The sequence below is a fragment of the Molothrus ater genome, chromosome 4 (assembly GCF_012460135.2).
Source record: "Molothrus ater isolate BHLD 08-10-18 breed brown headed cowbird chromosome 4, BPBGC_Mater_1.1, whole genome shotgun sequence".
NCBI classification, from domain to species: domain Eukaryota; kingdom Metazoa; phylum Chordata; class Aves; order Passeriformes; family Icteridae; genus Molothrus; species Molothrus ater.
In genome coordinates, this window is record NC_050481.2 from 56,413,916 (window position 1) to 56,486,004 (window position 72,089).

A 72,089-nucleotide genomic window follows, 5' to 3' on the forward strand; every position below is an offset into this window, starting at 1 on the left:
CGCCGTCCCTCAGGAAGCATCCTCCTGCTCTGACATGGGGTCTTGGATTGCAGTGGGGAAACCTGCTCCATCATAGTCCTTTTGTGGGCTGCAGGAGAATCTCTTGCTCCTCTCCTCCTTCTTCTGACCTCTGCTCACAGGGCTGTTCCTCACATCGTGCTCCTCACTCCTCACTGCCGTGCAGTGTGTTCACTTTTCTTAAACATGTTACCCCAGAGGCACCACTGGGCTGGCTGATGAGGCCAGCCGTGTCCTCTGAGGGATCTGTTGTAGCTGGTTGGAGCCAGCTGGAACTGTCTGTGTCTCCTCACAGAGACCTCTGCAGCTCTCTGCTCTGGTTTCAGCACCTGGACATGACCCATAGCCAACACAAGCCAAGTATGATCCCTTACCACTGCAATCACACAGTTCGCACAGCTTTGGACGCTAGCCATGAGGAAGAAATAGAATCAAAGGACCATAGAATAGTGTAGTCTCGGGGTCTCTAGCTGATCAGAGTGACCCCGAGAAAAGTTAGAAAGTCTCTTTTCCCAGCCTGGCGGTTGAAGAAGGAGTCAGAGCTCTTCATTTCTCGCTCTCAAGGTTGTTTTTTGTATCTTATCTATAAAAATCTTTCTCCTGACTTGCCGAGGCCCGCTCAGCAAGACAGTCAGAGGCACTCTGCCTCCCCCGGGGCAGTGTTATCTTTTTATACAAAAACTACATGTACAATATTTACAATTACTTTCCAATACCTATCGCCTATGTTAGACAGTGAGCTTCTACTCTAAACCAATCTAAAAGTGCCAACATCACAGCAGAAGGTGGAGGCCAAGAAGAAGGAGAAAGGCTGGACATGCCCCGATTCCTCCACCTTGCCCCCTGACCCCCCATTCTAAAAACCCCAAAAAATCTATTTTTCACCCTGTAATAAATTCACTATCATTCTACTTAAACTTTTGTGTTTGTAATTCTTCATATAAGGTTAGCAATTTTTTTTTCCAAGGGCTAAATCAAAGGCACAGGGGTCTTGGGCTCTGTGCCAAGGTCTCTGAGCCCTCTGGGCAGGGGCTTGAGCCCTCCAGGGCAGCTAGAGGAATTTCCTGGGTTCCCACAGTGTAGGTTAGAAAAGACCTGTAAGAGCGAGTCCAGCCATTAACCTAGCACTGCCAAATCCACCACTAAGCTATGTCCTTCAGTGCCACAGCTACATATTGTTATATACCTCCAGGGATGGTGTGACAGCAACTGACGAAAGAGGCGTGGACTCCATGGTTTGCACACGTGAAGCCGATTATTGGTTCTCAAAGCTGAGTTTATAGAGCTTTTCAGCAGTTACTAAAAATAGCACAACTATAACATTTATGTAACATTGCTAAATTCAAAGCCTCATACAGACTAGTGCAGGAATGTGTTATTTTACATAAGTTCTACTCACCAAGCACATCGTACCAAGCACATCTCTAACTTCTGCATTACTTCTTCATGGTTCTGCTTTCTGGTGCCAAGGTTTCCAGCCTGCTAATGCTAACATATCCACTTCTGTCATGAGCTGGACAGAAGTGGACATGGCTTTCTAGCTGTATTCCTACATGAGTGGTTCAACAGTTTCCCTGGGCAGCCTGTTCCATGCTTCACAACCCTTTTTCTGAAGAATTGTTTTCTAACGTCCAATCTAAACCTCTCCTGGAGGAACTTGACACCGTTTCCTACAGTCCTGTTACAAGTTACCTGGGAGAAGAGGCTGACCCACACCTGGCTACAACCTCCTTTCGTGCAGCAGTTGAGTGAAAAGGCTCCTCTGAGCCTCCTTTACTCCAGGCTAACAACCCTAGGTCCCTCAGCTGTTCCTTATCAGATATGCTCCAGAGCCTTGGCCAGCTTCATTGGCCTTTTTTGGACATGCTTCAGCACCTCATAATAATAAGCATTATCTATCCAAGATGGAGCCAACTAATAAAGAGATGCTGAAGTTCCTTTTCTCATCTGCTCTATTTCTAATTTAACAAGCACACAATCTACATCTGATTCATGTGGCAAGAACAATGTCCAAATGCCTTATTCCTCATCAGAGCTGGCAAAACGTTTGGATGAAGAGCTGTGATCAGGTTATTCTTCAGATACATGTATTTTAATATAATACATTTTGAGGCTAAAACAAAATACCTAATCAGCAAAACCATGATTTACTAGTCTCTCTTTTGAGATTATTCTGAGCTTTATGAGGTAATATTTTTTAAAGAAGCCAAAAGAGAAAAAAAATCACTCAATTTAACTAAAACAGAATGCAATTAGAGATGTAGCAAATGAAAAAGTACCTAAGCAGTAGGAACCATGATCTAATTAAGGCTTATAATTAAAAATAAATTGAGATTGAAAAGGGAAAAATACATCAGTATGCTTAATGTCAGAAGGAAATAGTTGTCAGATTAGTTAATATATTCTCAGGGGTAAACAAGCTACCAAGCAACAAAGATAGAGTAAGATATGGATGATGTGGATTAATATTGTATTAAATGCAACTAAAGGCATAAAAGAGAGGAATACCTTGCAGCTGTATAATATCAAATATAGAAATTAATTAAAACCATGGAACATAATGAGTGGAAACAGGAAGTGAAAGAAAATAGCTCAGAAACTAGCAGTGCAGGACAAAATCAGAAATTTCACTCTAAGAACACATGACACATTAACAAGGAAATTTCAGTGATGAATGGCAGTAGAAAATTAAAAGCTTTTTAAAAGATCTCTGATGCACTGAATGATCAGCTTTTGTGCTAAATTAAAACAATTGTCCTACTTTACTAGTTTTTTAATTAATGCTTAGATTCTGGGAGTGCTGGTCTAGATTTTCACAATTTCAATTTAGCTTTAAATTTCACATGCTCTTATCTCTGTTTAACTCTGCCTTGAAATTTGAATTATACACCAAAAAATATTTAGAGAAAAATATGTCAGAAAGGCCATTTATCCACATACTGTATAGAGCTTGGTTATGATTTTTTAAAAATTTTTTCCTTGTTTCTTGGAATAAATATTCTCTTGATGATGCAAAAATGATGATGATGATGATGAATGCACAAATTTCACTGAAATTATTAGGCAGACTATCTTGGCTAGGTTGTTAGTGTTGGCCAGCTTTGCTCTTTTTAGATCCATGGAGTCCAACTCTCTTATGCCACCCCACAGAATCATATTTTTTGAATAGCTAGCTGTGTTTATACTTTTTTGTTTATCAATTAGACAACAAAGGCTGATCCATCTAGTAAACTAAGCATCAAAAAAACTGTGGACATATATAAAAATTTATTGTTATTATATATAAAATTTATTGTAATGAAAGGAAAGACAGATCTGATTCCTTCATGGAAACTGTCAGAAAAACAACAAAGATCTATGAAGACATAATATAGTGGGAACAAAATGTTGGCTAATAGTAAATAAGTGTGTCCAAGGCTTGGTCCTAAATGTGAATGTAGGTATTCTGCATAACTGTCCTGCAAGACAACAGATGAAACAATATTAAGTGGTCTTGCCTCTGAAGTAGGATATAAAAAGTAAAAAAATAATTTGAATGCTTACAATTTTTGTGAGTTTAATGGTGTTTAGTCTGTTATCCACTTGAGAAATATGTGCCCAAAAAAAATTGCACTCTTAGCAGTTCTCCTCTTCAGTACTAAAATACTTTTTTCCTGGTAATTTATACTGCACATACTCCAGATTATGGAGTCTGCAGTTCCAGCATGTCTTTTTTCTAGAACAAAAGAATATATATGTATATTCTTCAAGGAGTTTACTGAAAATGAAATTTTAATATAGCAAAAGATGGTGTAACAAATAAGGAATCATGCAGAGGAGAGATCTGAGGAATGCAGAGGATGACAAGTGTGATGAAACTTGAGGAAGTGAAAAAGCATTTATTAAATGTTCATGTGAGGCACATGAATTGATTTGAAAATACAGTCCCCAAAATGTGCTCAATATTAATGGTTTTAACTTAAGATCTAGTAATTTATATGACTCCATAGTATATGCATAAAATTATAACTTTATATATAGAACAAACTGACGTAATAACATAAATAGCTGGAGACTGTTCTTTCATATTTAGGAACAGTTAAGATTTGCAGCCAGATATTCCTAACAACTTCAGAAATACCACTCATCCAGGAGCATATTTTCTTCCCCCTTTTATTTAGTACTTTTTTTCTTAAAGGAGTGTCTACAAAGATCACAGTTTGTTGAAAATCACTAGAAATGGAATTCAGACCTTCAGACACTAGACAAGACTTGAAATTAGACTAATAAGCACCTTCATGAACCAAGAGAAAAAAAAAATCAAACTTATTTAAATATATCTTAACCTGCTAGTAGTGAAAATTAGTTTGGGTCTTAATAAAAATAATAATAGCACTTTGAATATCAAAATGTAACTCAATTTTGTTTCAATTAAAACCAAGAACAGCAATTTTATGGAACTTCTGGGTGAGAATTTCATTCCGTCCTTCATTCTCTTATTTCTAACATACTTATTAAGTCTTTTAATAATAGTATACCTGTTTAAAAATTATCAGATAGTTGTAACAAACATGAGAGGACTAATGGATATAAAGGATTCCATCCTAAGGCAATGGCATATGCATAACATGTCCATCCATCATGGTGATTGATCAGGATGGCCTTGTCATTAAGAAAACCTATGGATCTTTCTGGGTAACACTTAAATTTAGCTAATACAGAAAGACTTGCTCTTGTTCAAGTGTGTACTGCATGTTTATAGAGGCTGGGATGCAACTGGGCTGCAGCAGATTACGTGTACACCCAGGTCCAGTCCTGCCTCTCTGATGACGAAGTTTGGACAATTATTCTCACTAGGATGAAAAGTGTTTCTTTGCTTGATTAGCCTTCCTGGAATTTGTCTCTTCTAATGAGAAACTAAGTGCAGACAATTTTATTCAAAATAAATATTCTTCAGATGTACAGTGAAGGTAGAGTAAGAGTACACTCAGAACTAGTTTACTTTACCATTGGTTAGTGGACGATAATATCACATCAAAAGGAAAACCAAAGAACAAAACCAAATCACTAAGTAGAGACTTATCCTGGCAAAGAGCATCTATGCTGACACAAAATCCCAGACTTTCTCACCTAAAACTGCCCTTTTTATTTATTTTCTTTTTATTTTAAAAGGAATTGCAGATATTCAGGATGGGAAAAAACTACACTGGTGACAAATGTTATCCTATCATACTGATTACTGATATTTAAGTCATCATCCTGAATTATCTGTAACAAGACTAAACTTCTAGCTAATATAAACTGAGTAGAACTTCAGAACGTTGAAACAAACAGCAATAGTCAGGGTCATCTTCTCTGAGTGGTATTTGGAGGTTTTCCAAGAACCTGAGGTCATGCCTGGGACTTTTTCTTAAGAGTGGTGCTGCTGTCAGTGTTTAACCTCTTATCTCTCATGAGTCTTAAGGAAATCAAACTTAATCTAACAGTTTTCCTTTAAGTGGTATTAATTGCAGGTTTAAGTCATGACTTGGAAATTCTCTAGAGAGACATCTTCATAATTACAGAATTTAAGGCCAGGCAAGACCATGACAGTAATTTAACTTGACCACGTACATAGCCCAGGCCATTACTTTCACTTCATGAAGTCTCTGGTCAGCTTAGAGCATACGTATTTAATACATGTAACCTTGACTTAAAAATACAAGAAAATACAAGCATATCTTTTAAAAGTTACATTTACTGAAATGTGCACTCTATCTCCACCTTGGGCTTTTTTCATCTTCCAGTTTCTCTATCCTGACTCTCACTGTGCTTTTTCTTCACTAAAGGGTATCTATGACAGAAATTTTGTCCTCCTGTAAATACTGTCAACCATTCTTGTTATACAGAGTGCTGGAACTCTGGAACCTTTAAGGCAACATTAACTTTTTCACTCATAAGAGCCTGCTTATGGTTACTTCTGCATGTTTCACTTGGTAAAAAGTCTGGCTTCTACCCTGTAGGAGTTTCCTGGATTATGGTGTATCACTTGATGAGGAAAGGGTCTGGGAGTTGAAAGGAGAGACTAATAACAAAGATGAATTATAGGATCACAAAATATTGGGATTGGCAGGGATCTCTGGAGATCCTCTAGTCTAATCATCCTTCTCAACCAAGGTCATCTAGACCAAGTTACTCAACCCCAAGTCCAGCTGAGTTTTCAATATCTCCAAGGGAGGAATTGTTACAGAAATGCTTGTTAACTGTACTCTCCTCATTTTCTGAAACTCTGTGGCCCAAATGAAGAAATGCTCAAAATTTTCCAGCCCAGTCAAAGACAGTAAGAGTAGTAATTTGAACATATGATGTCATATGTGAATACCAACATCCTAAAAACATGCCACTGGACAACTTGAATCCTAATATATATTTGGAGCTTCATTCACGTATTGAAAAGGGGGTTGTACCATCCAACTCTGGTTTTGCAGGGCTGTAAAATTCAAGTAACTTTGTCAAGCACTCATGCATTGTTGTGATGAGTTAAACAGAAGTAGCTGTTAGCCATTAATGGCTATCAATTAAACTTAGAGTACAGAATTTGAATAGTATGTGTAATAACTACATTTCAAAGCCGCAATATGGATAAAGCAAAATTTTCCTGTGTGTGTGAAGTAAGCCCTACTTAGCCTGCACAATGAGTCAGACAGTTCTGAGGGGAAAAAAATAGAACCTGTACAATTTAAACCATACTATGACTTGTAGATGGGAACTGAACTAAATTAGCCCAGAATATGCTCTATATCAATATCTCTCATCAACCATTTTGGGGTAAAGTTTAGTTTTATGAATTTCTGGGATTTAATGTTAGACATCTTTAGAGAAGACAAAGATTTTCTTTAAGGATTTTCTGAAGCATTTCCAAATCTGCAAAAGCCTTTTGAAGTCTGAACACCAGAACTAGCTAAAACATTGGAGAAATATGACTATACTAAATCTATATTATTATCCTTTTATACAGGAGAAATTAAAGACTGCTTCAGTTTAGAAATTCTGTGGATTGCATGAACACACATGCTCTGACATTATATGCACTTTTATTTATTCTGTTTAGAAATCATCCTTAATGCAAGTCCAAAAAATGAAACAACTAACACTGCATTCAATATACAGGCTGACTAAAGACCATAATTAAAAGAACCTCTGAAATAACCTTTTTCTTTGTAATGCTTGGAATTGCTGTTTGGAATGCTGTAGACTGATTTTTTAAACTATGTCAAATAAATACAGAAAGAATTTTAAGTGTAAAAGAGAGCTTTAGGAAATTCTTTTAAAAATATATTATTATTTTGAGAGTAGATATTCCAGAAGATATAAAACAAAATATAAAGTTGGTGAAATCTGATGAAAGGACTTTTGTTGGAGTAACAATGTGTCATCTCTTCCTGGTATCCCTAATGAGTCCTAAAATTCTGTTTTACAAACAGACTTGCATAAATGACATCTTCCCTTTTGCTGCATTAACCCTCCAGAACACTATTTTACATAAAACATCTTTGTTTCTCAAGCTTCTCTTTCTGCCTTCTTCAGTGATATCCTTAGAAAAAGGTGATGGAGTGTGCCAACATAGACATGACTTTACCAACATGAAGAAGTAGTTACTCACCAAGGATGATGTTTAATAACAGCAAAGAGTCTCAGAATATTTTGAGAAGGTAAGAAGATAATAGAAAAGAATTTCCATTTTTATCTTTCTACCACTTCTTTTCCAACCTCTTGTATCCTTTAGCATATTTTTACTCTTCTCACAAAAATTCTTTTTCTCACTTGACTCCCTGAATTGGTCAGAAAGTGAAAGGGAACATTGATTGTTGAGAAACTAAGAAAACTGTATCTCATGTCACTTGACAACAAGTGTAGTATAAAAGGTTTTGCATGCAGACAGACCTAGATGGACCTATACCTATAGAGTGCATTGATCAGTCTAGAAAATAAAGCTTTCCCAAGAAGGAGCTAATCCAATGTATTGTGAAGAGTGAAGACCTTTTGAGTCAGCATTAGTAGTGTGTGTATTAATTTATGAAATAGATTTCTTACATATTTATGTGAAAGTAGATAATTATTCAATTCACGAAAGAATAGATTCTCTTGTGCTTATAATAAATATGCTTTCTTTCAGCACTGTAGAATTATCTCATTAAAATTTCCATAATACTATAAATATTGGTACCTTTCACTTTTTCTCTGTTTTTTTTTTAAATCAACACAAAATTCATAATACATATGAATGATACATAATCATATAGGCTAGTTTCCATTATCAGTAAAACACCAATGACTTTTGTAATTGCCCACACATTGCCCTTTTTAGGTACTCCATAGAGAAAAAATATTTTAGTGGCTATCTATTCTAGTGCCTAAATAGTAAAGAAATCCTACAATATCAAGATCTGTTTCCTAGATTTTCTAGAGCTTGGTCTATAACCTATTCAGGTCAACAGAATTCATGTCAACTTAATAAAATTCAGGCCCCAGTGGAAAAAATAAATAAATAAATAAAATACCAGTGTTCACCTGTATTTGGCAATGCACCCAGGAACTGAATGAAAATATCCCACAGCCTGCAAACAGTAAGCTTGTAGGTAATAACATATCATTGTACTTCAACAATAATGTCTGAAGTATCTTCAAACAAAAAATAGTGTTTTCTGAAATAATAATATTTGGTTTGCCCTTCATTTTTTTAAATATATTTTATCCACTCTACTTACTGAAAGAATGAATTTGATTTAAAACTATGCTAATTTACTCAAGTGACAAGTCTTTACTGCCAGAGGCAAATTTAAAAAAACACTGTCAAGAGTTTCTGTACAAGTAACTAGTTTTCACAAGATTTCAGAATTCTCCAGATCAATTTTTTGGTACTTGAGAAAGTCTCCATGGTACAAAGGATATTTGGGATATTTGACTAATTCTTCTGTTGGGAACTACTTTTTTAACATCTGTATTTTGATGCCTTCACCACATCTGAATATATCCATATATTTCAGAATGGTAATAAAATTATAAAAAAGAGATTCAAAACCCCTTTATTCAGTCATGCTCATTTTCCTGCAGGCGTACAGGATGTTTTTGACTGATGTATCTGGACTAGATTTAAATTATTCAAGAAACTGAGCTAATTGTCAGCCTAAATTTTTCCTTTGTATACTGTATCACAGCAATCTCAGTTGTATCCCACTGGACTACCCTAAACACTTCTTTTTCATCTCTAATTCTTATGCTCTCCAGTATTCCTAAATGATTGTTGGAGTCCCTCTCAAATAATCTTAGCAAAAATAAGAATGTGAAGTGTGTTCAGAATGTTGCCTCTCATCATAGAAGCAATGAATGAAATCATTATTAAAATGGCTAAGGACAATTTTTCTTTCCATGAGTTTTATATGGCTGTGTTATTTTAATCATGGACTGAGCAACAAATCAACAGATTATGAAGATGCCATTTCCTTCTCTCTTTTGTCTTGGAAACTTAATGGGGGTCTAATAGCTGCCTTTAGATATCTTTGAAGAGCTAATTTTAAAGACCTAGCCAGAACCTTCACGGTGGTGGTCTGGCAGGAGCAGATAACAAGCTGAAACAAGAAGTTCTGACTCAGTATCAGTGAAAGCATTTTCCCCATAAGGGCAGTCCAGGAGGGAAGAAGGTTTCCCAGAGAGTTGGTATCATCCTCTCTCCTGGGAGTTTTCATGACCCAGATAGACAAAGTCCTGAGCAATCATGTTTGATCCATAATATCCCCTGCTTTGAGCTAGAGGTTGAACCAAAGCAACTTTCTGACATCACTTCCAGTCACAGAATTATTATGTCATTCTACATGAAAGAGTGAGGAAATAACCAAGTAGGGAAAAGAGAAAAGCACAAAACCAAATAATTTTCCTAGTCAAAGTTCCTGGGGTTGCTGTTGTCTTTTTATCATTTACACACATTTAAGAAGACATGAAAATAAACTTTCATTCCCTAAAGTAACATTGTCTCATTATTATCACCATTGTTGCATTATTATCATCACTGAGTAACAGTTTTAGAACATATTTAGGCATTAGGGGAGAGTTTAGGCTTTTTCTCATAATTAACAACAGTGAAGGTATCTTGTTAGGACTCTCTCAGAAAGTCATTTGTAGAAAAAATAAGAATGCAGGTAACATATACATCAGGATATGCAATGCAACTCTCTTAACCCTTCCTATTGATAAAACTTGTTTTGAGAATTGCAGTGTTGAACTAATAGGAACTCCACGTAAGTCATCATCATCATCCCGGAACTTTGTATCTAAAATATGCAACATACATTCCTGGTTATTTGTTGGGCATTTTAATCCCATCTGTCGCTTGCTTGATCAGCTGTTTAAACAATACTAATCACTACAGGAATTCAAGGAATGGAATGCTATTCCTAGACAGAATTTCTTTATTTCTTTCCAGTTAAGTTTCACTGCAATAGATGTTTAATTTTTTTCTTTCAGAGATAAAAGCATTAGAGAAGATCCATAACAACTTTAATAATTTAGGGAGTTATTTTACATAAACATTCACCATTTTGCCAACAATGAATACAAATAAATTTATAACATATGCAATTACACAGTTTAAGAGTATAAAATTGCTTATGAATGTAAAAAACAAAACCTCCTCTAGAGTCTTGTTTCTCGTTACATGGACATTTCCATATCTTCTTCGATTACTTGACCATACAAACTCCATGTGATTATAAAGGTCAAGCTGGTTTTTTCTCTCATATTTAATGTTCAGTCACATACATGACAGCTGACAGTCTGACTCATGGAAAAACCTGGGATGATACTCCTGCTAATACATCAGCAAGAAAAGAATGTCTGGGTCATAGGTAAGGGAGACTGAAAACTCATTTTCCATTAGATAAACACAACTCTGAATATACCTATGCAACATTCCCATGGATGAGCTATTTTTAGGAGGGAAAAGATGCTATTCCTGCAAGTATGTATATATATGCACATATATGTACAACACTAAATTTCAAGAATAGCTCTTCTGACAGCTCTTGGTTCAATAGTTTCCAAAAGGCCTTATTCGTCATATGTATTAACTGATTATCATGAAAAAGGAAATATGCAGAATAATTCATCTGTCATTACACCATGTACTTCCTTAACTCATTGGTAAACTGAAAGACTGAGAAACAGTCACACTGATTGATGGCTCATTCTAAAGCAGTGTTCCCCTGAGCAATCCACCACGGCACCCAAAGAGTGAATGCCAGGAATGTGCAAGAACTTTTACCAGTGCCATCCTCAGTTTAGTGTTATGGCAATGTTCTTTAGGGAACTGGTCACTGCAAGGTGCAGTGGAAACTGCTCTGAGTGCTTCATTTCTGCAATTTACATTCACTCAGAAGGGAATTGAGAAGGAACATTAAATCCTTGGAAGGCAAGTTCCCACTAAGGGATGTTGCAGACTTGAGAGCTAATGCATGTATTAAATGTATTGTTTCTGAACCTTTTATAGATTTAAAGATAAATGCTTTTAGCTCTGAGCTGATGCCATTTGATTATCTCTAAGGAAAAGAAGAGACACAGTGATTATTTCATACTTATCACAACATGAATTCACTGAGGAAAAACTGTTGATGTGCTTTTTCAATTCTAAACTAAAAATATATTGCTAAAAAGAGATAAAAATTGTGCTAGCTGCAGTAAGTAATCTTTCATATGTCTAACTCTTATGCAAAGATTTATATGCTTTGATGATGCAATTACCCACTCTGAAGGATCTGTACAGAGACGAGAAAATTTGCTTCGTTTTGCATTTCAGTTTGGACTTGAAACATAAATATGTCAAAGGCCAAGAGTCCCTCCTATGAGCCCCTCTACCCCTCTCTCTCTAGTCTACTTGAAAGTGTCATAAGTCTATACAATAGATCTCATTTATTATGAATTTATGATTTGTTTCCATGAATACCTACAGGTCTAGTTCAAAAAATCCTTGATTGCTGAATTGCAATTTAATAAGCAACTCTTAAAAGCTATTATAAAACATTACTGACTGGTCAGACACATGTAAATATTTAATCAGGAGTCAAGACTTCTTTACACTTGCACTTAAAAAGAACAGCTTCTTAAAGTAAGAGAAGTGGAGATTTTTGAAAGTGCATGTTTTAAAATACCTCATAAGTGCTGCTAAGGAATATTTTTTGCTTTAAAAGGATTTGCATACACATAGTTCCTTAAATATATAATATACAAATATTATTTGTGAAAAGAAAACAAATGCCTAAATAATTGTAAACAATTCAGTTGAGGTTTAAACTATAAGGTAATTAATTTCATTAAAACAAAAATATAATAAGGCAACTATGAGTACACCAGACAGGACTTTGGTTATATTTCCTTAAGGAAAAGTCAGTGTGATCCTAGTGATAGCGTGCTGTCTCATGCTATCCAAACACTACTGTTAAGCCACATAAAGCTCAAGTCTCTTCAGGGACATGGACCTATAAAACTGAAGCAGCTGTTATAGTGTCATGAGCTGTGAAAGAGAAGTCATCTCTCTAATTTACTTGCAGTAAAAGGGAATCAAAAATTTGCAACAGAAGGGGGGGAAATATAAATGATAAAATGTATGTTGAATAGAAAAATATGGGCTTTGTCAACAGCCTCTGATTCTGTTTGGTAACATTTGGTTTTGTTCTCAACTGAAGTGCTATATGAACCTCAGGACACTTCAGGCAGAGAGAACACTAGTCTTTAGTCTTTACTCTTTCAACACCTTTCTTTTATTATAGAATGTGAGTTAGAGTAGTTAGGTAGTATAAACAAGCTCTAAATCTCATTAATCTTGCTGCCCATTCTGTTCCCAGCTGTGCAGTCTACAATATGGCAAACATATTTTGCACCTAGGCAGCCACCATTTGCTCAGAAAGAAGAGTGATGTCTAAATGGCCCAAACAGTAGCAAATACAATATTGCCATTACCATCCAGCATCTAAAATTACTGAGAGTCATTCTTTCTTTCTTTTTTTTCCACACATAATGAGGTAGGAGGAAAAAATGTAGGGTATATCAATTCCCTGTTTCTAGAGATCAAGTAAATTTCCAATTGATTTCTTTTAGCCTAAATTAGAGATTGGGCAAATGGAACCTCCCCCACAACTGTTCCAAATGTCAGCAAGGAGTTGTTGAACTAATGTATCTCCATGGCTATGACTGGAAAGTATCCGTGCTTCCCTTCACTTCTTTGAACATGACAGTAATCATGTGAGAAGAATCATACTAACAGGATTTCAGCCCAAACTGGCAGTCACTTCATAGGAAACACTAATCTCCAGAGATTTCCCACCACTTAAGCCAAGAAACAGTGAGAAATATTTGCAAGCTTCCAGCTAACACGTGTGAGTCTAAATCTGCATCCTGGCCTGAAAAGGAGCACTGCTCCCCTGGCCAGTCTTCTGTATATGCTCATGCCATGGCTGTTTCATGGCACCAAGAAGATAATAAAGGAAAATAAAAAGGAATGGTAAAAATGTCATCAAAGTTTAAAATAACTACTATTAGCTTTCTTTGGCACTTCAGAACAAGTTTCTGAAATATAATGGAGAAGTGCTGTTGAATAAATAAGTAATAGTAGGTACTGCAATAATGAAGGAAAAGGAATGTAACAAATTACAGAGTATGCATGAAAACATTGTGTTTGCTTTATATGTACTTGTAGACTGGTGAACATTAACAATAAATTGCTTTTTAATTCTTCTTAGATAAAGTAATCTTAAAAATTAATGTCATCTGCAATATGTGCAGTGATGTACAGTTAGATAAATAACACACATTGTTATTGTCAAAAAGGAACTTAGAAATTATTGGATGAAGATATATGACTAAGAATCTTAATTAGAAACTGGTTTAGCTCCATGAAAATATAGAAAAATAAAAAGAAAATAATTCCTAAGAAATGTCTATCATTCCTCAGGTTGATATGTTCAAGGTAGCTGTCACAGGATTTTCCCAATCTTTCTTGCTATAAATACTGATCTGCAGCCTGTCAGGTCATAAGTACAGCCCTGCTCCTCTGTAACCCTTGAGCTTATTCTATTTGACTTGCTTGACTTGAATCAGATGGGTGAAAGGTTTTGTTTGCTTTAAAGAAACAAGAAGAAAGAAAAGCACCCACCAGCAAGCAAAGGGCTGTCTAAGAATTATGTGACCTAATTGAAGTGTCTTTGTTTTCCAAGACAGTAATAGCAAATCATGCTTAAATGTTGTTCAGCTGACACCCAGTCTAGGTGTGATATAAAACCTTCTAGGACTGTTTATTGACATGCAATAAGTCAACATAAAAGATACTTTTCTCTGGAAGAGTATACATGAGAGGAATGGGAATAGAAAATTGAACTATGCATATACTAAAACTAAACAGTTGTCAGAATAAAAAATTGGGTCATTTTCCTATGGCTTGTAAGAAGTGAATGCACAGACCCCATAACTCAGAGTTCAAGCTGGTTTCATCAACAACAGGCAGCTTGATTGGGACATCATTCAGCTGTCACATTCGTTTGCTCTTCTACCAGGCCATTAAACAAATCCATATCAGTATTGTAGCATCTATGTAGACCAAACTCTCTTGTTCCAGATTGGCATGTTTCTCAAGCACAAAATAATAATTTTAATATGTAAAGTTAATTATATTAAATTAGGCATACAAAGACACTTGAACAAATTTCAGTAGTTAATAATTATCAGAATTAGATCATCCCACACTACAACTCTCTCTGCTTTGCAGTTAATACCATAGTTACAAACAGGAGATGTGGGCTCATCTGTTTAGGATTAACACATGGCAGTGTTGCAACAAGAAGAGAAGCAGTTAAGCTGTGAGGAGAATATTTACATAAACTGCTGACTCTTTAGTAATATAAAATCAGTTGTCTTTGGGTTTGCTAAGATGCTTTATTTTTTCCCTTTAATTCCTTTTTGCCTTGCTGATAAAATTACCTGGCTTGAAATTTCTTTGGAAAATAATGTGAAACATGCAATGTAATCTATAATTTGGAACACAAGTATGACATAACCAAATAGTCATCCTAAAGAATTTAACCTTGCTTACCCTGATGGAATCTAAATATTTCATCTGTAAATTCAGCAGCTATTATTATGCATACATTGTAGAAAAGTTCAATATGCATGTTCTAGCCAATAAACTTAAAACCAATCAACTACATAAGCATCCCTTAGTTTTAGGTAAAGATAACATTAAAAGACATTCTAAGTCAACTATCTAAAACCCAAAAAACTAACCAAAAGTAGTACCTTCTCTTAGTGCATGTTGCTGCAAGAATTATAGTCTTCCAACAAGTTTTTCTACTCAAGGCTCACAGTTGCTCTAACATACATACATATCCACTCCATGATGTATCAGCTGTGTCTCATTAGAAATAAAACTCACCAGTTAAACTAAGAGGTTTCCCATTCTCTATTTCTAGTCCTGTCTTTAATTCTCAAATTCTATGCTAATTTTTTTTTCCCACAGTCATTGCTGCTTTTTTTATTTATGGTCATATCCAGTGAAATATTTAAAAGGAACAATAGCTAATATTATATACCTTTCAATAAATCATTAAACTCGATTTTCCTGACACCCAATACAGCATAGCTAAATATCTGGACATTTGTGAAAGGTAGGTAAAATTTAGATCTTCTCAGCATCCTGATTTAGGGAGTGCTTTGAGTCATGTGTAGTCATGTAAAGTGTAAAGATGGCAAAAGCTACCAGATGAATGATGAAGGAGTGGGAGGAGGTGCTCCAGTTGCTGGAGCTAAGATTCCCCTGCAGCCCGTGGTGCAGACCATGGGGAAGCAGATGTGCCCCTGCAGCCTATGCAGAAACACAGGGATTCAGAAATCCACCTGCAGTCCTGTGGAGGGGACTCAAGCTGGAGCAGCTGGATTTCTGAGAGAGAGCTGTGAACTCCTGGGAAACCCATGCTGGAGCAGGCTCCTGGCAAGGGCCTGTGGAGAAAGCAGCCCATGCTGGAGCAAGTTTCCTTGTAGGACTTGTGACCCATGGGGGAGACCCAAGCTGCAGCAGGCTGTGCCTGAAGGACTGCACCCTGTGGAAGAGTGAACCATGCTGCAGCAGCTCATGAAGACCTGTTGCCCATAGGATAGACTCACACTGGAGAAGTTCATGAAGAACTGTCTACGTCACTTGTGGGGAGGAGGTGTAGTTTGGGAAGGAGGGAATGGTGGAAGAAAGGTGGTGTTCTTTAATATTTATTTTAATTCCCATAATCCTTATTTTGTTAATAATAAATTCCCCATCTCAAGTCTGTTTTGCCTATGACAGCATTTGGTGAGTGATCTGTCCTGGATCTTATTTCACATGAACCTGTGCTATATTTTCTTTTCCCTGTCCAGCTGTAGAAGGAAGTGATAGACAGTCTCTGGTAGGTGTCTGCCATCCAGCCAGCATCAACCCACTACACCTTTAATGAAAGGATAAATCTATTTATTTGGAATACACTATTAAAAAAAGGAAGGGAGGAGAAGAGAAAGACAAACACTTTTCTATGCCAGGGGAAGGAAGCTCACATTCAGCTCCTTTTCCTGACCAAGGAGTCCAGCATCTTCCTTACTCAGTCTCCTTTCCTAATGAAGAGACACTGAAATACTGTCAGGCATGCTGTACTTAGGTACTTGCCACCAGTGTTTATTCTATGCAGAAGAATGTCCCAAAACCATTGGTTTATAAGTAGGCAATAATTAACACCTGATTTTATAAGTTCTTATTTACAGAACCAGATTAATTTTTTAGCTTTGATCTTCGGCAACTATTCCCAGAAAAATTCTGTATTTTGCTTTTAGCAGTCATTGAATAAAATTTGTGAATGTATCTCAAAATTCAAGATGGAGTGAAAATTCCTTCTTCCCTCAATAAGGAACTTAAATTGAGAGAAGTGCTTGAGTTTTGTGCTTCCACTGTCAAGCAGAGGTATAGACACACATGTGAAAGAAGTACTTGTGACTGAATAAGGGACAATGGCAGCTAAAAAGGTGTAGAATATTGGGAGCCTGGGCAACATCAACATCAGGAGTCAGCAGAGCAGAGGCTTTCAGAACGGCAAGTTTAGTTTTAAGCATCACAGATGCCTGCATCTCTTCTTGGATCTGGTCCATAGTTCTGTCAAGGAAACTTGTAGGGGCTTGACTGTAGCTTTTATTTGAAGACAAATCCTGTGAGAGACCTCTAGTTCTTAACGAAGTTCTAACCTTTTCCTGTGTAAGCAAGCGTGCTTCATTCTTAAATGTATTTCTATTCATGCACTATGTGAATCTCCCACTGCAGAGTATTAATGTCAACAAAAGGTTAATAAAAAAATAAGGGTTTGAGGCCTTTTTTTCATGCTCGTCTGCTCCCACCTGAATTGTTTTATTACTGAAGCTGATGTTTTTCAATAGCACTTACAGCAGCAGCAGTGTTTAACTCTCACTTCTTATTGAAAAAGCCAATTCAAGAACTGAGTAATATTTGTTACTTATCTGTTCATTTTAAAATAAAAAGCAAAAGTTAAAAGCCGACGGGGTCATGGGTAACTGCCATTGAAAGTCACGGCCAGCAAGGAGTTTGCAGGAAGAAAAAAGTCCTTTCTCTTCCTTTTCTATAGTCAGTCGTTCTATTGCTTTTCTTCAGGTTTTTCATTTCTTCCCATGCCCTTTAACCAGCTCTGCTGGTCTGTCTTGAAATGAGATTCACCTCTCCTATTTTTAGATAAAAGGTAGGATGATCTAAGGTTTTTTCTTAGACCAAAGAATTCTCCAATCTGGATTTTAAAACTCGTATTTCTACAAATCACCATGCCACTCATTTTTTAACTCCCTCCCCTCTTTAAGTTGTTTTGGTTTAGAAAAAGAAATAAAGGATAACAATTCTATGGTAAAGTACTTTAATATCTATAAAGAGAGAGATCCAAATATTATTTCTTCATGGCATATACCAGTATTGCAGTCCATAGGGAAGATAGAAGACAAGCTTTGAGTGTGGAGCACTTGGGACTTATACGTCATTAGAGTAAACTGTAATCTATTTTATAATAAATAAAATCAGCCAAATCTAAAATGTGTAAGATTAGCTCTGATAAAAATGCCTTCCCTCACTCTTAGTGTTAATGGAGTGTTAATGTTGACATAACTAAATATCACAAAGGATATTCACAAATGAAATAAATAATTTATAGAGTTTATAAGAAAAGAGAAAAAAGAATGTCTTTACACATTCAAATACTAGGAGGAAAATACATACATTTCCCTTTCAGCACATCTGAATGCTTTAGCAAAATGTTGTCCAAATGACTTAATTTAACAATAGGTAAATTTTCAACTGCTACATAAAAGATTTTTATCTGATCTTAATTTTTAGCTACTCCCCCAAGATCATCAATGAAAAATCTTTCTGACTGATAATTGCAGGAGATCCTAAATTTTAGATGCATTCAGGGCTTTTATAAACCACTAGTGCATTGGTGAATGCCAACTCATCATCTCCAGTGCATAATGTGGAATTATGTATGTCAAGAAAAGCTTATCTAGGAAAAAATTTAGGTCTATAATGGAATGGATGGACAAAATGAAATATAACTTCCAAATAGTCAGCTGGTAACAATGAAATCTAGCTATTCAGTTAAGGCACTTTTCATGACATAAGCCAGACCAAGATCCAGAAGGAATTTACAATTTCACTTTCCCTCATTCCAGGAAAGTGAGTTAGCCAAATAAAATATGGTAAAGGCAGAACTGTACTGTGAAGTCTGTTTTCACTGAGGAAATGGTACAAGAACATATTTTCATTGTGCAATGGAAAAGGACATTACTTTTCCTTTTTTTTTGAGATCCAAGAAATTTTCTAATAATCAAAAAACCATTTTCTACCTTTCTGCCCTGCATTTTATACCTTTTAACTACATCAGTGCTAAAAATAGAGTTTGTCTTTAAACAGTTATTTTTTTTCACATATTGAGTATTGAAATGTACAAACTCCTTCGTACTGGCAAAACATGAAAATGGAATATTGATATTTCTCACAATTCTTTTCAGATCATGTTACATGTGCTCAGCATCCCTCACTTTGATTGCAAAGTGCAGTTCTTTTTAAAAGAACCATGCTGTTTCCATCACAACTTTCTGCTTAACAAGGTTGCAAAGCATAATGTTACACTTTGTTACCCTCCTGACAGATAGAACTGCCAAAAAGCCATTCTCTCTGCCTTAAGATGCATCGGTGTGTCAGTCTTTATCCTCAGTTGTTCCTCTTTCATTTACATTACAAAGTAAAATGATATTTACAGAAGAGAAATTATTGTTCACATTGCAATTTAATTGCTGTCAAATTAACAAGTAATTTTTTTAACAAGCTTTGAATCAACATGTGTGTTGTGCCCTCGTGGAAGTCTTCCAGAATTGATTAAAGCAAGCTAAGGATTAAGCTGGTGATTTATTGACAAGAAGAATGTCACCTTTATCTCTCTGTCACAAGCAGGGATGTTTGTCTCAGCTGAAGTGTTCCCAGTGTGTTTCACATATTTTTTGCCCACTACTTTTCATTTCTCCCATTCTGAAACATAAAAGAAAAGGGTATTATCTGGGGTAACCGTAGGAATCGGAGCTGCACCTATCTGCAGGGTCACACATTTTCTTGGGCTGATGAAAACAAACTAAAACCCAACCAACAAAACAGAAAGAACCCAATATAAGGGGAAAGGGCCTTTTTAATATTTTTTCTCTTTTCTACAATATGTGGCTCAAAAGCCAGAGGTACCAAAAAAAGTTTATTCCACCAGAAACTTGACACAGAAAGAGTTGATGCCATCTGGCTTCATTCAGCTAGTAATTGTTATATTGGTTTATAAAGCTCTGGTGGACCATTGCTGCTGAAAGAGACACTTTAATCATATGTGTTCCCACATCACTTAGAACACAGCAGTGGTGATTCATCAAAATGCAAATCAGTCAGGAAGTCTGTAATAACAGCATAAAGGAAAGTGATTTTAAGCTCCTATGAATCACAGAACTGGGTATCTTACGTGTGATATTTTTTTGCAATAATCTGTTTGACTGCACTTTGCACTAGGCTAGCTGATTTCCCATAGACTGTGTTTCATGGAAATATCCAATATAACCTGCACAAAATAGAAAGCAGATATGAAGGGCATTTCAAGGAGAGTGAGGAGAACTTGCAAAAATCTGCCAGCTGAGCAAACTGAATTTTGTTTATAATTGATAGAGTCCTCAGCTGATGACCATAGCTTATTTATACTTTTCAATTTTTCTATAGTGATGGGTGAACAAATATCTCTGAACATGAAAATTTATTAAACATTTGCTCCATTCAAAAAGGTTCTTGCTACAATCAAAATACTGAAAATATATACAGACAAAATTTAAAAAATGTCTTCCTTCCATTCCCTTCTCATTCACAGATTTACTAGAAATCCATATTTCATGGCTATTCTAAAGGAACATTATTTATGCTGCTTTTTATTAAGAACAGGTCTCGACTCATTATTTCAGTCAACAATCTATTCGCAATGGCCAGATCTGTACAGCAGGAACCAGCAGATGCTTCCAGTTTCCACAGTGTCACACCCTAAAAATTAAATTCTAGTTTCAGCTATATAACTGTTGAGATGGTGAAGCAATGCCATTGACTTCACAGAACCTTTCTCAAAATAATATTGGTCCTACACTGCAGTGTAGTCTGGTATCAAAATTACACTTTGGTGAGTCTTTTCATTCATTTTATTTGAAATATCTGAAACATAAAGTATTGTATATCTGATTTCTGAAATCCAGAGACCTTTCAGAGGGGTACCAGACAGTGCCTAGAAATAATATTAGCTCTGAGGCTTGCAATCAAGAGCTGCTCATGAACATAACATCCTAGTAGTGATAAAATATGACAGCAGGGAAGAAGGATTCCAAATGGTTTCACACTTCCTGTCTTAACTATTATGCTTTGGAAACAAGACTACAACAGTTTTTTCCTCAGAGGATGTCTAAAGCATTCAGTCAGGAAAAATCAGATGGACAAGCAGACTCTCACTCCAGGGAGCTGTAACAATGAATTACTTCTGAAATCTTTTGACAGATAGAAAAATGTAGGCTTGTGCTTTGTTTTAGACCACTGAGTCCTCTACATGGCTCATTTCTGTGGTGAAGGGTGTGAAGTGTTTGATCCTTGTTTGTAAATCCAAACTCTGCAGCAATGGCAATAGTCACCACCCACTGATTGTCCAAGCTAATTGTCCCTTTTCCACAGTGGTATTATCTACATTAATTCATCCTTCAAAGGATGTACCCAAAACTTTAACCAATGCATATGGTATTTGATCTTTTCTACTCATGCAGAAGTCAGGTTTCTCGTGTTTTGTGTGTTTTGTGTGTTTTGAGTTTTGTGAGGGCCATTTGTTCAGTAAAACTGAAAACAACAAAAAGAAAAGGGAAAAAAATCAAACAGGAAAGGGAGGGGAAAATGGAAAGTGGAAGGGAAAGGGAAAAAAAAGAAAGGAAAAAGGAAAAAAATTCTTCTGATTGTTTCATAATTCTCAGAATAAAAAGGTTGAATTCTGCAAAGGATCTATGACATAAAAGAACCATCAACAATTATGATATTTTTAAAAAAATTAAATATATTAAAAGACTTAGTCACTCACTCTCTTGTGCTTCCTAAATAAATACACATTGGTCTTTATGTTCCTATTGATACCATCAAGCATTCTGGTCTTTCTGACAATCAGGACCTTTTAATTTACTTAAATTGTTTGAAATGGATGGTTTGCAGTTTATGCAAATGCAGAGTAAAAAAAAATTATGCCTCAGGAAACAAAGTTTAAAGTACTTAATTTCAGGCATAGAAGCACGAGGCTATCCAAGCTTGCAAAGGAAGAGCAAGTTATATTACAGTTTGCTTATTCAGTTGGACTTCAGGGCACATTTAATCATTTCCCTTACAGATTTTGCCTACACTGCAACAAAAATGTGCCCAGTATGTCAGGGGTGTTTTATTCCTGCATTGGACTGACAGTCCTGGTTAGAAATCTCTAAGGTGATTTCTACTTGCCATGTCAGGGCCTGGACCACATCCTACATCTCATATGTGTAAGACTTATCAAACTGCAGTAAAAAATAAGGAAAAGTGGCTTGAGGTAGGAAGGGAATGGAAGAGTGACCACAAGTGTAGGGTCAGCCCATTTTCTGGTCAGATACAATGTCCTTAAGTTGACTTTTAATTCACATTTCTCAATAAAAATAAAATGCTGGTATATACTACATTTCTTAGCTTTTCTAAGAAATGTGCTTCTATTCTCACCATTTTTAAGACCACTGATAAGGATTAGCACCAAAGGTTTAGGGTGTGTGGAACTAAAGGGAAATTCCTTGCTTTCTAGCTACCTACTCAAAATATTTGAGTCCTTCCTGAACAATCATGACGTGTGAGGACACACAAACCAAAAGCAAAATACTGGAAGTCTTCATTTGGAGAGTTTAGCAGGTATCAGCGTCATTGTTGCCTTTATGTTTGCATGACTTAAAGGCACATTACAAAGTTACAGCTGCAGTGGAAGACATTGGAAAACTGAGAAATCTCTGACTAGGAAAGATCGAACTCTGGCAAAACACGGGATTTATGGCACATAAATCCTTCAGTATTTGGCACAAAATGGCTTCAGATGGCACAAAAATACTTCAGAATTTTTAATCCTTCCAAAGAATAAGCTATATTTTCTTTCTTTTTCTGTAGTTACATATGCTTCTGCTTGAAACTTTTCGCACGTGTCTCCTGAAAAAAGACATTATACAGTGATTTAAATTTAGTCATGCAGCTAGATCCAAAAAGACTTGCAAATCTTCCCAATTACAAGTACTTTCATCATTTTTTTACCAACAGAGTAAAAAAAAACAAAAGGGTTTTTTCCATTTATGGATTTCTAAAAAAAAATAAATTAATAAATTTGGCGTCAGACAGACACTTCAGCAAAGACAAGAAATATGTGACAATTAGTGAGCTAATACACTACACTTTTAATTTGCTAATTAAAACTATAGCAATGCAATAATTAAATTAAGGTCTCTACTAAAATTGAATCAATATACCAATAGATTAAGTAATCAAATTAATAGCAAGTAATCAAATCAAATTAACAGAATGGCACTACAGTGAATAATTATATATTGGTATTTTCTGTGAAGTCTTTAAGGAGAAAATACCTCCTTAGTGAAAATCAGATTGGTTTTTTTTCCCAGAAAAGCTGAGAAAAAAGATTGTGACTTATAGGAATTTTTGCCAAGAAATTTTCCTCAAACTCTAGGCTGGGGTAAGAGCTGTTAGAACAACAATCAAAAAAACCACTCTTTTATCAGGCATATAATAACAAGCCACACATATTCTTTTCCATACTTGCATTGTTAAAGGCGATTATCACACTGCTTTCAGCATCTTAAAAATATCCTGGACTTTTTAATGTAAAAGAATTGGAGAATCAATATGAGCTCATAATTCATACTAATGTCTGTTGATAAAACATGAGCTGCTTTTACATTTATCAGAATTCTACTCAGAATTAAGCGATTTTCCCAGCTGTACTCAGATTTCTGCTTAATACTTCACATGATTAAGCACCTTAGTTGTATCTTTCGTTAATTCCAAGCAAGTAATCTCAGGAGATTGAGTTTGTTCTAAAAACCCAGTTGTTTAGTTTTCTAATTCAGAGACATTGTTTATTTCAGATTCCTTCCTCTGCAATAGTTATTTTCTTCAGTCAAATTGTGTGATGAGAAGCCCTCCTGCTCTTGCTGCCTGAAGGTCAAAGGGTTGTGTGGGAGAGAATTTACCATGGAAGAAACAACCCAGCTTTACCTGGGTGACAGCAATTATGCAGAATAACAAAAGGAGAAGTTAAGTTACAAGATGAGAACTCTAATACATTCTCCCCAGGGTCTGCCACTCACTCAGCCATGAGAAAAACAATGCCAGACTTCATTTCAGCAGTTACGTCTCTATATTGCTGAGAGAGCAAAGCCTATATGATACACACAGCATACTTTGTTGCTTTACTTCCCGGGTGTCTGCTCCTCAGGTTGCCTCCTCTTAAGCTGTCATTCCTTGGAAGAATCAATTTTTAATTTAAGTGTCCCCATGAATAGATAGTGAAGTCATAACTTTCTTCAAAAGGCCAAACCTGGACGCACCTTTAACCTGTAGTGAAAGAGAAATGTGGGAAAACGTATGGAGCAACATTCACAGTATATTAACATCCAGATCAAGACATAGAAATGTTACTGGGGAGAGAACTGTGGAGGGCATGGACTCTTCAACCCTCACAATAGGAGAGGTGCAGCAGGGGGGACAACACATTGTCTTGATTTGGGCAGGCACTTCAGGAGGAAATACTTGGAAGAGGTATTCACCCACACACATTCCCCACAGCCATTCCCATTAAGTCCTGAATCTAACTGAAAAGTGAACTACAAATGAAAAATAAATGTACCTCCTGTGTACATAAAAACATCTCCTGTGTTTCCTGTATGAAAGTTATCGAAGGGTGGAATTTATTTATTTTCTTAGGTTGTTTGCATTTTTTATTAAACTTGGGCATTTTTGACCATTTAAAAAGTAGGTAATTTTTGCCACTTATCTCAAGTTGCACTTCCCTCCCTGGCCCTGAGTATATTTTAATCACTCCAGATATGTAAATTAAAATCATATGTAAGAATATGATCAGTAATAGGCATTATTTCCAAGCTTGAAAAAATGATACTCAGAAAGGTCAAGATGTTGCCCAAAAAATGTGCTGGTTCCATGAAATAAATTTCAGTGGCCCTTGATAGAAACTGAAGCATTCTGATATGTAATCTTGTCTCTAAGCAACAACAAAAGACAAATCATTCTCTGAAGATCCCATTATACAATCACTCAGACTATTACTTTATCCCTTCAATGACAATTATTGACTGAGGCACAAACTAAAGGCAATGGGCAATCTAAGCAAAAGAACTTTCAGACATTTATGTGGCAGTTAAATACTGCTTTATTTTATAAAGCAATGATTGTAATAATTGTTTCTCTCATCAAATTAATAAGAATATGCAAATATGGGTATAAATTCCCTGTTGCAGCATATACTTAGATGGTAAATCATCTGTAGAATTCTTCCACAAAATACACCTTGGATAAAAATGTTTCTCCATAGTGAATGATTAAGTAAAGATGCATAGTTGAAGTTTAGTTTGCCTTTATTTTGCATAAATTCTTTCTCTATACACATTGATATGTACAGAAATAAGCACATTAGTCTTGAAATCAAGACGGAAATACTCTGGAACTCAGCAATTTTATTAGTTTTACTGTTGTTTGGTGGGGCTTTTTCATTCTATTTATATTGACTAAATGGACAAAAATAATGCACTGGAAATCCTGTATTTTGGTTCAAATTTTCTTATTTTGGGCATCTTCTTTTGAGGAATACCACTGAAATATGTGTTTGATTTATCAATTTTGAAAATGAGAAGCATGTCTTTTTCTAAGGGCAATTTGGCCTGTGTTGTTGTAAGTGATAAGTCAAAGTGTCAGAAATGTGTGGCCTTATCTAAGATCTGTTCAAAAGACACTGAAGATTTCAGTGGGCTTCCTTCAAATTTAGCAAGAAACTCTTGGGAAAATTCACGTTGCCATTAATTATGCTGTAAAAACTCTTTTCAATAGCATCTTATTTCTTAGTTAAATTTCATCATTCTACTAAACTATGTTCTCTTATTTTAGTAATTTTATGCATATTTTACAAAGATATTAAATATTTTTATTTTATTTTTCTTATTCTTCCTGGTTCTACTACTTAATTTCATCAAATAGAATGGCAGATACTTCCTTTCTCTACTTTTTTGCTTACTTTTACTCCTTAGATGGTTGAAAATGGAGATTGAAAACTTTTCATGTTTTCATGCTCAACTAGAAGCTTTTCCTAATGACATTTGCACCTGTGTCATGAGTCATTAGAGAAATCCTAACCACAAACATCAATAATCCGAAAGGCAATCAGCAAACACCTGAGGAAAACCTGCATTTTCAGCTTTCATTAGAAACTCATGTTTTGACCTTTCACTTAATGCTTCAGAGGGAGTGAAAAAAGTTTTCCCAATGTTTTGCAATACACATTGCATTTAAGAAATATATTTATGCATGTTTTGTATTAATATATGTATATTAATATTTAGAATTATGTATATATATATATATATATATATATATATATATATATATATATACAGGTATCATATCCACGGCATATTAAAACATACTAATCACCAAATACCCCGGGAGTTGTACAAGTTCCTGGCAGGTAGTATTATAATATTATTCATCTCCTGATATCAAATGACATCCTCAAGTCCAAGCCTGCTAATGGAACAAGCTGTAAGCTGTACACAAAAAAAAAAAAAAACAAACAGTTCCTGCTACAATATGGTCTTGGCAACTGTTGCTTGGGAAATCAGCAAATATATCATGACCAAGTTAATTTGGAGTCTCTGGGAGTGGGATAAGTGAGCTGGGACTCAAACAATGCCATTAACATGTTTAAGTTACCTATGAACATTTTAATCACGTGCCCAGTAGAAACCTGCTTTCTGGAGCCCATATGGTTCTGGTGAACACAACAACACAATTAAGTTATTGGGCTTTTCCTATAGCTGCTGCTCTGCCTTACTAATCTTGCTGAGCACTGTGAAACGATGGGTCATTTCTTCATCTGATGTAAACTGCTGTTCACCACTGATTTAACAAACCCAGGATAAAGCAGTGGAACCACACAGGTGTACACCAAATACCTGGTGTACATCCTATTTTTAAAGTCATCGTACCACAGAAACAGTCTCTCATTCCAATCTCAAGAATTCTTGTATTTTCTTCAGAGTTGTTCTATATGCTCTGCAAAATGTATGAATGTTCAGCTCAGAAGCAACCTCTCAAGATTTCTCATGTTTGGGAGAAAACCTATGTCCTTTGGAAAAAATATTTTTCAGCTGCTGTTTTCTCAAAGGTTTAAGGTTATAGGAAAATTTATATTATCAACTGTAAGGATCCAGTATAGGACACCCATCCCTCTGCTGTTCCTAAACATTTAGTAGAGCATGACACAATTTTCTCCAGGGACAAATAGCTTCTAAACTGAGCTGCTGCCCTCAGTCATCCTCTGGAAGACACATAAATGCACATATATTTTTGGTTCCTATCATTTCCCCTTGTACACCTACAATAGTTAAAAAGTAGGGGAAATAATCTCCTAAATAAGACTCCTGAACTGGATGGCTAAAGAGAAAATTATCTGGAATATCCTGTATTGTTTCTATACTTGGAAGGTCAAAATATATGTTATTATTAAACCTGCAAGTTAAAAAACAAACAAACAAAAAAAAATGTAGCTAAATATTTCAGGGTATTTATAAAAATAGGTTTTTACTTGTTTCAATTTTTAAGAATTTTTTGTATGTGCAAATAAGTGAGATAGAGGTGACAAGTAAAAAGCCATTACTTGGAAAATAAGGGAGAGAATATTTTAACTTGTAGTATTTATTGTCCTTACTTTGTGATTTGTTGTTTTTAAGATAGCATTCTCCACTAGACTTTTGCTTGAAGCTGCATTCATATAATTATTATGTTTGCAGTAAACTCATGCACAGCAAGCACTTTCAGTGATATATCGAATAGGAGAAAATAATCTTTGCAAGGATATTTGCTTTCCTGGAAACAGCTAAGACTGTGTAAATATTTAACTGTAATTATGCTAAAGCACCATTCTTTTATGCCACAGTCACTCACAAAATACAATCTTATAAAATGCCTTTCTCGAGATTTGTTACATGCTGGCTTTCGGTCTTATGGGAGCAAATCTCTCTCACTGCTATTGATCTGTTCTTTAAATTATTCTCCCATGAGGCTTTCAAGTAAGAGCATCTTTTCCTTGAATCTCTTTGTATTTTTAATTGGCTTATGTTTGTTTAAACAAAATCACACCAGCGCCTTAGGCTGCAGCCATCAACTCATTGCATTCAAAACCAGACACACTGTACTCTAGCAGCCTTCACTTCTGTCCTCTACTGGACTCATCTCTTTGGGGATGAAATCTGTCACAAGGACAAAAAAAAAAAAAAAGGCATACAAAATTGCCTTTGGATTGGGTTGCCAGGGACATAGCTGGGATTTGCATAATGCTGTTAGAGTCCTAAAGATGAAAGGAAGGGTAGATTGTGCCATTTGTCTGCAAGTCCTGGCTAGCAGGTGGTGAGTAGACACTGCCCCAGGAGGACTGCTGGAGAGATGGTGCCTCAGGCAGCCCCAGACCTTCCTTCCCACATCGTCTCTGAGTGTGGGGAGAGGCTTTGTGCACTTTTCTCTGACACCATGGCACCATGCCTTTCGCCAGTCCTGGTCCCCCAGGTGAAGTGAGGCTGTCACTGCTGCAGACTCAGCTTTCCCTGAACCCTGTTCATCAGTGGATGAGTGAGTGAAGGATTCCCAAGCTCCCCTCACTGAAGGAAGCACAGGAACTGCTATTGTGTGCTGTCCGTGTGCCACTGTGCAAAGAGAAAGGAGTTCTTATTTCCACTCCACCCCTCCTTGGCTGAGTAAAGAGGGTTAAGAGCCAGAACACAGAATAGAATAGAGAGTATGGGTGGCTAAAGAAATACCAAAAAACCATTTCTTGTCATTCTAGTTTATGCTTATGTACTTTGATCCCAGATTATTTTTGAATAGTGTGAAGTGAGGCATTTTCAAGGATTTTTAACTTTATCCCATTCTTTTAACTATTTCCAGTCAATTACCAGCTGCTAAAGTACTTTTCTTCTTCTGTGGCATAAATACAAGAGGAAGGAAATAAAGGTTTGCTTATATTCTATTATATTTTAGTTGAAATTGGTATAAAGCCAAGTCTTTATAGGTCACATGGGCATGCTAACTATACAGCCTGACTTGGACTTTACAGCCCACGCCCCAGTACAGCTTTACATAGCACTGTCTTCATGTCACAATCCATGGTAAGAATTAGTCCCTAAAAACCCTTGTTCTTGGGTTCCTGTTGTGCAGATGCTCCTTCTCTCCTCATGACCTTATCCCTTCCATGCAGCTGGGTAGGTATTGTAGATGAGACACCTTCTCCCACATGTCCCCTTATCAAGCCTTATGTGTCTCTTCTTATGCTCACTCACTTACAAACAGATTGAGATGCTACTGGGGATAGTAATGTTTTACAAGACAAATAAAAGCACACCTAGCATGCACTTCTATAAGACACAGACTTCTTGCTCTGTAAGAAAGCACTGAAAGGCATCACTGATGGCTGATGTTATCTGAACTAACAATATTTGTGGAACCAACTGCGATACCAGCCTCTTGGTTAGTTCCATTCAACCCAAGCTTAAGAATACCCAAACTACTCATTCTTATATGAACTAACCACTGAAGTTTTCTGTTGAGCTAATCATCACAAATAGTAAAGTTCATGCAGTGGAATGAGGTATTGAGCCACTTCTTTGGAGGACAGGACATTGCTGGGCTCTGCGAGTGCTCCATTGTGTTTTCCCTCAATCAGCATCACATCATAGAAGCAGAGAATCAGAATGGCTATTGGAAGGGATCTCACGGATCATTTAGTTCCAACCCCCCTGCCATGAACAGGCACTCCTTCCACTAGACCAGGTGTTATCAGACATTAAATGAGTACAAATTTAATGAGTAGAAAATGAATAAAAAATAAGGCAGACTGCTCACAGCCATAGTATTAGAATGAAACAGCATTCAGTCAAACTAACTGATTGATTTAGAATGGCTAAAGGAATGTATTTGCTTGTGCAGCCAATGGTGGACTTATAGAAGCTGCTTCCACTGCACATTGGGGAAGGAGTTCAGACCAGCTCAATAACAGAGAAATACTAAAGCAAACAACAGAAGGTCCTCTACAGTCCTGAACCCAGCAGCTGCACATTCTGGGGCAGGAAGGGCAGACTGCACTGCAGAGAGCAGCCAGACTCACACGCTCTCCCAGTGTTGCTCCAGCCTGGTATGGCAACTATTCTCATATCCTTTGGCTATGTCCGAAAGTAGCAATTAATATTCATATTTTCCCCACAATCTTGACTAAAATATTCAATAGGTCTTACTGGATTTACACACTACACAAGTGTGAAACTCCCCATGCAAACCAGGGAATTTACAAACTAAATACTGAAACATTGTCATAACCCAAGCGATTCAGAGAAAATTCTAAAGCTTTGGAATTCTTACTGATCAGCCAGGTTTTCAGGTAGGCAGAGATGACCAAAGTGCTTTTCACAAACAATAGAAACCACAAGTGGTGATGTAAATTCACCATCGAAAGTGAGATTAATTGGAACAGGTTGTTAGACATGTAAGTATAAGAAGAAAAATTGAACTGCCTTCATGAGATGTTTTGCAAGTTATGAGATTTTATCTGAATCATGAACAATAAATAATTTTGTATTTCCTATTAAAAAATCCAGGACAAACAGAAGATCACTAATACTTTTCAGTTAACAATAGAATGCAGCATAAAACAAATTTTATCTCAGAGCCCTAGATGCAAAAACATTCCTCTTCATTATTATCCTGATTTCAGATATTTTGTTATTCTTCTTCATATGCTATCATCTAAATAAAATCATTCCAAACTTTTCTGCTGAAAATAGAGTCTTCATTTTTAAGTTTCAACACATGACACTAACAATGTTGATGAAAACATTGTTAGTGTCATGTGTTGAAACTTAAAAATGAAGACTTAATTGAATGTTGCATCTTAAATGAAAGACTTGAAATCTCTTTTCTCAATTGTAGAGTCAGTGTCCCCCAAGATGCAAAAATCTCATATGATATTTGAAAGAAGCAGCCAGGATGAGACCATTCCATAGTTAAATTTACAAAGGAAGGGGAAAATATGACTACTTTGTTGTAAAGTCTGAATTAAGGTAAACTTTTGAATCTTACAATGTCAACTTACACTGTTTCCAGCATTTACTAGTTTCAAAATTCTCTGTAAGACTGGTTACTAATTAAAGTGTGAATTCTTCATGTAAAGAAAAGTAACCATCCTAGTGACACAAAGATAAAAAAAAATTGGAAAATATTATGAGAAATATTTTGTGTTGTCACCTTGAAAATACACAGATGGCAGTGAAAATTCCTATACCTCTGAGATATTTTGACTACAATTTTTTCTTCAGTCATACTTTTTTCTAATTTATTCATTAACAAAATGGCTTCTAATGCATTTATGTAAAAATCCAGTTCCTAAGGATGAGCTTTGCGTATACTAATATAAGTGATATAGGCAGAGAAAAAGTTTTTTACAGAAGTGTCAGCTTTGGAAGTGCTTTAGTTAAGGTTTAAAAAGCAGTGCTGCTTATCAGTTGATAGGTATTGAGCTGGATGCAGATGGTTCAAGTGACAAGAGGCTGCCCAGGGTTATGGTTGCCTCCCAGACAAGTGACACAGAGGGCATACCCCAAGAAGCAGCACTAACACAAGAGGGAAAAAAAGGTGCCCTCTGGTAAATGTGTCACTGACCATGGTCATGTTCTATTCATTTAGTCTTCTCTATCCAGTTTTATTTCCTTCTTCAGTTTCTGTTGTTATCTATACTGATGTTTACCCTTGGAATTTGATCTATAAGATCAATGGGAGCTGATTTAAGAGGTCATAGCACTGTGATAAAAGTGTGTCTTAGCATTTTTGGCAGTCCTAAAAAAGCAAATGTCCAATATTATGGGTCATACTGGAAGTTCAGTGGGCTATCCAACTCAGCTGAAATGCAGTATAGGCAAAGGGGCTAAAGCTTTGAACTGACTGTCATTACAATTGTGCATATGTTCAACATTATGTTAAACAACTGACTGACTCAGCACCAGGGTATTTTTAATACACTAAGCTCCAGGGAGCTCAGAATCTGTCTAAAATAAAAGCAAAGGATTAAGAATCTAAGCTAAGGGATCAGACCAGCAAATTGCTCTCACACCCTTTACTATTACTTCAGTGTCAACCAATGAAGAAAATGTATTGCACCTCTTACTCAATTTTCTCCTCCACAACTTTTTGCTTTACTGGATTGTGTGTCCATCTTGCATATGCCAAGTGGATTTTTGAGGAAACACTTGGCTGCTAAATATGCATGCATGTTAGAAAATGATTAAAACAACAACAAACCAATTGCTGGATGATGTTTGCAGCAAAGGTGTCCTGGTCAAGAAGGTTTCCACATACATAGCCTCTACTAATCAGTATTTTTTTCAGATCTAATATAATTTCATTTCAACATGGATAGCAGATAAAATTGGGCATATTCCAAATGTAGATGTTCTGATTTTGGCTGGACTAATTTCCTTCACAGTGGCTGGTATGGGACTATATCTTGAATTTCAGATGAACATAGGGTTGATAATGCAGAGATGCTTTTGTTATTGCTGAGCAGGGTTCACACAGAGCCAAGGCCTTCCCTGCTTTTTGCACTGCCACACTGATGAGGAGGCTGACAGTGCATGAGAAGCTGGGAGGAGACACAGCCAGGACAGGTGACACAAAGTGACCAAAGAGATATTCCAGACTATGTGACATCGTGCTCAGTGTATAAAGTAGGGGAAGAAGGAGGAGTGGGGCATTTGGAGTGATGGCATTCGTTTTCCTAAGTCACTGGTATGGGTGATGGAGCCCTCCTTTCCTGGGCATGGCTGAACACCTGCCTGTGGGGAACAGTGAATTAATTCCTTCTTTTCCTTGCTTGTATGCACTGCTTTTTCATTCCCTACTAAACTGTCTTTATCTCCACCCAGCAGCTTTCCAGCTTTTACTCTTCTGGTTCTTTCCCCAGTCCTGCTGGTGAGAGGCTGTGTGGGCCTTGGCTGCTGGCTAAGGTTAAAACACAATCATAGAGAAAAATCTTTCTCTCCCCAAGACCCAGTTTTTCCATATTTCCTGTTCATAGGTGATACTTTTAAATATATATATATATATCACATTAATGTAAACAAAGACTGCCATTTTAACCAGAATTAAATCTGAAAATTAACTGGTACAAAATAAGAATAGAAGGTAGATAGAAGCCTCACAGAAAACGCAGATTGCATAAACATAGTGAAAATTTAAACTAGAGTCACTACTGGAGGAAAGGAAATAAAAATATCTTCCATTGAAGCTACTGCAGACAAAACCTCCATTTACTGCTTCAAATTGCTGTTCAGTTATAAATACATTCAATATTTTTTCTCCAAATCAAATCTTTTTCTTCACTAGATCAGTGTTTTTATTTTCATTGGTAACAATGGTAGCAGTTGAGTAGACACAACCCACAGTACCAAAGTCTTATGCCTACAAATATCATGGACATTTAGAAAAACACTTCATCAATTCTGTTCTTGTGAAAATTATTACCTTGTGAACAAAAGCATCTGTGGAAACCAAGAAATCTGAGATAAACCCAATGAGAGTTTAAAAGAAAAATAATAAAATAAAATCTTTTGCTAGAGTTGAATACTGTCCATTCAAGATGTATAACAATTAAGTCTTTAAACTCAAATGAAATTATAATCAATGGTCATCATCTACTTTATATTTTACTAAGTCTTGCTTTGAAGTGGTTTCAATTGCGTATTCTTAATAAAAGCAAGTTTTAAGCACCTTCTTGTTATGTCTGCTGTAAAAGAAAAGCAGATGGAAACAGAATGTTTAAAGATAACAGAATAGGAATATTTATTTAGAAAATTATTTTTTCTTCATGGTAAATCAAACCTATGAAAAGCGCTAAGGAAGATAAATGTCATTCTTGGGTTAATATTAATTTGTCTTTGTTGATTACAATTTCTAAATTCTGATCACTACATTTGGTCACTAAAACCAGAAATTCACAAATGATGAAGAATGCTGCTCACTCAAACCTTGCAAGGGGTTTACAGCCCTTACAGATGGAGGATGTGGGAAAGATTGTGAGGGGGAGATGTTGCAGAAAGTGGCAGAGTGTTGAGGGCAGAAAATTTTAGAGTGAACTATAAAGTAGAGAGCAATGATAGGCAATTTGCAGCTTGAGTTTGCTCAGAAAGAAAAGTAAAAATCTTTAGACAATCTCAGATAAGAGAATTATGTTTAAGTTGAGGAAGTGAGTTTATTCCAGATGTGTTTGACAGCATGAGAACAGAAATGGAAGTAGTGCTTTTGGTAAGGAGCCAGTACTGGGGATTAGTCAGGTGGAGAGTGCTGAGAGGGGAGTGAGGAGCTGAGAGAACAAGGGTGGGAAGAATTGAAAATACAGGCTCTGGCATCAAGCAAAGGGAATGAAAACAAAGAGGGAAGGAAAGGAATTAGAGAAGCAGAGAAATCAAAGGGAGGTTTAAGAGCAAAGCCAGCTTTGGTAGAGATCACAAGGAACAAGTAAAACCAAGAAGGAAGGGAAAATAAGAGCTACTGAGAGAGTGATGCTGGTGGTTGTGGGGAGGGAATAAAGGGACTGGAGATGATTTGGGGCTAGGTTTCAATACATGAAGATGAATCTCTCAGACTTTCCCACGTTAGCCCTGCAGAAAGGGTTTTATGATCACTGTTGGCCCTGTCTATGTACAGTTAGTTATGTCAGCCTATCTGATTTTGGATTTGTTTTTCCTTAGGTGTTTTTTTCTCAAACTTACCATCTAAGGACTTTATAACAGTGTCATTTTCTCAGGTAGAGCCTTCCTTGTTCGTACTTTTTAGTATATGGTCAGTACATGCAAACTATGTTGTTTGCTGCCAGCCTGCTTCAACCCAAGTGGCGCCAAGAGGCATTTAAAGGATCAGCAATCTGTCTGCCATGGAAGAGCCTTGGAATCAGAATTATTTCTTAAGGCAGAGGTGGCTGACCTGGGCAATAAAATATGTATGCAGTTCAGAAAAGAGGAGGTGGTATGTCTTCTGAATAGCTTTTCTAGAAGGTTCTTTAATGTAGGCAATTCATATACTTACCCCACATGTCTTTGCATAGATTGCAGAACTATAACACCTTGCATGCATGCACATGTGATCTATAGGCTACCAACCAATGTCGAGGGTATTGCACTTCAGGCATATCTAAGCTCAAGACAGCAATTGCTTTTCTAGAGAGAAGTAAACTCTCAGGGCTTAGAGTGAACTCCTACCAAGCAGAAAAATTATAGCAATATTGAAATGAGATTCTGGTGTCAGAAGATGGGATAATGCACCCTCACCTTGGTACCTGGACACCTAAATGTCCTCATGGAAATATTAAAAATGTGGGAGATTTAATTATGGGCAAAGTATAAGTCCCAGTGTTCATTGGTTTAGACAGTTGTTGACATCAAAAAAAAATAGCTTGTGAGCCCTCTGGTGGTATTTATTTTTTTATTTCTCAGAAATTAGCAAGTCTCTGCCATAGCAACAACACATAAATGTACTTGGATATATATGCAGGTGTGTGTATTGCTATGCATATTTACGTAAAAATATACATATATACATATATATATACATAAATATAAATACACAGGATTGATTAATGTGAGATGAGTATCTTGGTGCTTTTTTTGAGCCACTGTCAGAGCAACAGAAAGAAGAAATCACCTGCCATCATGATCTGAACATTTATGTGTAAGTCTCCTATTTACCTGAGAGATGGAATACAATCATACACTAACAGTAATATAAGAAATTTAGTAAGACCTTTGGTTTTCCACATCATGACTTCTGTCTGTGCTATTGTGATGCCTGTTCAAAGAAAAAGAAGTCACTACTATGACCCCAAGGAACAAAATGTAAAATTAATTCCTATAAGGTTCTGAAGGGATTTGACAAATATAAATACTTACAAATATGAAAAATTAGAAATACTTTAAAATTCCTCTAAATCACAGGACATTCCTGCTTAATATAGTAACAATGACAGCTTTCCAGTTACTTTCAATTTTTCTCTACAACTGCAAAACTGGAATGTATAAAAAAATATTTTCCTATGCTGAAGAATTTCATAATATCACCATGCTAAAGACATACAGACATTTTAACCATAAGAATAAGAAACAAAGAAGAACCTAATAGAATGACATGTTGTTCTGAAATTGGTTCCCAGAAAATTTCAATTAAGATATAAATAAAATTCCATGCTTACAACAGTAATTCATTTTTGACTTGTCATTATCATCCCTTCAGCTATCTTGTGGGGTAAAATTAACATTTTAGGTGTTACTCTTTGACAAGGATAATAACCAAGTTTCATTTTAAGAATATTCTTTGTTGTTATAAATGATAGGAGATTCCTGGTTTAAATTTAAACGTTGAATGGTAATACTTCAACAATTATTATTGACAGTAGAGAGAGGAACTGAGTCATAAGGGAATTTTCATAATATCTCTCTTTTGGATGTATTCAAGTATCATTTGTCTTTAGGAGGAGCTCTAAATGGTATAAGTTTTCAAATTCTTTCATATTATTACCTCATTAAAAAACCCTCAACATATTAATCAAAAAAACAGGTGACCAAAGAGTATAACTAAGTTGTTACATACACATAGGGTTTGGAGGGATTTTCACTGCCATAGTCTTTCATTTATGGCTTTCATTTGTAGGATCTGGCATAAAGCATTATTCTTAAAAATTGACAAATTTGCTTGACTATAATCATCCATTTCCTATTGTCCAGCACAGGTGTTCCATTTTCTGGCACAAGGAAGGTTTGAAATGTCAGTGCTGTGCATTTCATTTAATGCTCCACTATGTTTTGTGTCAGCTGGGACTCAGGAGTGGTGAGTAGTTACACCTCCCCAAAGAGCTCTAGGAAAAAGCAACATCTCATGAGGATGCCCCTGAACTTCTGGACTGCATTGCACCGTGTTGCAGCTGTGCTTTTTCTTTTCCTTTGGACGGGAAGAAAATAAATGTATTCCTGGAACTGCAGTGCCTTTGGAGCTCCCGTTCTGTTCCAAGAGGGAATATTTGGTATCAGACCATCACTAGAGGCAGCCCCCTTTCCCACCCATGCTCTACACTGCTTAAGGTCTGCCACTGTTTAAGGCCTGCCATTGCCACTACTACAGTGGGTAGTTATTGCCAAACTAATCCAAATAAGTTTTACTATTTGAACACGTAATGCTGAAATGAACATTTTTGGATGCCCTTTTTAGCCTTTTCAATATGCTTATGGGTGTTTTTGGCAACTCATTAGTCACTAGTCTAAAGAGTTTGGTGAATTTGGTTTTCATTTGGTGTTTACTCTCTGTGCATTAATCAATGGATCTGCAAAACTAATTAATATTTCTGGATTATATCCCAAAAAGAATCCCCAAAAGTTTAGATCCCTGTTCTTTTAGAGTACCAAGCTCTTTTTCAGTGTTGTGGTTTAATTCCAGCCAGCCACTAAGCTCTAAGCAGCCACTCACTAATTCACCCAGCAGTGAGATCAGGGAGACAAAGGGAAGGGTAAAAGATGGAAAACTCGTGGGCTGTGATAAAGACAGTTCAAAGGGAAAGCAAAAATAAGCATGCATACAAGAAAAGCAAAACAATTAGTAGCCAATAATTCACTTCTACCCACAGGAAGGCAGGTGTTCAGCCATGCCCAGGTGAGCAGGGCTCCATCACATATAACATTACTTGGGAAGACCAATGCCATCATTCCAAATGTCCTCCCCTTCCTCATTCTTCCCCCCGCTTTATATACTGAGTATAACATCACATGGTCTGGAACAGTCCTTGAGTCAGTTTGGGTCACCTGACTGTTACTTGTGTTCTGACTGTTACTTGTGCTCTGTTCCCAACCTCCCGTGTACCCTCAATCACCTCATCAGCGTGGGAGTACAAAAAGCAAGAAAGGCCTTGGCTCTGTGCAAGCCCTGCTCAGCAAAACCAGAAACATTTCTACATTATCAACCCTGTGGTCACCATAAGTCCAAGACACAGCCACACGTCAGCCACTGTGATGAAAATTAACTCTACCATAGCCAAAACTAGAACAGTTAGCCAAGTGTTAAGTAGAAAAGTAAAGCATGGCTGCAGTTACGACAGTTTGCACAGGACACAAAAATGTTGAGCAATGAAGTCAGATTCTTAGAACAGTAGTGATAGCCCTGACCTTTGAATTTGAGCTCATGTCTTCACCACTCTCAGTGCAAGGCTATTTCTGTTTTTTTTCAGACAAAATAGCACACCTATCTTCTTACATCTATCTCATACCATGTAAGTGTTTAAGTATTAAAAATATGTTAAAAGTTAGGAACTATATTGAAAACACTGAGCAAATTTCATTGAAATACTGTCTACATGACCAGTGTACAGTATGTGACTTGCTTACAAATGATTTAGAGTTATTCTGGAATACCATTTGTGAAATAAATGGACATGGGCTTAATTTAGTAAAGCAGTCATTTGTCTCCCACAACTCCAAATTGGAAATCAAAATACAATAAAATATAGAACAGTTATTAAATCCAGATGGATCTTCAGCTGAAAGCAAGACCTATGGTAATGGCAGCCTTTAAGTGACACTGTCAACTTAAAACAACTGAAAATATTTTATATATTTTTGTTGCAAGTAACAATTAATTAAATTTAAAAATACAGAACAAAGGAGTTTTCTTAATCTTCCTATTGTTTTGTGGTGTTTACATTTCTGACAGTCATTTTTACTGTTTCTTCTCTGTAGCAACTTACCATAACTGTGTTTCATTTCCCTAATTTCAAATTCTACTTTCTGAGATTCAATAGGACTTACATAAACTTACATAAATTTATAAAGACTTACATCTTAATATATGTACAGAAGTGCCTAGCAGGTTTTAGGCTCATAATTGTTTTGTTTAAAAAAAAAAGCCCAGTAGAAGTTCACAGTTCAAATTTTACCAAATAACTTTATTTGTCCCTCTGTACTCACAGAGTTGCAGCAGTATTCTCTACCATAACCTTTAGAGATAGACTGCAGGTTTTAATTCCTGCCTGGAAATGCAAGATACTTTAATCCATTGGTAAGTTCTACCAAAAGTGCTCTCTAATATCTTTTTAAAGACACCATACTGTTAGGCTTATAAATTGAGATATTAATAGTGAGCTGTGTGCTGCTGGAAGTGTCAGGAGACTATCCAAGAACTTGCTATGCTATGACACCCCATTTGTATCCATAAGGCACTGTGACAGAAAGAAAACCAGAGACAGCGGCGTGGCTTCAGATGGCACAATATAACAGCTTTTGAACCCGTGCAATAGTTCGTTGTTGTGCATTACTTTTGCAATGGAAACATTTGAGTTCGGAATGGGTCACTATAAAATCATCATAACTGTCAGAAGCAAGTACTCCATAGCAAAGGATTTAGCCCACTGAAGATCAAGTCACCTCTGCACACAAAGAAACCATCAAGATCTTTCCTTTGATATTTTGCCTTAGAACTGCCTAGGTTTCTCCTGAGCTGCAGTACTAGCTTTTCTTGTCATTTCAGGAGCTTTAGAGGTGCATAGGATTATCACAAACAGATGGCAGCCAGTGAGATACATCACATCAGACCTTCCTTCCTTCTCATTTCTTGGAATAAGAGTCCAATAAAGAAGTCACAACTCAGCACTTCCTAGGAAATGATATACATTACCCTCAAATAAAATTTCAGAAGCCAAAAGAGAAAGGCATGTAAAGATCAGGGAGATTGAACTTTCCCCCTGCTGCATCACTCAACAAAATTCCTTCTTTCTTTGTGTACATATTTACATTGTTAGGAGCAGAGGAACATATTAGTTACCCAGAACATCCATTTCAGTTCCTACCTTGTCTAGCTGAGGAAGTGTTTGGGCCACATGTGGTTTACCACATCCTTTCTCTTATGCTAACGGATGATGAAGGAGCACATCTGGATTCAAAATTTCATTTTCACCCTCAACATTTTTGTATTAGCACACTGTCATACTTAATATAAATTGGAAAACACTTAGTCCCATAGCACTTGATTTTCTGGAAGAAGACAAAGCATGACATTGTGGAGTCCATAAACAGCAGGGGGTATAATTCATAGTAAAGCTATATAATATGTTCCATATACATTGCAGCTGTTGATAGATTTTATTACATTTCAGTTAAGGGCCTTATTACATTTGCAGGCAAGATTTATTATATTTGGTTGTATTACTTCTAAAGTTCAGGATATTTTCACATTTGTAGCTGGCTTATTTCATCTATGATCACTGAGTTTACATCACAACCTTGTTATAACTCTAGGTTATGAATAATGTCACCTGTTGTTATGACGCTTGCAGTCAGTTTTCATTACAACTGTTCCTAATACTTCACAATATTTTGCAGGTGCTGGATATTAAATTGCAGTTTTTAAAAACATATTTTGAAGTCAATGGAACATAACAGAGAAATGGCTGAAGTAAAGGCTCCTACAGGACAGAAATGACTCAGTTTTTCTACATTTTATAATTTCATCTATGCTAAGATGAAAACATGCTTGCTACAAAAGAAGGAAACATCACCTCAATTTCATGAAACATCTTCAGTGTTTTTCCATGATAGTAAATGTATAATTTCAAGAAACACTAATTCAAACTAATGAAATATCTGAGTTTCAATGGCAGAAAAGATAACCATCTGTTCTTAACTGTTTTTAGAAACCACATTGAACTGCCTAAGACATTCCATTGTACATTCACATATTGAAAGTTGTTTCCATCTTGTCTGAGTAGATAACATGAAACAGCTCTAATCCTCTGCAAATTCCTCCTTTCATTTTCCATGCTGAATCAGGTGTGTCCTTGGTATAGGAGTTATTTTCTGCCTGATGACTGGGGCAGAATATGCTCACCAGGGTGCATACTTAAATGCAGTTTTCAAAGAAATCTATGAGAACTCCTCTTGCATGAATTTAAGTCCTGTCTTCTGTGGTACAGAAAAGCAGAAGAGGCATTGTGCACACCAAATTAGCAAAACTCTACATATCCTTGAGATTGTGCAATTATGATGGTCTTTTTGTATTAGTCCTACATATAGCCCTTGGCACAAAGTGCTTGAGAACAGAACCTGCATATACCTTCAAAGGTTTTAATAATCTGATTAGACTTCAATTGAGACAAAATAATTGAAAACGTCTTTTTTTTTTTAACCTGGAGTTTTCTAATTGTCTAATTCCTTTAGTTATCTAAACATGGTAAAAACCATAGCCCTGACTATAATCTAGGGGCGCTTTGCAGAAGAACTTCTCTTGAAACCTTATCAAAGAAACAGGATGTCAATGCTCATAAAGACAAAAGAATTTAAAAGAAGAAAGTGAAAATCAAAGGCAAAGAGAGGTTGTGATAAGACATTTTGTAATTCTGAAATTATGCTGATACAAATCCTGTAGGACACTAAGTAGCAAGGAAACAGAGGAAGGAAAATATAGAGAAGTGTTTTATTGATTTATCAGGTGGCTGTTTACTTCTTGTGCTAAGGAAAATGTAATTTTGGTGCTATTCTTGAAATATGTTAATATCTTATCTAGCAGTTACCTATGGAGGTATTTACTACAATTTAAAATGTCCCTGTGCTGACTTCAAACTGAAAGGCTGTAGAAATATTCAAAATATGTAGGCTCCAAAAATATTCAAAAACTTCAGGAGAGAGAAACTACATTGATCTGGGGAAGCGTAAAATCATTAGGGTCTGATGTGATATGAAATGCACAAAAAAGCCCATCATGCATCTCTTCAGAAACGGAAGTTCAGCAAATGCCATGAAACACATTTATATTATCAGTGTATTACTTTTTAAATAAAAAGCATTACTGTTGCAATCTGCCCCCCCCCAAACCCCAACGTGAAGCAATTAAAGCCAGCTCCCATAAAATGAATTTGATTGCTATTCTTAGTTTTCATCAGCAGATATTTTTCTCCTTTTTTCTTTGTTTTCCTTTCATAAAACTTAAATAATCCTGATTCTGAGCACAGGTTGCAATGCTTATACTTAGGGAAACAGGCTTCACTGAGAACCACTAAGGAGAAGCCCTTCAGAGTGTTACAACCAAAGCAACTTTGCAGATCCAGGCCCTTTGCAGATTAATTTCTTTCACCTAATTAAAGAATCCTCTTTTTTTGTCCTTTTGCATTCATGGTTTAGCCTGAAACAGGCTTATGTTTTCCAGTTACATGTTCTCCAACAAGCAGAACAATAGAATTTACATCTGAAAAGTTCACAAAGCACTGTGTTGTAGAGTGAATTAATCAGTGACCTTTCACTAGGAGAAGTGTGCATGTCCTGATAATGCTGAAAGCCCTTCTGGAGGCAGGAGGGGGAAAATAAAGAGCATTGTAAATTAAAGGAGATTGGGACAGGGAGTCTCATTTTCTGTCTTCTGAGTTCAGAGATGACTATATCTCACCTTAAAGACTAGTCTTAGCAGGCAATTTTTCACCATGCCCAACATATTTAAATGACATAATTGACAACATTTGTTGAAAGGACTGAAGAAACTGGGATGATAAAAGACTTTCTTGCATGACTAGAGTTTGGTCATTCTAGGTCAAGGTTCAGGGGACACGACAGAGAGTCTGGCACCCAAACTGTGAATAAATGTAACATATTTCAGCTGGGGTGTCAGGTCTTTGAAAAGAGTTTCTACTCCATCATTTTCCCAGTATTCTTTATATGATAGCATATATCTAAGTTGAAGGTACAGCTGCATATTTCCAAGCAATTAAGAAAATAATTGATGCAAATTATAATAAATAGAAAATTATAATGCATAATTTACATAGACTGGATCAATGCTGGTAGGCCAAGTGGTTGCAATAAATTTTACTAAGTGCTGTAGCAAAAGTAGGACTTCATGCCTCAGCTGTGGTGCTATTAACATTCTACATCTGTTCCTTGAAAATTATAAATGGATGTATTTATTGTATCTCAGTGCTTAAATTTTTCAGATACACTGAAGTTTATGGATTTTAATTCACATGTTATAACTGAAGGAGGAGGAAATGTAAAATATTTCCCCTCTTCAGTTATTCAGCCTCATCTTTGCAATTTGAATTTGCTCAGAAACAGAAAGTAATAAAATACTCAAGGAACTTACTAAGTCAATTTCTCAGCTGTAGTGAGACAATTACTTTCTAAGTGATTGCAGTAAACTCAAAGATCACATCTCACAGAATTCAGGAGTGCCAGGCAAAATGTACCTGCTTATGCTTGCTATGTTCATCTTCGTAAAATGCCTAAGAAAAATTAAAATAGATTTTCCTCTCTGTAGGGTCAGTATATAATGGCATTCACACAACCTGTTGAGATTACATTCCAAGATATATGTACAAGCCATTTACATCACATTTCCTATAAATACTATAGAACACAGAGTCATAGAACACCAAGTTGGAAGGGACCTCAAGAATCATCCAGTACAATCTTTCTAGGCAAAAGCATGGTCCAGACAACATGGCCCAGTAGCCTGTCCTACTGAATATTAAAAGTGTCCAGCACTAGGGAATCCACCACTTCCCTGGGAAGATTATTCCAATAGCTGATTGTTTTCATTGAGAATTTTTTTTCTTTTTCTGTCTAATCAGAACCTCCCTAGGAGTAACTTGTACCCATTACCCCTTGCTGTTCCAGGTGATTTCTTGTAAAAAAGGGAGTCTCCCTCTTTCTGGTAGCCACCCTATAAGTGGTGGAACATGATGATAAGGCCTCCCCTATGCCTTCCTTTCTCAACACTGAACAAACAGTTCTCAGCCTGCTCACATATTTTTTGCATAGCAGTTTTTGTAAAGTAAAACTTCATAGTGTTCCAGGTGTGGTTGGACAAGGGCTGAGCATAGTGGGACAGTGGTTTCTTTGTCTCTGCTGGTCATGCACTGGTTGATGCCACCCAACATCCCACTGGCCTGCTTTGCTGCAGCAGCACACTGTTCACTCTCTCTGAGGTCCTTCTCCTGTATCATAGAGGTGCAAATCTTTGTCTTGTTCTTTAACAGGAATAGTCTCACTATAATTTTATTATTCAAGAATTTGATTCCAGAAGCCAGATTCCATTCAGAAGTAAATGGAGCACCAGTGGTTGAATCAAAGCCTAAATTAATAATTTATTTGTATTTGCCGTATTTGATTTATTCCTGTATTTCTAACCTACAAGCCCATACAGTTCTTCTCAAATTATTTTCTGTATTAACTCCCAACTACCTGTCCCAACTACTTGGTTTTTTCCTTTTCTGTCAAGGTGGTTAAAGATCATCCCAAGATTGTTTATCCTAAGGTTCATCCTAATGATCCTAGATCATCCTAAAATTGTGTCTACTTGCTTTACACCTCTGCACTATGCATTTGACTGAATTTCCTGTGTATGGTCACAACAAATGCTCCATGGAGGTCAGGCAACTCAGTTCTATTTTATTTCCTCTGTTCAGATCACTATCTTATCCAAAACAAAAAGATTTTTTTTCTTTAAGCACAACTTGTGCTTTTCATAATTAGTTTGAAATTTTTGTGCTTTTCATAATTAGTAATGAAATTTTCTATTTCATAATTAGTTACTTTTTTTCCTTTTTTTTTCTTTTATCCATGTGTCCATAAAACCCCTGAATGGCAGTTTTATATCCTTATGCAAGGTCTTCCTCAGTTTGAATTCTTTCAACTTTCTCTCCAAACACCTAGAATACATACTTTTTTGCTCATCAATCCATTCTTTTTCCATTCATTGTAGTGCCAATATGCTTTATGAGAGTATTAAGTGTTTCAAGCAGATCTGCATCTCATAGTCTTTTATTTCTTTCTTTGGAGTCAATATTTGAAGTAGTTTATGCACTTCTACATTGAGAAAATGACAAATTTTTCAATCAGCTATTGCCCCAAGCTTTTCAAATTAATTTATTTCAGGAACTGTCTTATACTGTCAAATATATTTTTATGATATTGTGAAGGAGAGTTAGAGGAACTACTTTTAGGTTTCATTTAATTCAAATAAATTGGCCTAAGATTATTCTGTCCAAGACCAAGAGAGATTTCTATGAAGAGATTTATAATTTTCTTCAGCATTTACACAACCCAACAAAGTTTGCTGATTTGACAATTATTTCATAACTTTACAGCAGTCACACCTCAGAATAAATAGGAACAAGCATTATTCCTACCAATTTTCCAATCCATATTCAGTAACTTTTGAAATATGCCAAATAATACTGTGTGAGAAATATTGTTGTTTTGGCCACCAACAGAAGTTCCACACAGCTGCTTGCTCACTAACTGCACATCACAGTGGGATGGGAAGAAGAACCAGGCAAAAAGGTAAAAACCATGGGCTTACATAATAAGAGTTGATTGGTTAAAAAATTAAATAATAATGAAAAAAGAAAAGAAGAGAGGAAGAAATAAAACCCAAGAGAAAAATTGATGCAGAATGCAAGTATTCACCAGCCACTGACAAATGCCCATCCAATCCCCGTGCAGCAACTGGCCCATCCTGGTCAACTCACCCCATTTTATATACTGGGCATGATATTCTCTGGTGTGGGATATTCTTTTGGTCAGTTTGGGTCAGCTCTCCTGGCCATGATCCCTCACAGCTCCTTGTGCACCTGCTTTCTGGCAGAGCATGAGACACCCAAAAGTCCTTGATTTGGGGTAAGCACTACTCAGTAACAACCAGCATTATTCTCATACTGAATCCAAAATATGGCCCTATACAAATGAAGAAAATTAAGTCTCTTCCAGCTGAAACCAGGGCAGTATCCATCCCTTATTCCATACAATTTACATCATGCCAGGTCCCACACTGACCACTATACCATCACCTCTCCTCTCTTTCAGATGTGCACACAGACATTCCCTTAATCTGTGGATCACCCCTATAAAAGTCTGCTGAGTTCATTAAGTTCATGACTTTGGGGTCCATCTTTCAGGATTCTTTCAGGGTAGGAAAGACAATGTGTGGTGCTGGATTCTTGCATATTGAAGAGATCTCTGAGCCAATCACCACTGTGCTTGTTCAGTTTCATTAAAAGTTCATTCTTTAGTCAAAAGTATGTCAGTGTCAAATCCCCAAAGCCAAAGGCAAAGAGGAGCTATGAGGCAGCAAGTGTCATGATGGGCATATAGCCAGCAATTATCATCATAAAGCCAAGTCCTTTTTCACTGTAAAGTCCAATCTGTCCAACTAGTTCTCCTTCTTCTAGCCTGAACTCAACTCTTCTAGTCCAACTAGCTCTCCTTCTTTTTGACCTGATAGCTCATTAGATACAGAGAAAAAATAATTTAACTAACCATTATCAGTTATAGCTATTCTTAATAATTCCTGCAAAGTTATTGCACTCAGCTCCATGGATGGCTGACCTGCTCATGGAAAAGGTCAGCCATGATGAAGAGATTTTCATTCTCTAAGTGGATCAGGGTTCTGATGATCCTCAAGGGAAAGTGGAGGCCAAGTTACCCCTCTCATGTCTCTTTAACTTCATTTTGAAACCAATGCCCATAAAAGGCGCAAAAAAGCTTCCATTTCAATTTTCTTTTTTTGTCTTGGTTTTCCTAAGGAATCATCTTCAAATTCTCCATCAAGGACATTTGCAAAGAGTTTAAACTCATCACATCTCTGGCACAGTATGATTATTAATCTAGGGGTGCAGGCACCAAGTTCTAATTGCCAGAAAAAATTACAAAAAGTTTAAAAATATTCTGTCCATTCTGTCACTAAGGTAGACACTTCAGAGTTCTACAAGCAATGTAATGGAAAGCCTCAGGATAACACACTAGCCTCAATGAGAACTGATTTATTTTCCAATCCTAAAATGTATACCTCCTAAATTAATGTTTGTTAAGTTGGTAGAGAACCTATAGTTGGAACACTCATGTGCCAGTTTTAGGATCAGCAATGAATATTACATTTTTATAGAGATTTCTCCTGTTTAAAAATGCCTGAAGTCTATCTACTTCAAGTAAGAAGTAATTTATTTCAGTTTTCTCCAGTGACAGATTTTTTAATTCATAGGCTCAGCAGTAGTTTTTAACATTCAAATTGAGACACATTATTTTGTCCAGTGATCAGAATTCATCTCCTGTTCAATATTCAACTACTGGAAGGTATCTAGGAAGAAAGTAGAAGGCTGTTATTTTTAAGATAGCTTTAGGCTCCTTCTTTACATAACAGGTAGAAACATGTTTTTATATATTTTTATATGTCAGCATTATGAGCTCCACTCAGCTTACCTGGTCTATCTACCTTAAAGTAATATTAATGGACTAATATAGGTATATAATAACTTAATTCACCCTCAGCTCTTGGATATGAATCCCCTCACAACCTTAGGGTTAAAAAAGCAATAGCAGTTTGCAGGATATGGTTAAAAATTTTTTTGCTAATTGAAAAAAAATATAAAGAGTGGCATGATTAAATTAATTTATCTGATTTATCCTAAAAATAAATTTAAAAGAAATTGAAAAAAATGTTTGACAAAAGTAATCAGTGCACAGTCAGAGTGCAAATGAAGCAAGATATTTGAGAAGTTTTGTCTTTGTCACATCAAAGAATTATGGTCACCACTTGATAGATAAAATTTGAGTTTGACAAAGAAACAATATTTTTCTTACAATAGTTTTCAGCAATTCTACCAGTGCTCCAAGCCAAGACAAAGCTATTGGAAGGCAGTTCTACCTCCTCTGAAAAGCAACTAAATTTGTAACTTTTTCAGGACTGAACCAGATAAATCAATCCAGACTTCTGTGAACGGGAATTATAACTGGATATGGTTTTGCCATAAAACTGTTATAATCAGTCAGACCAGTATTGCTGTTAACAAATTCATTTGTAGAACCAGTTTCTTAATTCACTACAACTACTTTGATTTACATGGACAGTGTAGCCCATACCATTTATAACCAATTTACTGTCTAATAAACCCTTTAAAAGAAAATAAATTTCATCAGTTTCCTCCAAGTAGGTACATTCTGTACAACCAGTCACCCTTCAGTAGCATAAATGTAATTCCTTGGGAAGAAATCCAGGCCACTATGCCTCATGTATCTCAAACCCATGCTTGTGTAACTCTATCAAAGCTGGATGTCACTGGGAGACTTTGTTGGTTGAATATTGCTTCTCAAGAGATATGCATTGCTAATCTTGCAGTACAATAAGAATTGAATGTTCTACAGGAAAAGAAAAAGAAGTGAGGATAAACAGATCAGACATGGGAAATTTTCTATCACATGTGGATGAATCAGGAATAGAAAAAAGTAGTTACAAATATTCACAGATTTAATCTGTGAATCCAGAGCTCAGTCATTCTGATTTCTACCTATTTCCACCAGCATCAGTTTCGCTCACATCTGTGCATAAGGGACAACATCTGAGACAAGAGAACTGCTGTTTTTCAGTGATATTATCTACCCTCCCCATTGGACACTACACACCACGCCTCGGTGGGAAAAGTATTTATGACATTTGAGCCATCACCTTCTGACCAGAAGCTGTAGTAGATGACACAGAAGTTGTTTCTCTACGAACAAGACAGTGGTTTGGTGCTTGCCAGGCTTGCCAGGAGGTGGCTGGATGAGGCACACACACTAGGCTTCAATAGCCCCAGAGGCAGAGCTGACACTGCCCAGCTTTCAGTGCTCAGTGAGAGCATGAGCTACAGAGCACAACTTCAGAGATGATGATCAGGTTTGTTTCTGATGATGTCTGAAACTAGACACTCTCAAAAATGTCACAGAATAGGCATCAGATCTCGAGGCTGATCTCTCAAGTCAGTAAACACCTTCTCCCCACAGTATTGCAGTAGACATTTTCTTCCCTGAATTTACTCACTGCCTAATGTTATGGTACAAGAGTCCCTAGTCTGATGTTGTACCACCCCCTAAAAAGCCACAAGTCACCAGTCTGGATGCCAAACACAAGACTTTGCCTCTCTCAGACCCACCACACATGTTGTGGTGTAGGACCTGTCCCTGAGAACACCTATCCTGTGCTCATTTACTTCACATTCCTCTCCTGCAGGAGACAAGGGCTGTCACTATGGATGTTTAATGCTCTGAACTGTCATACAGAGGATGTGTGGTAAAAGGAGAATAGGAAGGTATAATTATAGGATGAGAAATAATAGGATTAACTAAGAACTAATGTGAAAATAAAAAGAACAGAACATTTTATATGAAATATGAAGCTGGAATTTGGTGGCAAGGTATAACAAAGAGAGTTTGAAATGCAAGTATTTTTTTAAAGGGTGATAAGAAAAAGAAGTGTCGAAGAAGTGGAAGAGGAAATTAGAAATATAACCAGAACTGTCAGGTACAATAAATTAATGAATTCTATGTTTTGCAAACGTCTAGAAAAATGTTGAGTTGTGCTCAAAATTCAAATTCCAAAGAACCAAATATTTTGGCAACAGTGGGAGGTTTCTTAGAATGAGAATCTGTCTAGATTCAAATCTCAAAAACTGAACTAAAAAGAGCATTTAGCAAGATACAAAGAGAGCAGCATAAATCTATTTTCTATACCAACTGTTACAGTATATATAGGAAATTTGAATTTTAGATAAAATTATTCAGAATAGTTTTTTTTTAATGTGTCTAAACTTCATTAAAATTGTTCCCGCAAACAAAATTACAATTCTGAAGGGCTTAGAAATGTAATAGTTTTTAAAAACAGAAATCTTTAAGATTACTTTTAGTGAAAAATTCTCTTCGCTCAATAAAGTGCGTGAGAATTTTTAAGCATTAGCTTAAAATATATAACACTAGTGACTTACCAGGTACTTTACCTTCAATAGATAGGAATAAAGTAACTTTGGATTCTAAGTTCCACTTAAAAAATTCTTACATCCGAAAATCTCATTTGCCAATGCTTTTAAGTGTTGAGGAATATGAATAAGTGTCTGGTAAGATTGTCAAAAGCCTTTGTTTTGGTTAGACAACTAAAACTTATTGATTTGAAGATATTTTTCTCTTTGAAAAATCTCAAAAGATTTATATTCTCATCATAACTGCCTATAAAACCTATTAAAAAACTATTTCAACTGTGCTTTCAAATTTTTATTTACCTGCTTTGAAAACTCCAAACACAGAGTAAATTCAAGGCACTCACTTAATGGTGAGGAAAATAAAATATGTATTTACAATAAAAATGTTAAAATTTTAATTATGAGCTTGATTTTTTTTCCATGTTTTTCACCATAGGAAAGTTTATTTCAAGAAAGAAAAATAAAAATATTTACTTAATCAAATAAGCCCTTTTTTAAGCTATGAGGAATGGATTTTGATGTTATAATATATATATTTGTATATTTAATAATATTTTTTTTTTTTAATTCGTCCTTCCTTCCTTTTTTCTTTTTTTTCCAGTCCTCATTTTGGTAAAACTGTCATGTCACAGCTGTAAAAGGGCAAGTCTGGAGTCCTGGGGGCAAGATCTTTGCAGGCAGAGCAGGTACTTTCTCTTTCAGATGGCAGGTGAGGCTGCCACACAGGCAGCATGTTTCACACAGGCTCAGAGAGCCATGGGAAAGACTGTCATGTACAAAGAGCAGTGTCATTGCTAACCTCTAAGCTCACACTATTCTAGTGTCCAAGTGTCAGATTATAGGGTCCTGATAAGTAGATCAAAAGCACTACTTTATTATTATATGAACAAATTATAGTCTTATCTGACTAACTTTTACATTAGTTGTATTTTCCTCTTTTTTTTCTGAAGCATTCTTTCTTCAAATCAACCAAGAATATTAGGGGAAAAAAGAGAAACTTTTTTTTACTGTTGCATGAACTAGTAAAATCAGTCTCTCCTTTTATGCAGGATGCAAGGTGGAAATTAACTGTATATATCCTGATGTAATGGAATGCACTGAAACAGTATTGTACATTCATTGAATTTAATCTAGGATTAAATTACTATTATGCAAAAATAGAAAATCCTGTTATAAATTATAGATACTGTTTTCCCTTCCAGTCCACTACATGCTATGTGGTAAAGGTTCACAGCAGTATTCTGGAAATTGCTTCTCTGGCTTCTGGTATCATTAGAAGAACTTGCCATCCTAATTCACAATAATTTGTGCTACAACATTATACTCATTTATAGCAAAGTCTAAATGTGTAGAATTGCATCTTACTAGATTTACTACAATTATTCCTTCACAATATATGTTATGTATGTTATGACATGCATTTCTCCTGTAATTAGGGTAGGATAAAGCAGACTACTTGAGCACTTTATTGTGATTATCTATGCTATAGAGGTATTTTCCACCTAAATTAAACCTCCTAAATGCAACAACTACATAGAAAAGCATTGTCAGGGAAACAGAAAAGAAGCAAAGTAAAATTTCCTACACACCAAAAGATACAGAAACATAAGCTGAGCAGTATAAGAGTTTGATTACACACACGTTGAAATAGTATGTGTTATTTCTGCTGATATAAATGAATTTTGCCCATGTCTAAGAGAGGTTATATCTCCAACTAGTAAAATTGAGACAAAAAGCTAACACAGAGTGATTTTAGTTAGCTAGCTCATAAATTTATCCTGACTCAAGTTTTTATGGTACCAGAACATATACTCAATTATCATGGATGCATTGACAACCAAAGGGACAGTGACACAATTTTTATCTATTTTCTTCCAGACAAAAGCAAAACATCTGTTTTCTTCTGGTGGCCATTGCTTCCTCTAGATCTATACTCTGTCGTAACGCAAGCTTGGATCAGGGGACTTGAATAAATGCAGAGTAAAACCCAAAGCAGTTTCTAGAGGACACACTAGTCAAAAGAAAAGAAATTCTTTGTTTTTCTACTTCTTATTAATTTGAAGCTAGATTATTACTTGATGGGAAAGGAGAAACAGTGATAAAGTATTTAAGGGGACTCACTGCGGATCCACAGGATGATGAGAATGTGTCTGGTTCCACCTACCTGCCAAGGCTAACAGAGGCTATCCACCCAAATCAAGTGGGCACCAAGGCCTTATAGGTAAACCATCATGAATTTATATTATAGTAGTCACATTACTTGTGTGATGTTTCTTCTGGGAAAAGGATTCTCTAGTCATTTTCTCTTAATTAGCCAACCTGCTTCAAGTAGATCTCTCTTTGCCTTATTTCCCTGCAGTAGAGGTACAGACCTGTGCATTTTCTTCATATATAGGTTTTTACCTCAAACACTGTAATATCTTTTTCCTGAACTTTCAAATTTTTACCCAGTTTCAAATGAAACCTTATTTAATAAGCATGTCTTTCTGTTTCCCCCTATCTAATTTACCTCAAAAGAAACATTTCCCATGTACTTCTGCTCTGGAGTTCTATAAAAGAGGCACGATCAATTGCAGGAAGGCAGATACATGGAAGAAAAGCTCTTAATAAAATACGTCCTTTTCATTTTAGCAAGGTCTGAACTTCAGAAGACTCAAGATGAAATATAAAAAGCTGAAGTTCCAATGATTCCTATCTTTGACCTAAGGCTGGAAAGGAGAAACCAGCATATTTTAAGTATCTCTGCCATATTCACACTCAGGTCAGCATCTCACAGTTGCTTGTACTTGTATTTTAGCTCCTGGGGTCCCTTTTAGGTCCTGCACAACTGTCAATAATCAGAAAGGAGGATAGCCTGTCCCACCCCATCTATAATGCATTCCTTTTTTGCCCAGTCATTCTGGAGAGCAGAAATTTTCCAACTAGAAGTATTTGTCAAATCCATACTCCAATTCAGCCAGGGAGTACTTTTATGCAGCAAGCAGGCAGTAGGTGTTTTTCTCATTTTGTAAAGCTCCCTTATCTTCCTGGTACAAAATTACATTTGTTTAAATAAACAAGATTAGGACCTGCCCAAATATACATTTTTCTTTTGCCTGAAACAAAGGTATGGGATCTGACTTTACTATTTGTATTACTGCATGTGTATTTGATGAGCCAGTTTCTAGGGGGGGTGATGAAAAGGAGAAAGGTGATGAAAGCTTGTGAAATATACTGTGATGCCTATCACAAATAATTACCTTCATTACTACTCTGAATATTTCCAAAGATCAAGGCTTTTTGCCTGCATAGTATGAGTTTTCTATTTCCAAACAAATTAAGGCCTAGTGGTAATCTATTTGTTTATTAATTTTGTTTATTTTGAGGATTTTATTAAACAAGCTTCCTCAGAGTTCCAATATAAGAAGTAACCTGTTTCCTGTAAAAGGGCCTTTGCTCTTTAGTCACTGTGAACTGTATCCTGCCACTTCCTTTGATGAGGGTGAGGAAATACTTGTCTTTGACACTCAGTTTCTGACATCTTATCATAGTTTAAAATTTGACCAATACATCAATACTAAGGAAAACACAGTACACACAAAAGCATCATTTCTATAGAATCCATCCAGGAAAAAGGAAAGTTATGCACTGTCAGGGACAGACTTTAGGAGACATTTTTTTCCTAAATTAATTTTTTTTCACAGACTCGCAAAATCATTAAAGTTGGAAGGGACATCTGGAGCTAACCCTGTCCAGTCCCTACCAAGGCAGGGTCACCTAGAGAAAGTTACACAGGAGCTCATCCAAGTGGGTTTTGAATGTCCCAAGAGAAGGAGACTCCACAACCTCCCTGGGCAGCCTCTTCCAGTGCTCTGCCACCCACCCTCACTTTGTTGGAGTGGAACTTTTTGTTTATGGCCATTGCTGAGACACATTAACTACCTATCCATTCCTTTGAGGAACTGAATGAAAAACACATCAGCTTCTCAGAATCTGGTACAGCAAAGATCTGAGGAAATAGACACAGGACAGCCAGGGAGATTTAGATTGTGGGAAGAAAACAGCTCACATTAAACAGATCTTCTAAAACTTAGAGGGTCTTCTCTGCTTTTCAGAAAGTCATGTTCTAAACAAGTAGTAATTCAAAATAGTATGCAGGATAATGAACCAAGTCAATAAATATATATATATTTATTTTTTTTAAATAACAGTGATCATTTTTTGTATCAAGTCTTTAAAGTATAAGGTTTACTGTTTTCAAAGTTCAATTCCACAGAAATGCAGCTTGTGGCTGAAACATGAGCATCATAGATGACAATAATAAAATATTGCTGTGACTTTGCCACAATGAATGAGGCCTCATTTCATTGTAAAAGCTCTGCATGGGTTAACAGGAACTTGGGTGTAGGTGGCTGAATCTCAAGTCTTTACTGCCTTATGTGGCCTATTACACTGGGTGAAAGTTGTGAGAAAACTTCAAGACTTGCAGAAATTTTTTAGTACAGTTTCATTATGACTATACAAAGTGACAGCTTTGGTAACATGAAGTCTTTTAACTCTGACAGTTAAGATAGAGCACAATGTAATCTTAGTAAACTCTATTGCTAGGAAAAGAGAAAAGCAAAGCAATGCTTATCATCATAACTTCTCCCAATTAATGAAACCTGTCTGGAGTCAAGTTTCATTTTGTGAGCTATAGGTCTTAAATACTCACTGCACTCATTTCAGCTCTCAAGGGTCCTTTTCAAAGAGTCAAAGTATGAATTTAGTCAAGCTAGTCAAAGTTTTCAGATCAAGGTTTTTCACGTTGGTATTTCCTGTCTGGGGGCTGTGGTAAAAAGGATTTGATAAAAGAGTTTCACTTTAGGACAATTTCCAAATATCAGTACTTGGGAGAAGACATACTTCTGGTCTAGACTATTGAGGAATGTTGCAAGAGCCAAAACACAAGCATAGTACCAAATTTTTCCCTTAGAATCCAGAAAACATAAATCTAGGAAAAATTCATCATTTGGCTATATCAATCATTGTTTTATTAAATACCTTACCAGAAATGTATATATTCCCCATCTGATGGAAAAGAGTAAAATCTAATGCACCATTCCAAACAAAATCCATACTATTGCAATCATAATCCTAAACACTGCTGTTTTCCAGCTACATTTATGTTATCAGAATACTAAAACGGTCAATGAGCATCACTGGACAACTGCACACAAAAATCCTTGTAAATGCAGACGTAAATAAGCAGTATATCTTACTGTTTAAGTCATCTGCTACCTAAGAGTGCCAAAGGTATCTGCAATAATTAACTCTACCCCACCATAATTTGTGGGTTGAGGAGGTGTTTTTTTTTGTTTGGTTTGGTTTTTAGTTTTCAGATTTTGAGGTTTTAGTTTGGTTTTTTGTTGCTTTTTTTTTAATCAAATGCTGTTAGCCTCCCTTTATACAGTCAGGAAATGAAGCACAAATGGAGGACTTAACTAGAGAATCTTTGCAAACATCCAGAACAATTTTCTAAACCCTTTTTAAGTGGAAAACATGACTTATGAATATACCCAGCATATTTATATTAATTCCATGTGGGTTTTTTTCCTATTATAAAATTAACTGGATGTAGCATCTATGAAATATAAGATGTATAGAAAGGATGAAAGAAAAGGAAATCATGACAAGATGAGAGATGCTCACATTGCAAAGTTCTGAAATCATGCCTCAGTATTATCTTCCCCAAAATTCAGATATATTTGGACTCAAGTGTTCACTGATCTTTGAAAAGCAGATCTAACCTGATTCTGCACAAAGACAAAAAAAAAAATCTAAAACATTACAAGAAAGTGCATATCAACTATACATTCTTTAGTATATAATTCTTGATATCTCATCTGTGTTAGTAGTTACCCATTCTCTCTCAAATTGCTGTTTTTTCTACTTTGTATTGGCTTTTTCCTACTTTCTATTGGCTTTTTGATGAAAATGTTACTTAGATGCAACATTGCTTAGACGTAGATATTTACACTACTTAGATGTAAACATTTTGAGTGTATCATAGTTTCAGAATTAATTTTTACTCTAGAAGGATATAGAGGGCTAAGAGCACAGTGCATTTGTTGTCGCCTATTCTCAGTCATATATTTCCAGGGAGATACAGCATAGCATTAGCCAAGTTAAAGCACCTTTTCTAATCAGTTTTATTTCATTATTCTCATATTTAAAAGCAGCCATTTCGTAGCAATAAGGGTTTACAACTGATACTAAGCCCAATTAGTGTTAGTGTATTCATGAGCGGAAGATATTTCAGGTCTTGGTACTGTTTAGAAGGACAAGACACAGAAGGAATAAAAGTGGAAAGAGTACTGGGAAGTTAAGTGGCTTTCTCAGGATCTCATGGTGCCAAGTTCAATGCTGTTTAAGGTGGACAACATGACAGCTCAGGGACTGTATTTCAGCATTTCCACAGTGTGCATTTGGGCTTACAGATTTCTTGTCTCATTTCTAAAGGCCAGTTCCTGAAATGTGTAGAAAACTTTTCTGCGGGTTGAGGTCATTCAGCACCTTGCGAGACTGACCCTGATGTTCAGAGGTGCTGAGTACACACAGCTCCTGTCGACCAAGAGTTCACTGTACCTCTGAAAATCAATTCATGTCTAATGGCCTTTTCACCTGTCAGAAATAATTGCTATTACACAGAAGCATACTAACTCAGTCACCATTTTGTTTTTAAAGGAAACTATTTATTTTTGGCCTCCTCAGAAACAGATCTGCTAAGGAGGAATATCAGGAATAAATTGTGTCCCAAAAGGAAAATACATTTTATATGAAACACTCATTCTTCTCATTGTCAGTCATAAAAAATATGTCTTTTAATAGTTCTTTCCCTTGCAGAAAAATCTGTTTAACTAATCTGATCATATAAAAAATTATTTTTCCTAATGTTAGATGCTTAGTTAGGTATTCTCTGCTGGGACATTTGTTTTACAGCCAAAAAAAATCCTTGATACCAGCAGAAGCAGCATTACATGTAACAGGGTGTGTCCTTTCTTCAGCTGGATCAGTGCCCACATATTGGAGAGCCTTTTCACTAAAAGGTATTATCTTCAGACATACTCCTGACTCCTTTATGGCTTCAATGTTCCAGAAGAGTACACCTTAATGTAATTTTCTGCTGTTGTAAGACACATTTGGAAATTAAAGCAAAGCTTTTATACAAGTAAAAAGCATACATCTGAAAGGATGGGACAGCAGGAACGTTCAACGGAAATTAAAATGCACTTTAGGAAATAGTGAGCTGCATGCCTTGGCTGTAATAGTTAACAGAACAGCTCTACTGGGATAGCATAATGTGTACAAACCCAACAGAAACTTCTAGATTTCATGTTCCTGCAAATCTTTCCTCACAAGGTTAAGTGTCTGCATGATGAGAGGCCTGTCTTTTCAAGTGCAGCACAAAGGAGGCATTTGTCTTGTCTCCAGATCAGATCTTCAGCTCCCTTTTCTGCTAAACCTATTTTTCTATTACCAAATAAAATTTCACTTTAAGAATTTAACCAAGGCAAAGAGTTATGAACACTTGATTTTTATTTAAAGCTTTTTAGTCCAATATGTCTTTGTATCTGCTTATTTATATACAAGTTCTGAGAACAATCTGAGTGATTTAGACAAAGTATGCAATGCAAAAGCTCTGAGTGCATGGTTTTGATGCACAGAAAATATTTCCATATGGGCCTGCTTAACATGTACCCCTGGGTAAATGCAATTGGTATTCAGATTCTAAAAGCTAGCATGGTAAATCTATAGTGTGCATATATCATAAGACTTATTAGCCCCTAATATCTTCTAGCTGCCCAGGGATGTATTAAGGCTCAACCCTATTTTTGGGAAAGTCAATGACTAAATGATATCAAGGACCAGAGCTCCTCCCTCATGCAGGTGTTGGAGATTGAAATTAAAAATTACTACACTTTGTACCCTAGAGGCTGGATGCCCCAGAGCCATAGGGCTGTATCCCAAGGAAAACAGCTGGAGGCTATTGTGATAAACACTGCAAGGGCAAAAGAGAAAACAACCTCTCTTGTTAGTGAAATAGTTTTTCTCATGATTGCTCTGACACAGCATATCCCCAACATTCTGCATGGGCATCTTTTCTAATTTAAGTCTCGATGCTTCTGAAGAAAGAATACATTGCCCTTTTAATTCCTCACTTTGGCAAAAGTAATAAAAGATCACTTAATCCCTGTAGCTCAACCTTTGCCACGGTTCAAAATGGGAAAACTGCACTTAACAGTCTGGCCATGCATTTAATATGAGTTGTACATAGGTATTTCTCATGGGGTATTTCAATATTTTTATTTTATTTACAACTTGTTGTGTGGTTTGTTGTGCTTTTTTTGGGTCTTTTTAAACTTCAGCCTGCAGAGTATTGTAGTGTATAGCTTTCTTTCCTGCACCTTGTCAATATAATTCCTTTTTTATTTTTCCTTCTGGAAAGGAAAATTATGCATTACTATGGAATCACGCTATCTTTTCTTCCTAACCTGTGCTCTTCATCTCTCAGTGCCTCAGGGCCATTACTTTAATAGAATAGTTCTTCAAATGAATTAGATTACCTGTTTCATTGCTATCCTATCTGGATGTCATTCTCATTGAAAATATTCATCTGCTTAGAAATTAACATTGAAAATGGCATTGACTAAGTAATTCTATTATGGACAAAACTGAATGTCAACAGATGTTACTTCAGTTTGTGGTTTAAACTGATAAACTTCTTGATACAGTGGAAAAACATGTTCATAAAGCTCTTTTCCACATGCTTGCACTGTGTTGACATTTTTGCAGGTATGTTTATATCACAGACCTTATGTATCTGTCCAGTATATATTTTGAGAAATGTATAAAGATACACCTTTTTTGGTTATAAATCTCTTTTCCTACATCCTTTATTTTCTTGTAAAACAAAGCTTAGCTGTATAAGGAACAAGTTAATAACCATGGCAGACAGGTATGATGAAAGGGAAAAGCAGTGGTGTAATTATATTATTTCGTACTTTTGCTAAGCTGCAGTGCTTCATCCAATTAACTTCCTCTTTAGGACCTGTAAGGTGTGTCAATTTGTGTAACATGGTAAGCCTTTGTAGTAAGGCTAAGTATTCTGTGGTGCTATACCCTACCTCATCTTCTCATTTTACTTCAGAGCTGTAATGCTAGTCCACATAAAAATCCCTTAAATACAAAAATTCCATATATATATATATATATATATATATATGGGAAATTTAGGACTACAATATACTTCAAAACTTCAATCAAGTAAGAGCAATTAAAGTAAGGATGGAAAAAAATTAAACATTCACAGCAATTATTTTTTGTCCTGTGGTTCTCAAATATCCTAACTTAATAAAAAGCAAGTATTTATCCCATGATCTCCATCATAGTATTTCAACAGAGAGTTAAAAACAGTTTTACAATTAAATTCTTACAACCATTTTCTTATATGCTCCCCAAAATCCTCCAGTAGCTGAATATGCAGTGGTCAGGCAACAATCTATGTTTCAGGTCACTAGATACACCATGTAGAAGAAGTATGGCAGACTTTCAGTGGATTATGTGAAGCTGAGAGTGTCTCACTCCAGATCAGAATTTACTGAACTCCATCCATCAACAAAAGAGAGAAATCGCTGTAGCTGGAGAAGGTTCTCCCCTCCCAACAATGTATTGTGGATGTCAGTTGATTAGTCATCATTTCAGTTTAATGTATTTGAATTAATACTGTATCTTGGAAAAATAATCTTTTAAAAATGATTTAAGAAAAATGTTTTCTATTTTCACAGGTTTTGTTGATTCTCTTTTGACCAACCTCATATAAAAAAAGACAATGCCACTCCAACTCAGTGTCCGTTCTTATTTTGATAAAGCCATGAAATATTGACTTTACAGGGATTTAAGGCTGCATCAAAGCTATGCTTGAAATGCAGCTTGTATTAGAGAGGGGTGTCCTGGATTTGGCAGGGATAGAATTAATTTTCTACCTGTAACTGGTACAGTGCTGTGGTTTGGATTCAGTGTGTGAATCAGTTTGATAACACACTGATGTTCTGGATGTTGCTCAGTGCTGATTACTCCAAGTACTTTTCCATTTTTCATGCTCTGCCAGAAAGCTGGTGCACAAGAAGCTGGGAGACAGCATGGCCAGGAGAGCTGACTCAAACTGGGCAAAGGGGAATTCCATTCCACAGGATGTCATGCCCAGTATATATAAACTGGGGAAAGCTGGCCAAGAGAGGTTACTCACTGCCTGGGGACGGGCTGTGTATTGGTCAGCGGATGGTGAACAATTGTAGCTTGCATCTCTTGTTTCTCTTAGGTTTATTCCTCTCTCTCTTCTTTTTCTTTTTTTTACCTTTTCATCATCATCATCATACTTTATTTATTTAATTGTTCTTAGTGCATGAGTTTTACCTTTTTCTGATTCTCCTCCCCATCATGGTGGGGTCAGGGTCTGAGCCCTGTGGTACTGAGTTGCCAGCTCAGGTTAAACCACAACAAAGGGCTGTGACTTGTCCTTCAATGAGCGGCATCCTCTGATGGATGGATGGGAGGAAGGATGGGAGGGAGACTAGATTTTAGTACAAAAAGCCTTCAGGAAAGAAGCTTCTTGGTGGCACTGCTAATCTGTTTCAGGGTAGGACATTACAAAGCTCTTGACCTTTTCTTGTCTTAGCCTTGAGTATGAATGCCATTTCCTGCACTGAAATGTGCAGCTGTAGTGTCACCTAATAACTAATACAATTTTATAGCACCATATTGTCCAGTGAACTTTGGCCTCAAAGGAGACATAGGTTCAAATCCCATTCTTGAAAGAAGCTCCTGAGATTATCTAGACTCCTCTAAACTATGGAAAACAGAGGGCAGTACAAACCATGCACTCTTTGGAGCCTTGAATACAACTCTGCTGAGCTCACTGTGGAAGCAGTTTCTCAAATCATTCCCAGTTCCTTTTCAATGGAAGTCAGGACCAATTGTCTAACAGTAACTACACACATACATGTGTGGGAGTGCTATAAATACCATAGGATTTGGATCTCCATGATAGAAAAATAGTAAGTGGAGATCTGTAGAGGCCAAATCACCTGAGGTCCTCAGAAACTTTCAGTCTGTACTTGGAAAGAAAACAGAAAAGTGATCTAGTGCTTGAAGATCATTTGTCATTTGCCTCAGGATTGAAATGAGCAACATATGTTAAGATTTTATGCAAAGCACATAGCAGCACAATGCAGTCTAAAGCTCCCTTTATTCTGAAATCAAACTTTTGTATAAAATTCTATAAAATCTATTGATACAGGACTGTTTATTCCTTTATAAATCTCTGACTAATGTCAGTGACTAAATTCCTGGGAAAGGAAACCAGTGTAACTGGTAGTTTTCTGTCCCCAGGCATTATTTACAAAGACTATACCTGTTCTCAATAAGTGCCTATCTAAGTGTGAATTTAAATGTCACATGTATAATTCCATCTCTTCATTTTTTTGGTGATTCTTAAAAGTCAAAAGATTGAAAGGTGAAGGCTGAAATAAAATAAAGATTTCAAGTTTTCATTTTCAGAAGTATTCAGGAACATTTTTACTTATAGAAAGGACTCATTCAGATGTTGCTATGTAATTCTGAATATAGATTTCATCATGGTAACTGGGAACAGATTTAGGTGCACATGATTATAGCAATTTGACTTTGGACACAAACCTTGGTTTTTATTTTTAAACCCCTGTAATTTTACACAATCAGGTAGAAAATATTAATTCGATCTTTACTGAGAGGATTTCACATTCCCACTTTTTCTCCATCTTGAAATATCATTTGAACAGTCTTCTCCAGAGATATTTCATAATGTTTCTGTCACATAAATGACAAACTAGAAAATACAGCACTACAAAGCATAAGATTAGTACAAAAAATAGTATTTTATCTCCAAACTATATAGTGTTTCACAAAAAGTCTTCCAATGACTCAATTTATTCTACCTCATCCTAAAATGTATTTTTACTTTGCATAACATTTAAAAACTTTGACATTTCTTAAGTCAAAGATAATTTTATATTTCATTGCTCAGATACCTTCCTTAAATTCTAATCTTTTTGCTGAGATGTACATATAGCAAGTGGGCAATTCCTTTTAAAAATAAGGAGTCACAGATTATGCCCTGAGCCTGTCCCCTTCTTGTCTTGGAACTGCTGCATTCACTTTCTTGTACAACATTATTATTCATTATTATTCAGGTGCAATGATTCATTTCTCATGATACAATAGATAAATCCACCCTCACTTCAAATTTAGCAACACCGAACAGTTACAACCCTCATTGAAATTAATGGTACTTGGGAACACCCTGCCCACATAAAAGCTGATATTCTACCTGTGAAATAGCAAACTGACATATAAAAATTAAAACTATGAATTTGTTTCCTATCTGTACATATGCATTTTAGGCACAAATGTTTATTTCTGACAGACATTAAAATGGTCATTAAATCAAGGGCTCATGAAAACAGAAATGCAAGAAACATGACTAGTATGTTTTCCGCTAACAATAAATCCAGAATTTCTGTCACACCCCCTCAGTGTGATGTCTTGAATACTGCACTTTTTTAAAGTAGTCTTGTGATGTAGAAGATAACTCTTAAAAATATCCAAATTAGTTGGCCAGGCGGAGGGAGGAGGTAACAAAACAAAACAAAAAGACCTGAAATAAGGGAAAATTCACATCAAGATCTGGTGAATTATTTCAGTGGGCTGCCCTCCAATATCCCATTTCTGGTCTGGTAATTGCAATGCCTACAATGTTCTTTTCAACAACCAATTTCTTTCTATCCTTATTGTTAGACCATACAGCTCCTTCTATCAAGCTTGTGCTCTCCTTTACTGGAGAAGCTGTACAACTTTATCTTATGCAGATACCTACTGCAGATATCTACATTACCACTGCACAGATCTATCTGCTTCAATGTGATTTTGTCTATGCAACTCCTGCACTTGGACTGCAGATACCTCTACCCCAATTACCATGACTTTACTGTCACTGTCTGAACTCAACAGGTCTAGATCTCACAGTTCTTACTGCCAGGTACATTTTCTAAATCTTATGTCATTTTTGTAGATCTTATCTAAAAGCTCTCTACCTTCAAAAGATATTTACTGTTCTCTTATGACCTGGGACAATAACTGTAGGAGAGGTTGTATCTCAGTGTGAATATAGAAACAATACAACCCTACTTAATATATTTTTTTTAAAAGCATTGTATTTACATTTAAACAATTGCAAGTGGTAGTTTAAATGAAATGGTTTGGTTCAATCATTTAAGCTAATAAACTGCTTCCAAGGATGGCATCTCCTCTTCAGCTGTCACCCTGTACTAGAAGTCTGCATTTAACTGTAGTCCTGAAATTACACAGCTACTATTGAATCCCCAGCAATAACTGCATTCAAAGACTTATCTGTCAATTTGTAATCTGTTCAATGTCTGACGTATTAATTTTGATCAGGTGAGTTGGATTACACTGAGCAATGTGTGAAAGTTTTTAGGACAAGTTCATTCTATATTTATTCCTATAGGTCTTACTGATGACAGGCTTTTTTCTTCTGCTTCCTGCAGTCTTTTCCACTTGGGTTCCTTGTTTCAATGTACTTATTCCTGTAACAGGGCCTTGTTATCTACAAAGAATCCTTCAAAATTCCCAGATTCTTCTCAAGCAAGATACAATATATGAACAAAATAAGTGAAAAGACATTACAGAGGGAGGAAAGAATGACTGTGTGTTTGAAATGCATGCCAAAAACCCACATGATGATCCTTAGAGAAAATTCAGTCAAAGTAACAATTCATGAATGGCATTCCTATGGACTTACAGTTAACTTTCAGGTTGGAGTTAACCTACAACCTGGTTTTAACTGTCAAGAGATTCTTATTATTTTCAAATATTTCCCAATGATTCCATAAATGTATAACTCAAATCCAATGACAAAATAAAGAGATTTGGCTTGAAAACAGAGGGACGGAGTTCTTGTCTGACATTTGCATCATAAATCCAGCCAAGAATCAGAGTGCGCTAGCCCACTGAAAGCTGGAGAAGTCTAACAATAAACAAGAACACTGGGAGGCACAGCATTATTGCTAAGTGGATTATTTATGCTAGTTCTCAAAACAAGGAAGGGAGGTGAATAATCCCCTTCATATCTCAAGGCTGCTGATCAAATAAAAATTTCCAAGTACAATAAAAACTTTGGCTCCTAGAAATATATTGGAACTCCTTGAGTTTTTCTTCCTTCAGTTCAGGAGAGAAAATTGTTCCACAGCTGCAAAGAATCAATTTTTGTTAGTCCTGAATTAGGATTTAAGTTCCCTGTGGGACTGCTTAAGCTTTCCATCCCCTTCAGCTCTCTGTGGGAGGCACCCATGGTTCTGAGGAAAAACACTTCTGAGGCCAGGCCAAGTTTGGAGCTAGAAAACACAGCCAGGTGTTGAAGCTGAGTCTGTAAACTTCCATGGCACAGTGCTCCTCCAGACTCAGAAATGGGGCAGGGCAGGGGGAAGATTCACATCCTGCTTTTCCTGCTTTTTTTCCCCACTTTGTGCTGGATTTGGCAGGATTTTGTCTCAGGTACACAGGGGAAACATGTTTTTCACTTAACTTTTTGTTATGTATAACCTTGAAAAATTAGCCTGGTCATAAACTTGGTTTGCACAAGATTTAGAGGTGAAATTATCATCACGTGTACAGGTAGTGATCAAAAGCCCAGTGGAATTGGCGGGCAGTTTTCCACTGAGATCAATGGGCTCTGGATTACACCCATAAAGCCTGACTAATGAGGTGCTATATGGATTAAAGCACAGGTTAAATTAGGAAATACAGTGCTGTTGTGCCAACGGGATTCTGGATCTCTTTGGCTTCCCATAGATGTAGCAATGAATAACACAAAGGGAACAGAAAGTCCCATGCACATGTTGTGCGCACTCAGACTCCAGGGTCTCACAGAGCCCGTGGGCTCCAGGCCTGCAGGAATGAGGAGTTAGCTTGAAAGCTCACAGAGAGTGTTTCAGTGTCAAATACATTTCTAGTGTTTCATGAAGTAAAACATTAACAGTGTGTGTTTCCTTTTTTTCCTCCTCTCTTACGTATTTTCATCTTTTGTTCATGGGAATGAAAAGTTATATCCATTCTAAAACCTTTGTGTAGGTCTGAGGCAGGAAGAGAGAGAAAGCACTGTTAGACATTTTGAAAAGATGAGTCAATTACCAGAAAGTTTTGCAGAATGTACTTATGACCAGGCTGGTTTCGACAGCCAGGTGTCTTGTAAAAGGCACATTATGAGATGAGATGTGATAATCTATGGTAAAATGAATCTTACTGCTTTATATTTAAATTAATTTCTCATATTAAAAAGGAATGCCACACACTTTTTTCTATAGATTTGCTATCAACAGCACTGCAAAGAGGCATTAGATACTGGCTAAAATATTTATATACTTCTCTTTCTCACTCTATCACTGCTAATTTATTATTTGGGTCAGTTAGAGACAAAATAGATATTATGTTGTCTGGGAGCTGTAAGCTTTTTATCTTTATCATTGGAAAATATTTTAGTCATGTCAGTGCAGGCAGAAACAATGATTAGGCATCCAAAGTATCTTAATTCATAGAAATAAAAAATGCAAATTTTAGTGCAGGCCAAGAAGAGGAAGGTGGGCATTCCTGCCAGCTACAGAGGAAAAATGTTGCCTTTCAGCTGTTCCCACCAAAGCCAGTACAGTCAGCATGAATCACAATCCTGCAAGAAGCAGATGATTTTCCTTTCCTGTGCAGGAGGTAGTAAATCCCACATTGGTCTGAAGGGACTCAGAATTCTCACTTTAAAAAGTGAGTGACAGTAAGTTGCTGTTTTATATACTCTCCTAGACAGACTGCTGGTGCTGAGTCAGTTCTCATCCTCACCTTCCTCTCTTTCTTAACACCAAGCAGCTTGAATAGCTGCTTACTTCACTTAAACTGATTAACCAGAGCTTTAAATGTTGTGTCAAAAGATTCAATAAAATAAAAAATATTTTATCTGTCAGCTAGGTAAGATTTGAGACTGTGAGTCTTAATATTTCAGTGTTTATAGAGCAGTTGCATACCATAAGATAATGCCATAATGTGCATCAAATCAACAATCATCCCCTGTCACCTTCAAAACACAGTATATGGAACATTACTGAAAAGAAGATGTGACAAAAGCAAAAATGATTGCACGAACCACAGAGTCATGTAGAACTAAGGACTGCCTCTAAACTGATGGTTTGCATTTAAAGTATCTTGTGAAGTTTGTATGTCTTTTCAGACCAGTCACAGAGCTAAAACAACAAAAATAAAAAGACAGTAAGCACAACAAAACACCACAGAGATAAATGTAGCAGCACTCCTTTGTTTATCAAGCTGCATTTCTGCTCTAAACAATATGAAATTTGTCTAGCTTCAATATTCTTGTACATCTAAGCAACACAAATCTAGAGTGTAAAGAGAAATGCTGGTCAAAACACTGTGATTTTGTAGGCAACAACTTAAATACATTAGACTGAAGAGGACTATAATCTGCATTTCTGAATCTAAACAAAGTTATTAAAATCCTATTTTATTCAACTATTCAAAAACTGTTTGCAAATATTGCAGCATGGATTCAATGGAGACATTCGTAAGTAGCAGGTTATCAACATAAATTACTCAAGAGAGATCATTTATTTATAACATTGAACATGACTTTTCTAATTTTGTCACAGTCACTGGTCCCTTGCAATCAATACTGTGGAAAACCTGCAGAGGAAACCACTATTTGCAATGTGCCTTGGCCTCTTTTCTAGCCAGCAACGCGCCCCTGACCGTGTTCAGCATGGAGCCTGGGAAAGCGTGGGCGTGCAATTCTCAGCCCTGAATTAGGAGCTACTGCCAAACTTGGCAGGGACTGGGATCCAGCAGCAGCTGCTTCTCACGAAGGTCATGCAATCCCTCCCATGAGAGGCAAGACAACCTGCTTCTTCACTCCTGCTGGGTGCTCAGTGGAGCACAACCTGAGAGATCCCAGTGTGCACAGACAGAAAGGCCCACATCCCTGAATGGGCAGACACTTGTCCTGGTTCTGAGGTCAGAGCTGTGGTACAGGTCCCACTGCCCCTCCGAGCAGGCAGCACTCCCTTCATGCCTGGAAAAGCTCAAGGGCTGGTGCCAGACACCTCCAGTGGAAATAGCTGTGTGACTCAGCTGAACAAGCTGAGCAGTCACTATCAACTTTCTTGTAGGCAGGGTTCACTCTCACCTGGGGAACAGAGGGGTCCATTCCCACCAGAGCTTTACAAACCTCACTAAAATCTTTATTTATTTGTCTCTCTTAACAGCTACATGCACTTACAGCAAAAGGCATCAGAGGTGTAAGAGAACAAAATAAGAACCAGTGTAAGTAACTCATTAAAATAAGACTATACAAAGATGAACCTGGTAATTTTTAAAATATTGCAAATCAGAAAAAAAAGAGTCATTATTCCATGTAAAAAGTTTCCCCATGCATTTGCTTTTGCAAGTGCTTAAAGACATTACAGAGTTTCTGCACCTGTGCAGGAGCCTCTCAGTGGGTTCATTGGTTGTTCACCAGTTTGCAAAAGCAGGCATGTGCAACTCAGAGTATAAAAAGGGCAATCCTGAGGAAGTTATAAGTTTCTTTAAAAAGTAATTATCCCTATATCTGCAATCCTTGTTCTCAAATTGAGCAGTGTATAAACTCTTAAGCTCTACTCAATCATAAACAAGGATTTCTACTTCAAAACAAAGATATGAGAAGGGAAAAGTGTGGCTAGGGTCATGCCCAGCGCAGATAGGACACCCAAGTAAGCACCACTTCAAACTTTAGTTCTGGGTAAACTTGTTCAGGTTCTTCCATGCTTTAATCCAGAATGAGCTCCAGGCCCAGATCAGTTTAATGTTTCTAATATATCTACACCCACTGGTTTTAAATGTTTAGTATTCTGTAGACTTTCACATTAAATTACCATTGTCCACAACAAACTTCTGTTCCAGGGGCATTGAAAAAAAATAACAGATGTATCTGCTCAAGCAGATTGCAATTCCTGTTCTGAAAGTGTATAATTCTTTTTTTTAGTATTATTTTTATTTAAACAACCTCCATGCATTCTCTAAGAAAAACATACTTAAGCAGCCTCTTTAAAAAAAAGTTAAAGCTTTGATGTGATGGATGCATTGAACATGTCAGGAAGAGTATTATCAAAAGGAGAAGTTTAAAGCCATTCCCTGGGGTATATATGTTTTGATGTCCTACTGTCCTTGTCATACATGAAAGTATTTGGTCTATCTAGAAATTCATTTGACCCAGAAAAACAAATTGTTCAGAGTTAACAGGAAAAAAAGCCCCACACACAGAACAAGGGCAGGCACTGTGGTACACTCATTATTACACTTCACTCTGAAGTAGATTAAGAGTAACAAGTAATTAAATTGTGTCTCATTGGGCCTGTACTACTGTCCAAACACTTCTGCAACACAAAAATCTCAAACCCGCAGCAAATGACTCTGACTCCCAGATGTTTTGAATGAGGTTCTTCAGGTCTTTACCTGAGGTTTCATTCATATGGCACAACCTTCCCAGGTGACAGTATACCTGGAAAACCTTTTCCAATGGAGTGTAAAAGTGGTCTGAGGGAAGGATCAGCCTACACTTCCTTGGTATGAAAATATAGCCTCTAACACATAATTCAGATAATAGGAAAAAAATGGTTGCACCAAATGCAATTATACTAGCCTCCCTAAGCTTATATGATACTAACTATTAATTCTCTGAGGTTAAATAAAATGTATTATTTCTACTTTTAATAAAATAAAATTTTAAATTACTCTTATGTCTTTGGTGGATGTGTTTGTTCCAAAGACATCTTATAAAATGCAAGCTGAGAAATGGTTCCCTCAGCTTCAGAGTATTTGTTGAAAACACAGATAGATCAAAAACAAACTTGAGTGCAGCTTCCAGGACAGTTTCTGTGTCCTAACAGAGGTTAGGAAGAAGAGTTATTTGCCACATGTTTATGGAAGTTCTTATTAAGTTCTCCTCATTGCTAGCAGACAGACTTCCACAGATTTCAACATAAGTTGGGTCACAATTTTATTTAGAAATGACACTTGTTGACTGCCATAAATTTCTCCAGGAATGAGAGAGCATGAGGGTCAGAGAAAAGTGCAGCAAAACTCAGAAACTTGAGGATAAAATTGGCAGGAACTAGATTCATAGCAGGGAGCTAGCAATAAACTTTTCAGAAAAATAGTTTGGCTATGCAAGAGCGAACAGCATTTTTGGCAAACCAGCAATTAGCCATGCTAAGTATAATAATAATAACCAGTTCAATGGTTTCATAATCATTTTCTTAAAATAGCATAAAAGCAAAAGGACATCCAGATTATCTCTTGGGCTTCAACAAGCTCTCCAATTTTGTCTTTTGGCAGAATGATGATACAAGTGAAAAAGACTTGGAAGTGAAGTAAATCACAGAGATGCCCCTAGATCTGATACATCACATCCAAGGAATGATGAATTACAGCCCTTTGGAAAGGTTCACTATAATGAAAAAAAGTGATCTTGAACAGTAGTGATGACAATCCAGCCAGGAGTGACTACTCTGGTCCAACAGCAGGAGTCAGTCAGTTGTAACTTTTATCACCCTGAAATTCAGGACTCACTGCTGGGGAGAATTTGAAAGAGACAGATCTGCAAACTTTAAAGTAGTTCCAAATCTGTCCCCTGACTCTGGGTTCCTGGAGCACTTGCATATTCTCACATGCTAAAACCCAGTTTCAGAGAAGTGGAACCTGGCTGTTTTAAAGAGGTCTTGCTTCTGGGATAAACAGCGTGAATGAATGCACAGAAAATTCCACAAGACCATCACAGATGCGTCTGAGTTTGTACAAAATGAACACTGACACCTTAGCCAGAGCCTTTCCCACACTGTAAATGTTTTCATATTATATAGAGAAGTCCCAAAATACCGATTTATTCACATATGTACAAAACCAACACTTGCATGAAAGTATTTATTTTAAATGTAACAAATCTTGCCTTACTAAAGTAATTAATTGTTATTACCATTTTGTGTTTAGGTACAGATCACAGCTTAGCCAAAGACTTGAACATGAGGTGCATGGCTAAACGTTGAAAATTGTGGTAATATAAGAGTGTATTGCTGATGATAAAATGTTCTAACAAAGTATAAAATGCAAATTGTGTGTTATTGCCTTAAATTGTTCCAGTTCATTTACCTTGCTATGAGCATTCATTACAGCTAATTATTGAAACAGATTTTTATTATTCAAAATTACTTTTCACATTGTAATGATCATAAATTTTTGAAAATTCTGGTCATCATCTGTCACCATTCATGCTTGTCAGATCTTTTTTGTACAGAACATTTTGCATACTCATTATCATTAATACATTTGTAGGCTGTTATTATTCAAAACTAGTAAGGATCTTTTAAAGGAAATGCAATACTGTTTCTTAAATACATCCTTTTAGTCCTAATGACAGAGTGATGCTGAACTTAGAAAATGAAATTAAATGCCATTAATTAAATGTACAGTTTATTCCTTGCACTCACTTTGCCAGGTTCATGAATGCACCTACAGTTAGACAGAAATGATTTCCCTGTTATTATCATCCAGGCAGCTAGGCATTTTAAAGACCAATTTGTAAAATGAAAAGGTTGAAAACATTAAGCATTCCTTCCCAGCAAAAATGGAGAATGAGAGAAACAGCAAAAGAGAAAAAGAAAATGGCCTACATAGCTGTAAACATCAAAATGTTCACAGAACTGAGAAACATTGAATAACTTAAGCTCATCAATCTGGTCCCATTTTATGAGGTAGCTGTAGATGTCAGATAGTCATTTCATCAGGCAGAATAAACACAGAGGTTTTATTGTTGAGACTACCACTGTTTTGCAGGTTTACTTGATTTTCTACTTCTGAATAGACAGAAAATATAAAGTGAATAATTCCCTCAGAAGGGACTGTGATTTACTCTTTCCAGAAGAGCCCATTATTACTGAATAATTTCATAAAACATAAAAAAATAATTTAGGGAACCTGAACTTGCAGATGAAGCCAGTGCACAGAAATAAAAGAAATAAATCCAACTGATGAGACATCTTGATTTACAGCATCAATCAGTATCATCAGAAATTTTGAATTTATCCATTCCTAACAATGACGCAGTAATAATGGTAACTTGATAATATATACTATGGTTGATAGAAAAAAAGGAAAAAAATTGTTGAATATCAAAACCTAGGTGAGTCTTTTGTTAATATTTCTCCAGTGGCTGATGAAGGTACTGGGGACTGAAGCTCTCTGAATATGGTTACTATTCACAGATTAAATGACAGGAAAATAAAGATTACAAATCTCACTTTTCCATTCAGCCTGTGCATAACATATGATGCCATCACAGTCAGGGTAAATCTTCCTAAACCATTTGGACAGAACAGAGTCTGGCAACTTTAAAACGAAATAACTTCACATGTGTTGATAAAACTGTTATATCTCTGACACAAAAAGCAAAAGATAAGGAGGTTACCAGTCATGGTTGACTAAATAAAGCCTTCGACAGAACTTGACATTCGATGATCCAACTTGAAAGGTTAGGGAACACATTCCAGGTTGATTAAATGGGTCAGAGCTTTTCCTATGGACCATAGCCAGCAGGTTAAAGTCAATTGTGTCCCCTCCAATTGGCAAGCGATTAATGGAGATGTCTCCCCCGGGCACTGAATTGGGACCTTTACTCTTTCTACTAATGATTAACGACCTGGCATTATAGGATGCAGCAATAAAGAATGAGCACACGATTCTTCCCTCACGCACTGCTTTCTAAATCACTTCACTACAGATCTCAAACTTCAAGAAAAAATAGCATACAATAAATAGCTGTGCATGATTTTAAGAATAATAAGAACACTAAGAACTGTACACTCTGTTCTTAGCTGAGGAATACAGACACAGAATGAAACCACTAATTGCATTAATTTATTTGCTTTACACAGTACAGTTGAGATCATTATCTGTAAATTTTCTTCATATTTCTAGAAGGAATATATTGGAACATTTAGGCAAAAACAATTAGTAATAGGTGAAAATACTCTTTTTCTCTATTAAAAGAAAAAAGCTTTTTCTTTTAAGAAAAGTCAAGCTAAATCTCTGTCACCAAATAAGACGTCTTTAAGAAGAAACTTCATCTCTTAGTGAAACTGTGGTACAGTCAGGACCTGTTTTGAACAT